This window comes from Benincasa hispida, chromosome 12 (genome assembly GCF_009727055.1).
Source record: "Benincasa hispida cultivar B227 chromosome 12, ASM972705v1, whole genome shotgun sequence".
NCBI classification, from domain to species: Eukaryota; Viridiplantae; Streptophyta; class Magnoliopsida; order Cucurbitales; family Cucurbitaceae; genus Benincasa; species Benincasa hispida.
The window spans coordinates 36,964,846-37,036,934 of NC_052360.1; the positions used below are offsets into that span (position 1 = coordinate 36,964,846).

The window sequence follows — 72,089 nt, forward strand, 5'->3', positions numbered from 1 at the left end:
AAAAGTCAAATAAAAGTTGTATAATGTTTTCATTAACCGAAAGAGCTTAAAACAAATAAAAATGATCTGGACTTCATTTCAATATGACAACACATATTGGTAATATGTCCAATGAGTATTGAGGAATGAATTTTGTGTGTAGAGTGGTGATAGTAATTGGTGGAATTTTATGGTTTGATCTTATTGGTTTTGAGTTTTCACATAAAAGGTAGGTAAGTGCTCCAATATCTCTCTATTTGTTTGTATTTTTTAGTTTAAAACATGAATGAGAGATTCTAATTTTTGACCTATAGATCAAAGATATATTTTTTACCTTCTTAAAAGAAAATATTAAATTAGTAAAGAATTTTTTTAAAAAAAAATGGCACTTACAACCTCATTGCATTTCTTTTTTCTTTTTTCTTTTTTCATAATGAGAGAAAAAGTGTTGACATTAAGTAGGTGATCAATAGGGTCACACATTTCATTGTAAAGATTGATTTAGAAATAATGGATAGCCTTAGGAAGAATTAGGTTTTAAGGATTATTAATATTAATGTTTTTGCCTCCATCTTAGATATGAAATAGTTACCAAACAGAACCATAAACTTAAGAAAATTATTTGTATTCGACTTTTTGTTACTTTTTTTTAATTTTCACATGAGTCTTTTCATGGTCAGGATGAGTCAATTGATTGATTATAATTTTAAAATGGTAGGAGTTAACTAAGATGTTTGATTGTGCATTACGGATTCGAATTTTGAAATATGAGATAAAAGGAAATAGAAATAAAGAAATTGATAACAAAAGTGGTAATAGACTATTCGATGGAATTTAAACCTCTATTTAGGATCGATTTTTGAGAACTCAATATGTACTATTCTCTTCTCTCCTTTTTGGAATTTTTCCAATTTAATTAAAACACCAAACTACCAAAGATCTCTAAGACTAAAGAAAGCACTAATCACTTACGTAGAGAATCACTAACTACTAATTGACTTTGTAGAAATACAAGGGATAAATATTTATTGATATTTAAAACTCTATAAAATTTGTGAACAATAAGAATAAAAATGAAATCTTTAGGATGATAACATTGTGATACCATTTAGGTATGATTTTGTTTTATTTCCTCTAAATCTTAATGGAAATTTGTTTTATGAGTATAGGATGAAAGTGAGGTGCAATTTTAGTAGGTAGGATGTTTTGGATTGTTTGTGTAAATGTTTAAAAACATTTATTTTTCAATATATGTAGGGATGAAGTGATAAAAATGAAATTAGTATTTCATGAGGAAATTACAATAATTTCTCTCCAGCCAAAATATAAAGTTAATGGAAACATTAATTGAAATTGCATAACAGCTAATATGAAATCATTTTCCCTTCTTTTTAGTTTGTGTCTTGTAAATGATGATGGCAACTTAGAAAGAAGAAAGCACCACTTAAAATGTCCTTTTTCCCATAGAGAAATTAAAATCACCCACCAAAACTTTTGCTTCATTTGGTATTTTATTTTTGATCTTTTAAAATTAAAATTAAGTATATAAACCTCTATTTCATCTCTAAATTTTTTTTTTCAATTCCTGTTTTATTTTTAATTTCTTTTTGTTACAATTATAGGAGATCTTAGTTATTCTTTTTAATATTTTCTGTTTGATTTGGTGATTCTTTTCTATGATTTAAAAGGTTTTGACAAATCATACTATTTTTTTTTTTCAAATTTTAGTGGCATATAAGATGCATATATGATATATCAAATTTAAATTTAAAATCAAGTTTTCATTGTATTGTTTACTTTAGAATTGATATATCAATAGTATATATAACAACAATCAACATTTTAAGTGTATCAACAATATATCTAACAATAATCAATATTCAATCAGTAACTTATTTTAAAGCAAATCATGCATGTTTCATTGTATAAGCATGATATTCCAAATATATTAATAGTATATGTATTAGATATAATACATAAGTATATTAGACATCAATGAGTAAATACTTGAAGTAAGATATAAGTATATCAATAGTATATCTAACATAAATCAACATTCCAAATGTATCTACAATATATCTAAAGACAACCAACATTCAATCATTAACTTATATTTTGAAGTAAAACATGTTTGTTTGTTTTTTTCATTTTATAAGCATGATATTTCAAGTGTATAATAGCAGTATATCAGATATAAAATCTAGTGTATCGGATATCAATTGGTAAATATTTAAAGCAAGATATGAGTGTATCGGCAGTATATCTGACATCAATCAACATTCCAAATGTATCAGTAATAATTCTAACAACAATCAATATTCAATTAGCAGTTACACATTTTAACCATGTGGCATTTTTGGATCTTCGATTATCTTTGTAGTTTTTATGAGTATTTCATAAGTATAACAACAATAATGAATAAACATTAATCATTTCAAGTATTATACTACTCAATTTTAATAACTCTCAAAAGAAATACACATTCAATTGATTTCTATCAAATGTATATCACTTAATAAACTGATTTACCCAAAATGAAGTATATCAATGGTATTTCATGTATATACTCAATATCAGATATATCACTTGACTGGTGTACTTAAGATTGAGTTTATCGTCGATACACTATTGTGTTGATATACTTCTTTTTAGGAATATCATTGATGTACTTAATTAATTGATATACTTGATATTTGTGTACCGTCAATACACCATTGTATTGATGAACTTCATGTTAATGATATATCTAAAATGAAATATATCAAAAGTATATTAGTTAAGAACTCAATTGCTAGTATTTGAAATACGTCAGTAAGCTATCAAAAATCAATCAACAAACCATATTAAAATTCCATGTACATCAACAAACTAGCTATTGGACATCAATCAACGAGCATGTTAAAATTTCAAGTACATCATTAAGCTTTCAAGTATCAATGATATAACTACTATAAATTAAATCAATAATGTACCAATATTGGGAAGTATCAATAATCTAACATATTCTTTCAAAATGTGAGTATAACATAACATATCAATACATGAATACTCTCGCTAAAAATATAATTTTAAGTATGTTATTCGTGTATTAGTATTATACTATTAAGATAATTATCTGACTAGTTAATAATGTGGTGTATTAATGATAAAGTATAGATATGGTTTATCAGTAAGCTAATATACTTGGTCTTTTATAAATGAAGTATATCAAATATATTTTGAAAACCTTACATTGACTCGAGGATATATAAGAACATTTTCGACTTTTATCAATTCTATTTGGGTTGGGATGAAGATGTTTTGTTATATTCGTAAAAGATAAAACCTATAGATACGCTTGTAATATTTTTTTTTTTTTTTTTTTTTTTTGTCAAATCTGCAAGTGTCCCAAATAGTTAACACTAATTGGGTTTATTTTATTATTTCAATCAAATCACACAATAATAGGACACAATATATAGTTTGAAAAAGTATATGGGTGCATGTGAGAGTTGAAAAACAAAATGTCCCCACCTTCCTCATAACGTTTTGTTTTCTTTTTACTTTTTCTTTCTATTCCTTTTTATTTCCTCGAGTGCAACCAAAATTTAAGATACGGATATCCATTTTCACCAAAAACTCGAAATTATCTCTAAAATGTTGATGTTGATGAATATTTCAATATATACATATATATATATATATTAACATCTTTATTTTTTATATTACGAACAGTTATAAATATAGACATTAGACCTAAAATATTAACAGATATAACATAATGTAAAAGAATTACAAATGTGATCAAATTTAAATAGTCTATCAGTGATAGACCATATCACTAATAAGAGTCTATCAACAATAGAAGTATAGACTTGGCTATATTTATAATATTTTTAAATGATGTATAAGCTTAGTTACTCTTCCTAAAAATGCTACCAATAGCAATTATCCTTTATATTATATTTATATTAGTAAAATAGGAATATTGGGATCTTTTAGGACAATTTTGATGTGAAATTTCTAAATTGCCCTTTTAGGTTTTTTTTTTTTTAAAAAAAAAATCCCTAAAACCCTAAAATGAATGAAAAGAGGCTAAGAGCAGCCCCACCCATTCGGTCAAATTCTTCGTTTTTATTGAGCTTCAAATAGTTGATTGGGCTTATTGAGTTTTCTGATTTGAATGGTTGGTTGAGTTTCTTTTGGTTTGCTTCTTGGGAAATTGTTGTCCGTTTGGGTTTGTGTTTGTGTTGTAAAAATATGTTTTGTGCTAATTTTTTTTATCTCGCAATCATTTCCAAACTCGAGACATTCAATTGGAACTTATACTTATAGGTGTTTTAAGGTGATTTAAGATGGATATGGATATTTTCTAGGTAGTTTATTGGCTAATATTTTTTTTATCTCGCAACATCCCACCAACAAATATCTATAACCATGGAAGAAGGAGAAAGCATTTTTTTTTTACTTTTTATTAATTTGAATTTGATTTGTTGGATTCTAACAAAAATCTAGAATTTAAATTCATTCCTTTAAAATCTAAAATTAAATTTAAAAAACAATATAACAATTTAAAACAAAATAGTATACACATTATTATGAAATTCTTCGATTAATATATACATAAATTTACAAGTCTTAATACATCAAGCTATTCATCATATTTTTCCTTCTCCCATACTATATCCACCATAACGAACAAATATCCGAACATGGGTCATCCTTAAATTATCAAAAAATCTTTAATTCCTACAAAAATGTCAATAATCTCCAAAAGATCTTGTAGCATATAAGAATGATTTGAAGTGGGGCATTTCAAGTCTAGAGATATTACGAGATGTTGCAAGATCAAAAACAGTTCCTAAAAAACTATCTAAAACATGTCTAATCTCACCCTAAATATCCTAAAATGCATATAGAAATAATTTCAAGTTGGGTGTTTCAAGTCTGAAAGTTGAAAAGTTGTTACGAGAAGTGATGAGATGTTGTGAAATGTTGCGAGAAGTTGCGAGATGTTGCAAGATGTTGCGAGATATTGTGAGATAAAAAAATAATACTTAAAAGACTATCTAAAACACGTGTAAAATTGTCCTAAATCACTTAAAATAAATATAAAATTGATTTGGGGATTAGGCATGTGAAGTTTAGGAGTTGGGAGATGTTGCGAGATGTTCCAAGATTAAAAAAAAAAACAATAGCTAAAAAAATTCATAAAACATATATATAACCACCCTAAATCACCTAAAGGCTAAAACAAGTATATAATTAATTTCAGATTAGGCATCTGAAGTTAGGGAGTTGCAAGATGTTTGCGAGATGTTGCAAGATAGAAAAAAAAAAAAAATAGCTAAAAAACCTTCATAAAACATGTGTAAAACCACCCTAAATCACCTAAAAATGTATATAATTAATTTGGGATTGGACATTTGAAATTCGAGAGATGTGAAATGTTTGTGAGATATTACAAGATAAAAAAACAATAGCTAAAAAGACTCCATAAAACATGTGTAAAACCACCCTAAATCACCTAAGACAAGTATATAATTGATTTAGGATGAGTTGCAAGATGTTTGCGAGATGCGAGAAGAAAAAAAAAAAAAAAAAAAAAAAAAAAAAAACTTCATAAACATGTGTAAAACCACCCTAAATCACCTAAAACAAGTATATAATTGATCTGGAATTGGGCATTTGAAGTTTGAGAGTTGTGAGATGCTTACGAGATGTTGCGAGATAAAAATAGTAGCTAAAGGAACTCCCTTAAACATGTGTAAAACCACCTAAAATCACCTAAAATATGTATATAATTGATTTGGGATTAGACATTTGAAGTTTGGAAAATACGAGATGTTTGTGAGATGTTACGAGATTAACAAAAAAAAGTAACTAAAGAACTTGCTAAAACATGTGTAAAACTACCCTAAATCACTTAAAACAAATATAAAATTAATCTAGGTTTATATATTTCAAGATTGGATGTTGCACCAAGAGGAGATATAATCTCAACTTAACTCAACCCAACATCAACATAAAAATAATAGTAGATAATCAAAAAAATCATAAAAAATTACCACAAATATATCGAAGGTGAGAGAATTTTCAAGGAGTGGCTAAAAATCCTAGGACATGGTAAGGGAGCAACTTGATTTGGAGGAACCGAGGATAAAACGAGTTTTTTTCATTCAAGGGTAATAGGATTAATTCACCCTAAAATTGTCCTAGAAGTCGTCTTTTTAAAAGTTGGTCCCAAAAGTCTATATTTCCTTAAAAAAGTCCTTATTTTTGACAATTTTCGAGTAATATTGTGGTTTCACTCTGGCTTTGTACGAACAAGCTGATTCTCTTCTCTACTCTCCTTATCTTGAGTGGTTTGTTTCTCTTTTGTGTCTTTTGATATAATTCTTTTGCCTAATGTTTTTGTTATTTGATTCCTAAAGAAAAGAAAAAATAATAATAATATTTTTTAAAAAAATAGAAAAATAAATATAATCTCATTTGTCACATTAATGTGTACAAGACAAGGCAGACAAACTTTTATAGAATATATCCATAATTTGGTTTTCCAACAACGTTTATCTTTCTATCGGGTAAACCTTTTAGGGTTGTAAAATAATTATGGAAAATTTGAGGAGTAAAAAGTTAAAATTTCTTATTTGCAATATAATAATAATATAATTAATTTGGATAAATCATAAAATATACATCTCTACTCTGTTTCAAAAAATATCCTTGAATTTTCAAAAATTTAAAAGTAAACATTCAAAATAATATAAAAGAAAATATTTATATCATTAGTTGCTAACGAAAACTAAAGTTGAAAAAATGTTAACATCAATACTCTTAATTTTTGAAAAAAGTTGAAAACATTCTTACCATTGGTATATATGAATGGAAATTGTTATCAATCCTCCAATCTATAGTCTAACATCTTCTTGTATTTTATATTTTTTTCTCTTCACTTCTTCAATACCCTCTTAATCTCCTTTATTTATACCTCAATTTAAAAAGTTTTGTTGCTAATCTTATCTTGATGGCCGACTCAATGACTAAAAAGAAAATGTCACAAAAGATAGTTGCAACAGTTTTTAAGTGTCATGAAATCTCAATTTTTTTATATTCAATTTTCTACAATATTTTGTATGTATTTCATTATTTTTTGGAATCGAAGATTCGACCTCTCATCCCTGTAACATATACACAGTAATTATTATAAGTAGGTTTTTTTTTTTTTTTATGATAGTGATTTATAAGGCTTCTCCCTTCCAAAATTCCAACAGTTGGAAGCATGTTAAAGAGTTGAAAGAAAAAGCATACGAAATCAAAAACACCAAACACGCCGCTTTCACCGCTATCACTTTTGAATCCAAAATTTGAAATGACTCCAAATTCATCGCCTTTAACGACGCTATGATAAAATCACATAATCAACAAATCCCTTTCTATAAATAATCACTCATAACACTCGAAATAGTTATTATGACACACAAAATGGCATCCTCTCGTCCTTACATTATCACCTCCTTCTTCATTCTCTTTTTTCTCACTAGCTCTCTCCATTTGGCTGAGGTATGTTCTTATATTTGCTATCACTTAATTCTTTTACTGCTGTTTGTTTTTTTGGAAATATAAATAATCAGAATCTTTGAATATTCGAAATTATAGATGTCTAAAATCGTAGATGTTTACTCTTCAATATCTTTAAACATTCGTATGTGTTTTGTAAGAATATCTTTTTTTCAAATAACTAAGAATATCTGGATAAATGTGTTTGTTTTGTAGTATTTCTACTCGAGAATTGTCTTCAATTTACAAAAGGGTTCAAGAATGTATTTATGACATTCATTCATTTGTAATTAATTTAATAAAATTTAAATTTTTATAACATATTTATTTTTATTAATTTGATTTTTTTTAAGTTAATATAATTTATTTTATTTTTAGAGTAATTGTTTTATATAACAAAACTGCTGGAAACATTTTTAAATATAGCAAAATGTTATTGTTTATCAATGCATGGTAGATATTGATACACACTGATATTGATAGACATTGATATTTTGTTATATTTATAAATTAGTTGGCTCATTTTTCTATATTTGAAAATAACCCTTATTTTTATATGTTATTTTTTTTAACAAAATAATATGTATTAATTTAAGATTTTTTATGAAATAAATATTGATTTGAATTTGAATATTTTTCTAAAAAATAAAACAACGACAAAATAACTAAGAAGAGTGATTGCTAAAAAAAAAAAAAAAACTAAGAAGAGTGATAGAAAATAAGGGTAAAAAGGTAAAAAGAGAATTCATCAACATAGAAATCTTGAAAACTCATGTTTTAGATGGCATTAAAAACTCTTTAAGGTCATCTCTAGTTGTGTGGATATCGTATAAACCATAAAATAAAGACAATAATTCAGATGTACATTTTCTATGTATTTTGGATTCCCAAGAAAGAATCAGCTTCTAGACCCTAAGTTTTATATTTCTCATCAATTATTTTTTTTCCCTTCATATAATGGGGTTTTTTCTCTCAACAGGCTGCTTCAAACTTACGTCCTTCAGGTATACTTATCATAATCATTTTTTTTTTCTTGCCTTTTTTGTTAAATGTTTCAAAGGCATATGTTAATCAAAAGGAATAACCTTGAATGTTCATATATGATATTACTGTTGAATTTGGGTTTTCTTTTTTAAATAAGAATGAGCAGTTGGGATGCCTTTTGAAAGTATTACTTTTAAGTGAATCATTCATTGTAATGAATATATTCATGGAAGAAATATAAGTTTGAAATGAGTTTTGAGATTAGTAGTCTTGATAAGTATTCAGATTTCTTTAGCCAAGCAATGTGAAAACGTTTGAAAGATGTTAGAAAATACATGTACCATTTTTAAACGTCGTGTCAAATTCACTCTAAGTAGTTGTGAATACAGATTGCAAACCGAAATGCAATTATCGATGCTCAGCGACGTCGCACAGGAAGCCATGCATGTTCTTCTGCCAAAAATGTTGTGCAAAATGCCTGTGTGTGCCTCCAGGGACCTATGGCAACAAGCAAGTTTGTCCTTGCTACAATAACTGGAAGACTCAGCAAGGAGGCCCCAAATGCCCTTGAGGAAAATAATAGAGCTTTTTCCTACCCTTCAGTCTTATTTTCTCTTAGGAAGATTTCATTAGATATATTTAGTTCCTGATTTTAGCTTCTCCTTTATTCTCTCTTTTTTAATTTTTTTGGCTTTTATTTTCTTCCTTTAGGAGAACAATGTTTGTAGTATCAAATTTGACCGTTATATATGTCAATTATATCAGTCACTAGTAATCTGGAAATATCTCGAAAAAGTAAATTGAGCAGTGGTGTCGAGAGTAATTGAAGTATTTGAAATGACCAACATAGCTATAGAATTTAAAACGAATAAATTCAGTAAGAAAAGTAGAAATGGAAATTCTCATTGATAAGAAATAGCCAAAATGGGCTATCTCAACTATTGCTCAGGCTTCAATGTCTTTTCTTAAACATCAATGCAATCTTCGACTCATAATTCACCATCATGAATAAAAGCATAGCCTAGAGTGCTTTAGAAAGTGTACAACCAAAACATAACAATATTCTGTCATTAAGAACTTGTAATCTAAGTAATATAATCAAAGCAGGTGTGCTAAAATGACATCCTTTTATACTAAAATTGTTTTAATAAACAATGCTAATATAGGTAGCAGATAATGTGACATATTTGAGAATGAAGTGATTCTACTACAATATATATATATATAATATATATATGCTAATTTGTTTTGATTTTCGGTTGTCATTCTGAGAAGATTACACTACAGAACTTTACAGACATCAACAATATTAACCTTACCAATGAGTAGATGGAAAAAGATCCAACTAAAACACTAACATTGCTATAATTCCTCGACTTGGACAGAAAAGCCACAATGGCAGCGTTTTGTCACTACCAAACTTTTCTCATCAAAAATCTGATCCTCTAACAAAAACACATGCTTGTGATCTTGATTGATAAAAGATGGAGCATCCATATTAGTGTTACTTACGTTATCCTGCTGGTGCTCGAAAGGTTCTGCATCATCTTGACAAGAAGGGATACGAATATCTGCATTTCCCTTGTCATGCGTGCTCCGAACATCACTCACCACTTGTGATGGATTCTCACTGTCCCCATAACGGCTGTTCAACCTTTGCCGAGTTATGATGGATGAAAGAAGCTGATACCATCTTGAAATAGCTTGTTTTTCTCTATGTCTTCTCTCTTCAGCCTCCATTCTCTCTGCTTCCTCAGTGTATGCCTGTATCACAAACAAACATGAGTTGAGTTGAGAAATATACAAGAAATCATCATAAAACTTGAGCTATAATAATGGGAGAACGGTCTTTATACCTAGATTTGATGGTTGAAAATTAGAACATGGAAGGAGTATATTTAGAAGTGCGCAAGAAAGAAAAATATAAGTTTCTCCAAAGAACAAGTCCCTAAAACAGTGAAAGTAAATGGAACCTTGAAAAAATAACAAATCGTTGCATATCATAAAAGATTTACCATTCTACTTATCTTGGGAACTACAACGGGAAATACCAACCTCTAATATTACATCTTTAAACTCAGAACAGACCACAATCCCATCATAAATAGGATATGATCGACCATTTCGAAATTCGAAGCCAACCATGGCAGGTGCATAATCAATTTCCAGCCTCTTGGCAACTCTGAACACCCTGGGCAACCTGATGTGCACAGTTCCTGGTGGAAGGCACTTCTCAGACCACACATCCACTTGACCACGCTCATTCTATAAGGTAGGATACAATAATTAGCTTCTGATAAAGAGTAACAACATAAGGAGTTAGGAACAAGCAAAAATGGGGAATTTTAGGTTCAATAATTGTCTTGAGGTTCTATACTTTACAGAGTCAAGCGCACCAATAGAACATAATCACAGAAACATAGCGAGGGTAAATGACTAAGAAATGTCCATATCTCAAATGATGGTTCCCTACCCCTCTAAAGCTATACAAGATGACCTAAGTAGCATAAAAAAGTACAAACCACAGGGATTGAGAGGAATATGTAATTCTTTAAGAAGCTAGAGTATTTCCTAGGCTCTACTCCAAGTTTACTTCTTATCAAAAAGAAAGAAACCTTGATACTACATTCATCATTGTTGAAGATTAGTTCTCATAAAACTCTCACGGGTGAATATCATTTTTTCTTTTTTCTTTTTTTTTCGTCTCAAGATTAATATCAACAATTTCTTATAGAAACAAAATGTTATGAAATATCTCAGAAGATAGATGGTTCACGTCCAATGTCTTGAGCACCACAAGCAAACAGTTTATCAAAAAGGCTTTAGAGCTAACAAGTCTTAAAAGTTTTAAAAATGCCAAGTTCATCGGGACGCCCTATCAAAATACCTGCATTCATTCCTATGAATCATAAATAATAAAAAATAAAAATAAAATAAAATATAAAAGAGCTCACTTTTGGTACAATCCCATTAATAGCACGAGGCAGTTGCAATGGTTCTAACTGCCACTTCCCATAGAGTGGAATGACTCCTTGAGAATCACCCTGATCAAAGTCATCAGCTTCAGATTCTAGTATTTTGATTTTCTTCATGGAACGTTTCAACTCCTAAAACCAAATAACCACAAAGTATGCAATTAAAATAGAAAGAGAAAAATAAGAAAATGACCATGTGATAATGAAGTGAAGACTAATCAAACCTTAACAGGTAGTTCATTAGATTTGACTTGCAGTCCCTCACGCAACCACTTTTGCTTTGTCTTAAGCATTTGGACACATGTTCTAGGGTAAACTGGATGTCCAGAACAAAAACCCAGAACAGGACCCTTTGGATGAAGCATCTGATACTTAGTTAGCCATTTTTCAAGGGCATATAAACGGTGGTTTTTGTAGGCCTGCAATTCAAACAGCATTTTCCAAATTAAAGCTTCATAATTTAGATACCAGTTATAAGTTTGAAATAAATCGTCCACCTGCTGATTAGTTGGAAGAGGTTCAGTAAGAGCCCGAGTTTCCAATTCTATATCCTCAAGATGGTCTCTGGTAGCAACAAATTGATTACCCAAAGAGTCTCGGTTAGTGTCGAGCTCTTCTGACACATTGTGATCCGACTTCCCTGGCTGGTTACCAGCATCTAGAAGATTTTTCTGCTTCAAGTTATCTGACAAATCTGACATGTTCAATTTATCTTGTTCCATCAAGCCATCAATGCAGCTCTTTTCCAAGTGACCAGTGCCCCCCACAGCTTGTCCTTCAAGTATCCTTAACGGTGCCAATACATTATCCCACCAAAGAGCATTAACTCGTTTTGTTTCTATCTTGTACCACTTCATACAATATCTGCACATAAAATGATCATAAAATCCTTAAGTCAAAATAATTAGCCCCAAAACCTAGAGTAACGTAAAAACCAAATTTTCATGTCATAACACTGGAAAAGTCCTCCCAACTCCTTCCCACAAGGGAAAGAAAAAAATGGGGTAACGTGAGATGTACCGAGAAGTAAATGCCGGAATAATAGTTAATGACACACCTATTTACCGCCAAAAAACAAATACAAAAAAGCAACCATGGAATTTCATGGACCTTTCATAGGAAACAATATGGACAATAGCAATCCCTAAAATATTAATTGCTTATTTTCCTGCCTTGGGAAATTTACTCTTTATAATGGTCATGGCCACTAAAAGTATATATCCACCTCTATGTAAATTACATATAAGTATAGAAGTTATCCGATCCGATAGAAAAGAAAAATGTTATTAGGAGGAAGATATATATAAGCATGTATTATAATATTTGGTTACTTAAAGTGTTTCCAAATGTGGCTCTCTTTTCCACTCTGTTCATACAATAACCAGTTACAAAAATTTGACATTGCATTACAAAATAAATGCAGTTGCCATCAGTATCTTATTTTAGCCATGAAGAAAGTAGCTGCAGCTTAAGTACATGTATTGCGAATAGAAGAGCTTACGTGCAAGTATTGTTGAAGTATCCAGATCTCTCACTAAAAAATACTTCCATTTTATCGATCCACCCCACATTCCAAACTTCTAAGGACAAAGCATAATCGCATCCTGACTACCAAGCATGATGACATCTTTGCAAAAAACTGCAGGTAATTCTAACTTTTAATCATCTCTCTTTCTGGCTTGATCCAGTTAATCATACAAATCGAAGAATGCAATGCAATGTTCCATAGTCTAGCATGCTAAACAAACAAACCCCATTCCTCTTTCCCCCTTCAATGAAAGCCTCACCCCTTGGTAGGTAAATTGATAGAAAACATGAATAAATTTCAAAAGATAATGGAGAATAAACAGAACAGTTGCCCAGTTCAATTATCATCTTGAAAAAAAAAAAGTAAGAAAAGAAGACCTGCGAGTCACATCTTTAGCACCAAGCCCAGAAAAAGCAACCACATAGCTCAAAGATGTTTTGCATGCAGCAGTTAAATCCTCCACTTTGTGCTCTCCATCAACAACCATATTTACAGCATCAATGTGTACCCACTTACCTGTCAAGTTCTCCGCATTGCAGTATACTTCTGCCCAATACAAGGGAGATCCCTCCTTACTTGAACCAACAGCAGTGGAGATTCCATGAGAAGAAGAGGCAGATTCTTCATTAACAGTTCTTTTCAGGTTTTTAGGTGAAGGAAAGTTCAAAGGAGGCCCATTTGAGTAATTTATGCTAGAATTTCTAGGCATAGTCTCAACTGCTGTAGCGGAGAGAGCCATTTGTAACTGCATTTCAAACTCAATATCCCCCTTCCTCTTCAGTACCTGAGAGTTATTAGGGGGGAAGGTTTCAGGGATATCAGGTTTTGTGTTGCAACTGGAACTTGTGGTGCAAGACAACTCATCAGGGACATGCGTTTTCTTGCCTGCTAAATGAACTGCATTGCTTTCACAATTATCACCAGAAGTACTTTTACGGAGATTATCCTTCTTGTCAAGACAACGTGGAGGAGAATCTTTATCAACTGGTTCTGCTTTATCTACCATCAAAGTTGAGTTCTTGAAAAGGTTCCTACTTGATCTGCTTGTCTCTTGGCTATATTTAGATCTTTCGGCCTCTGGTTTTATAGGAGCAACATCCAAAATGGATACGAACCTGGAAAGTGACAACATGGGATCTTATTGATTAATTAATTCTTTAAAATGCAGCATATCTTTTAAAAAAATAATAATAATAAATCAAACTAGCAGTTCATTTTTTTAAAAGTACATGGAATGGAATCTAAAAGTGAAACAAAAAAAAAAATCCTTGTTCTTTTTTTTCTTTTTCTTCTCTTTTTTTTCCCCTTGAGGAACCAAAACTTTACTCATGGAAAAAATGTAGAATGAAGGCAGAAATCAACAAATCATCATCCAACCTAAAATTAGATTGCTGAAAGATATCCAACTAGTAAACAGACAAGGAAAAGTTACTGGATTCTAAAGTCATGACGTTATTTAATCAGTAATAGAATGAAAAATATTTGCCCAAGCAAACTCAACATCATCAACTGATGACTATTTCATTAAGCAAGAAAAGCCTTTTATAACTCAATCAACCTGCACAACACTATATGCAACAATATCGTTAGCCTTCTCCCCATTTGCTAGGATGGAAACCCACTCAAAATTTGCAGTCAAGCTTCTGGTGAATTTCACTAAAGCTTTTTCTAAAACTTTTTTACTGGAATGATAAAATATAATACTTCGAGAGAAGAAAGTATGTTCTCGATTTTTTGTGAAAATATTGTATTTTTCAAGTCTTTGTCCTGGTGTAGGTTTTTCAGCTATGATTATTTTTGTCTTTGTGGTATTGGAAGACCTTTCTGTAACTTCTTTAGCACAAGTTGTTGCTTTCTGCCCACCTTTTTGCATAATTTTTTTCATTTAAATATTGTCTTATGCTAGATGATATATAATTAAATTTACCTTCCACTCACAAGTTTAAGCTTTTGGATTAATCGGTGATTTAATATAGTATCAAAACAAGTGAATACAGAAAGTCTTGTATTCAAGCCCCTGCAATATTGTTTCCTCCCCAATTAAAATTCATTTTCACTTGTTGGGTATTCTTCATATTCCAAGCCCACAAGTGAGGGGGAATGTTAGATGATATATTTTACCTTCATCCACTAGCTTAAGCTTTTGGGTCAATCGGTGATTTGACATCTTATTATAAATAAACAAAAAATTTAACATGCATGTGGATGAGCATATATAAGCTCAAACCTAGCAATAGCAAGAAATCCAAACAACTTGAACACATAAAAGAAATAACAGCCAGATTTCTAAGCAAATATGTAGGAACTAGCGTGTCATAAGATAGTGATATTTAAATACTTTCTGACTTGATAGGGACAAGAAATGAATAAATTAATTACTATAAGCAGGCCCATAGAATTTTTGGAGGTATAAGCCAAACAAAGCATTCATAAGACAAGGATAATTAGTAATAATGATATCAAAATTGAAAGCCTACCTGGTTGTTAGATCCAAAGCTCTAAAAAGCACCACGGTCAATGCAGCAATCTGAAGGGGGGAAAACACTTATTGAAATGCTTATCACAGTAATAGCATAGGTTATTATTAAAAAATGCACCAACAAGAAAAAGAGGTTGAAAGATGCATCAACATTAGGGTGAAAGAGAAGTTAATGCTTTGTTCCCAGAGTCTGGCATGGCTACCTCTGTAGTATTTGTCAATAGCTATAGAGAAAATTTTACAATCAAAGTAGATGAAGCACATGCGGGTAGTTCCACTCCATCACAGGAGATGGAGCAAGGTAGGGAAGAACAAGTGCGATAAAAGGTTAGCAGCCATCGGTGAGGAGGAAGGAAGAGGAGGCTTAGAACGAGAAAGAGAGCATGAGAAGAAAAATTTTGGGTCCCTTCTTCCTATTATCTTTTGGCTTTGTTTTAATGGTTTCTCATTTGGGATTTTATAGTTTTTTTTTTTAATTTCCGTAGGACCATTGCAATGACATCAAAAAATAAAAATCAAATTTCAAATTATCATTACAGACATAGATAGCTGAATCTACCTCCTCTGAAGTCCCTTCATGCGTTTCAAGAGCACGAGCTAGAGCTGAATCAATAGAACACTCCGACCTAGTTTGGTTTCGAACACGGAAATTGTTATGTAACTGCAATGTAAGTACAACCCAAAATACATTTAGAAGAATAAATAAATATATAAAAAAATACAAAAATAAAATATTCTTATTATGGTATCAGACAATCAGTACATTCAAGAGGTAATCAAGCTAGCTATACTTTTTCTTTTCCTTTCCCATTCTACTTATTTCTAATTCATAATTCTTATGAGGCATAAGTCATACGTGGAAAAAAAAAAAAAAAAAAAACTGAATTGACTTATTTTAATTTTTTTATGAGGTTTATTGTATATGAATAAAAACTACTAAATCATCCATCCATGGGAGTTCTCAAGATAAGCCAAGATAGGGAATGAATTTTATTTTTGTTGTTTTTTTGGAAACTTTTCATTTATGTAAGCCAAGACAGGACCTTTTCAGGAAAGAATTAATCTGGTTTTTTAATATTAGTCAAGACAGGAAGGGGATATTGAAATGAATCGCATAATAGAGGCATAAAAGCATACCCAAGTAACCAGGGGTTTCAGAGAGCTGGCTGTCAGTTGCTTGGCTGGTGAGATCTTCAGTAAATGTGCTGGAAGAAGAGAAAGCAAAGCAGACTGCAATAACAAACTAATTGTCCTCAGGACAAAAGAAATGATATGACCTTGTATTTCTTCCACCAGCAGAAACTACAATTTAGAAGAATAAGTTATGAATTCGTCTTTAAACTAAATTTTGCACCCCAAGAGAAGCTGGCTCTAATCAAATTGTTGCATTGTAATCATTGCCATCATTTGTAAGGATCATCATAAATTATGTACAGCATATAGTATAATATATCTGGCAGCTTCTTCATTGATGTCTATAGTGATGCATGTTGCTGAGTTAGATAATAATTGTTATTCTCTACAGCAAAAAACCTGAATAATAGGGTCATTGCAAGCTCGGTCAATTAATCTCCCCCGTCCAAGTAAACAAAGCAAATGAACTTTATGCACAAACTCTGCAATTTCCTGCCAAAGACGACATTCATCTAAAAATTTAAGCACATAAAAAACTTGCAGTAAGATGAGATCATGAGATACAACATCACTACTTCAAATTGAGAAATTCACCTTATCAGCAGCAGAAGCTCGACGAATAGGTTTCCTCCTGGTAGAGTCAGGGGTCTGCTGCATCTCACTGAATTCAATAGTCAATGGATGAGACTCTGTTCCATCCAAAGTGTGAACACAACCATCTTCCCAATCGGAATCATCCAAATCTTCTAAGACTTCCGATACAGGATTCTGCAAATTTACTTCACGAACATCATCGTCCATGGAACAGCTCACTATTACATTTTCAATGCACGTCTCAGCCTCTAATTTCACCTTCTTGTCCATAGCAGCATTTTCATCTTTTCCAACGGTAGATTTTGGCTATGAAATAAACCAAAGAAAATTTTTCAAAAAGATGTTTTAACCAACAGAACATGCATAGTCAGCAAAGATTCTACTATAATTTAAAGGAGATGTCACCACTTCAAAGCACAAACATTTTATAGGTCTAAATCAACTAGATAAACCATTCTGACCAAATCACATGGATGCAGAGCATGTTTCCTTTTTCCTGACAAACGACGTCCAGATGCACGACTTAGAAGCTTGCCCACAGCCATCCTTGAAACATTGGCTAAAGTTCCTAGAAACAAAAACATAAAATATGAGGTACATTCGGTAAGAATAATTTTTCAAAGAACAAAACAATAGGTAATTTATGGACCAAAAGACCTCTGTCAGTACTGGTCTGTGAACAGCTTCCTCCTGAATCTGGTATGGCATCACCAGCATCTTCTATACCTATCCAGAAAAGTTCCACAATGTTGTAAGAGCTCGACAGTAATAAACACTCAAAAAGATTTCCTAGATCACATTTCGCAATCTGTTGTAAGAGCTAGACAGCAATCAACAGCTTCCGCCTGAATCTGTTGTAAGAGCTAGACAGCAATAAATACTCAAGTGTATGCATATAGTTTCTTTGTTGTTTGATCCAAAATCAAAAATTCATGTAGAGAAGTTTCAATGCACACCATAATATTAATTGTTGCAAGTCATCAAATCATAAAATCTTGAAAACAACTTTGAAAATGAATAAATAAAGTCATTTTGAAAACAATGTCCAAAACGAGCCCCCGAGTTTTTTCTTTGTTAGAGGAAGATCTTGATTCTTGACTGATGACATCTCAAAAAGATCTCCCATATCACATTTCTTACAAGTATATGTTGTTTATATGGTCTGCAAGTGTTGATCATCTGGTGTTATATTATTCCTATAACTCAATATAATGGAAAAAGCCTTTCAAGATCGTTTTGGTGCATATGAAAGGAGAGGAATAATGAATTCTTCAGACAGAATTAAATATTTCAATCCAACAGGGTTGGAAGCCACTTTCTAATGTCACTTAAACCTAGAAATTTTGAATTATCCTTCTTTCATAGCCCATTGACTTCGTTTAAATAATCTACTTGTGTTATACATGTGTTATATTAACTTTTTTATGGGCGTTTAGTCCTACTACTTCATTGAGGAGGAGGATCTTGTATTCTACAACGTAGAATCACAACTAAAAAGTTCAAGAAAGTACTTGAAGTCTTTACATTTTAGGGACTAACTGAACACCACAATCAATGTTGATGAGCACAAATCGTAATTTATTCCAAATTCAAAACTTGAAAGTACAATTCTACTCCAAGAAGTCCAACTTATGTCAGGACAACTTATAGGGGAAGTCTCGAGTCCTATTGATTAATACCACCAATACTTTGAGTCTCGCAGTCACCACTTCCGAGATAACAATATGATAGAATATCTATAAACATTGTTGAGGAGAATGATCTTGTATTAGAGTAAGTCGTTACAATCTCCTCTGGCTTTTGTTGCTCGCGAATAATGACCTTATTACAGACAGTACCCCCTTCTCCCTGAATACTACTCTGTTTTCCTCTTAATCAAGAGGCAGAAGTCCTTAAAGGGGTCCCAAAACACAAACCAGAAAATACCCAGAGTAGGGTCATTTTCCTACTACAACTTCATAGGAAATGAAGGGGAAAAATCACAAGGGAAATTCCTGTACATTTGTGTATGTTCCTATCAGATAGAGCTATGAGTCACAGTATAAACAACAAGTGCAATTAGAAGAAGATTATCACTTTCTGTAATCCTAAACAGCAGAATGAAGAAAGGTCAAGTAATCAAAACCTACCTGAAGATTTTTTGGGTCGCTTTGACTGTTTTCGGCCTTGCATTTTCTCACGGTCTCTTCCAATTCGTCCACGCCGCTTGTACTCTCTCTGCGTTATAAATTTACGAGAAGTTCAGAACTATGAATGAAGAAATAATACCAAAAACTCTAGTCTCTTTGATACGAGGCGCGAAAATAACTTCTCAGATACGCTCGCAGTTTTTTTTTTTTTTTTTTCCTTGTGGGAGCTTGTTTAGTAATTTTATTCCCGAGTAGGGGTACCATTGAAATGCAGAAAATTTCGTGCGCTTTAGGTTTTTATTTGCTCTCTTATCCTCTATCTAGAACTTATGATTTTTGTGGATTTTTTTAGTACAACAATTGAGATGAGGGATCGAATGTTTGATTTCTAGAGATGAAGGTCGTATAAATTACCCTTGAGCTTTGCCCATTTGGATGATTTTTAAGGAATTTCACAATAAGACTTAAAGTTAAATTACTTATTGTTATAGGTAATTTTAGACCGATGGAAGGTCAAAGGTCAAGGTAGAACAAAGAGAGTTACCTAGTTCAGGAAACGGACCTGACACTGGCTAAAGAGCAAACCCAAGAGAGTTTCAATAAATAAAGGGATGATATGTTGAGCTCAAAAAAGCCCACTTGGCCCGCCTCGACCTTGGAGGCCAATGTGGGTTTTGAGAGCCCAAGGCCTACCTCAGCCTCGAAGGCCGAGGCCGAGGCCACAAAATCCCCAATAATGAGGTCAATTCAGATCGACCCTCTTCGTTGAAACATCTTCAGCGGCTCAATTGCCCCACGTGTCCGACTTCAAAGTAGGAAAAGGAAATAGATCTTCTCCAAATGGGGTAAGGAAGACCTCTAGGACTTAATTATAAATAGAGCATGGCAACCCCATGAAAGGTAGGCTCATCTCCTCCCTAAAAACTACTTGTCCTGAAATTTGTGCAAAATACTAACTAAGTATCGTAGTGTCTATGGCAAGCACTATACTAGTGTGTTACCCTTTTGATTGTTTTGCAGGTAATTTCCTCTCCTAAAATCAAAATTCACCATTGAAGACAGTGAAAGTCAGGTGAGTTCCTTTGGCCGGATTTTACTATCAACAGTTGTCGCCATCTATGGGGAAAGACGTGACACCTGCTAGAAGGTCTCAAGAACATGCCATTTAAGCAAAGAAAGAGATGAGAGAATAGAACCTTTTCTTCGGCCCATCTCGACCTCAATATCCCGAGAAAGAGGCACAGGCACAATTAAAAATTTTAGAAGCACGGGTGAAGGCTTTAGATCAAAACCTAGCTCAAATCAAGGGACTCTTAGAAGTGCAAAGAAACTTCATAGACACTACACGCTCGGGTCGGCCTCATTCTTCTAAGGAAGAGGTAGAGCAAAATCCAAGAAATTGCGAGAAGTAAGAAAAATGGACCAAGATTTAGCTCGGATTCCGAAAAATTCAATGAGACAAGACCTACTCGAGGAAGAACCAAGGGGTACAACCAAGGAAACCTGCACTTTTGATAAAGATGGTAGTTCTTAGGAAAAAAAAAATATGAGAAAATCTAACATCCAAAGCTAGAAACCACATAAAAGACAACTTTAAAACAAGAATCAATTGAGGCAACAGAAAAGGCCGAAAGAGACAACAAAGTCCACAAGGTTCACTTCTCCATTAGAAGTCGAGACCAAGGCAAGCTTAGGCTAGACCGTGGTCAAAGTGAGAAATCGAGGCCAGGGCAAGGCTGAGGTGAAAAACTTGGGCCAGGTCGAGGCCAAAGTGAAAATTCAGGCCAGGTCAAGGCTGAGGTGAAAAACTTGGGCCAGGTCGAGGCCAAAGTGAAAATTCAGGCCAGGTCAAGGCTAAGGTAAAAATTTTAGGCCAGGTCGAGGTCGAGGTGAAAAGCTTAAGCTAGGCTAAGGTTGAGGTGAAAAATCTAGGTGAGGCCAAGGCTGAAGTGAGAAATCCAGGAAAAGCCAAGTCCAAGGTGAAAAGCTTAGGCCAGGGCGAGGCCAAAGTGAAAAATTTAGACCAGGCTGATGCCAATAAGGAAAACTCAGGCCAAGTGGAGGCTGATGGAAGTTTAGGCGAAACCAAAACTGAAATGCACCCACGAGGATATGAGGTCAACCAAAGGGGATAACCCACAGAGGCCTTAAGATTCGTCCCTCTCATATCTAAAGAAAAAAAAAAAGCGAACATTGGTCTAAGCTGAGAATTAAGCAGAAGGCAAGGTTGCTTACCTTCATTAGAGAAAATGCATATGTGTTTTCTTGGTCACATGAGGACATGCCAAGAACAGATCCTAGTGTAATAGTATGCAGATTGAATGTTAATGGAGATTTTAAGCCCATAAGACAAATATGAAAAGTTTTTAATCAAGAATGGAATGAAATGATAGCTGACCAAGTTGAAAATGTTCTCAAGGCAGGTTTCATCAAAGAACTATCTAAAGTGGCTTTCTAATGTAGTGATAGTTAAGAAACCAAATGGAAAATGGCAAATGTATATTGATTTCACTTATCTAAACAAAGCTTGCCTCAAAGACAGTTTCCTCTTCCAATAATAGACCAGTTAGTGTATTCCACAACAGGTTACGAGATATTATGTTTTATGGACGTGTACTCAGGTTATAATCGAATCAAAATGCATGAAGAAGATCAAGAGAAAACTTCTTTCATCACTAATAAAGGTTTTTATTATTATAAAGTCATGTCATTTGGCCTTAAAAATGCAGGGTCCACGTATTAGAGAATGATAAACCACATATTTTCCCCTCTCATTAGGAAAAATATGGAAGTGTACGTGGACGATATGCTAATAAAAAGTACCAAGGCAAACCGGCATGAGGCCGACCTGAATAAAGCTTTTCAAGTACTCAGAAAATACAAATGAAGTTAAATCTAGAAAAATGTGCCTTCGGAGTAACGTCAAGAAAGTTTCTAGGTTTCATGGTTCACCAAAGAGGTATAGAGGCCAATCCGGACAAAATTTAGGCTATCATAGAAATTTCATCTTCAACGAACCTCAAGCAACTTCAGAGCCTCAATGGAAGAATAACATCACTTAATAGATTTGTAAGCAGAACCACGAATAGGTGTTTGCCTTTTTTTCAAAGTTCTAAGAAAGGAGACTCAATTTGAATGGACCGAGGAATGTGAGAAAACTTTTAACCACTTAAAAGCATACTTGAGATCAGCTCCCCTTTCTTACAAAAATCATTCCATGAGATGAGTTACTACTCTACCTAGCAGTCTCACAATGAAAGAAGAAAAAGGACTCAAGCGACCAATTTATTATACGAATAGAGCAATGGTGGGAGCTGAAACCAGATATCCTCAAGTAGAGAAACTCACCCTTGTATTGATCACTTCAGCAATAAGATTACACCTATACTTTCAGACGCATAAAATTACCATCTTGACTAATTTCCCTTTGAAGTAGATGCTACAAAGACCAGAGGCATCAGCATGACTTATGAAACAGGCAATAGAATCCAATGAGCATGATATCCACTACAAACCAAAAACATCAATGAAAGGTCAAGCCATGGTAGATTTTATAGCATAATTAACTATAAAGGATGTAGGACAGGATAAGGCCATCTCAGGATAAGTCAAAGCTGAAACCAAAGCTAAAGTGAACTCTCTCCAATCAGCTACTTCTAAGATCCCATGGATATTGTTCGTGGTTCAGCAAATGCAAAAGGATGTAGGATAGGATTGCTATTTGTATCCCCTTGAGAAGAACATCTAGAACACGCATTGAGATTCAGTTTTCGGGCTTCAAATAATAAAGCAAAATATGAAGCCCTCCTCACAAGATTAAGAGTTGTAAATGGGTTGGGCATTTTAAATTTTTTAATATTAAGTGATTCTCAGTTAATTGTAAAGTAAATAACAGTCGAATATTAGGCCAAGGATCAGAGAATGGCAGTATATCTATCTAAAATCAAAGAAATTTTAACCTCATACTCGAAGTAAGAAATAAGGTGGATCCTGAGATCACAAAATGCAAGTGTAGATTTCTTAGCCCAATTAGCAATAGCCTATGAAAAAGAATTGAATAAGACAACATCAATAGATGTTTTGCACCAACCAGGCATCGCAGAGGAAGAAACTTCAAAAGAAGAGAATTCTGATTATAAGGAAAGTTTGTAAAGGTATGTGATCAATGTCAACATTTTGCGTCGATTTCGAGACAGTCACCAAAACCATTGACTAAAATCACAAGTCCATGGCGATTTGCACAATCAAGAATAGATCTCATGGACCACTTTTCCAGGGCAAAGGGCAAGTGAAGTTTGCAATAGTAATAGTAGATTATTTTATAGAGTGGGCCGAGGCAAAGGCACTAGTAACCATAACCAAGAAGAAAATAAATAGCTTTATCTGGAAAGACATTATATGTCAATTTGGAATCCCAAATGAAATAGTAACTGATAATGGGAAGCAATTTGATAATGTCGCGTTCAAAAAATTATGTTCAGATCTAGGGATCAAACATCATTGTTCTCGCATATAATGTACAGATGATTTGTTTATTTAATAAAACTTTTAGCATTTTATTTGACAAAATTTGTAGCATTTTATTCGACATTTAGTAGCATTAACCCACAAAATCAATAAACTAACATATGAGGTTATCTTCTGTAGCTTAAACATGTATGTAGAGACATACAAGTGGATCATATTTAAGTTATAACCTAAATGGTCTGTAGTAGATGGATAAGGTTGGATACCTTATCCTGGTGACACCACGAATACGACCCGCTTTGTAGATGTTACAATTGTTGTAAAGTGCTACAAATGATATCATCCCTATCATTCATGTAGAGACATGTATGAAGGAACCGTGAAGTTCCATTGTGGAAGCAGAATCGTCCCAATTTTTAGATTTACATAGAAAAGAAATTTAACAAGACACAATTATGCAAATTACAGAAATTTTATAGCATGCAATAGAAGAGGGAAAAAATAGAATTAGCATATCAAGAAAACATACCCTTGAAGAACAATTTCTGCGTGTGGTTCCTCTTGTCCCAATTGGTCATGAACATGCTTGGAAACATGAACTCCAAAAATTGCAACAAACCAAAATGACTACTACCACAAGAGAGTCCTTTGTATTCTCAGTAAGAGATGAGAAATACAGGAGGTGTGAGCTCTGTATTTTTTATATGAGGAAAGATGGATTTTAGAGAGAGAATTTCTTTTTTTAAGGAGATATTTGAAAACAACCAAAGAGTGTGAATGTTTTTCACACAGTCTGTTAAAAATTATGTGAAGAAGATGATGGCCTCCATAAATTACAACCACCCTACTCATCACGTATTCCAAGAGAGAATTATGGGGAGGGAAATTATTTCCCTCCTTTTAATTTTGAAAATTATAATTAAAATCAAATTCATTTTAATTTTTATATATATATCGTTGGGGATGATGCCCTAAATTCTCGTGTCCTGTAGTTTGTAAACACATTTTGAACAAACGTTTGTGATGCATAATATATGATATTTTCTTCACTTATTGCCTATGAGCATTGAATGTTTTATCTGCTTTACCACAAACCAATAAATTAAGATCCCTAGTTGTCGTTTGTAACTTAAGCATGTATGTGAAGACATACAAGTGGATCATGTCTTAAGTGATAACCAAAATGGTCTATAGTATATGGATATAGGAGGAAAACCTTATCCTGGTAATGCTACGGATGCGGCCCGTTTTGTAGAATAGTTACAAGTGTTGTGACTTGCTACAGATGGTTTGATCCTGATCATTCATGTGGGGACATGCTAGCGAGGGCGTCCTATACAAAGAGTTTGTATAAGACCTGACCACAAAGTGTTATAGTCTTGTTATATAACGTCATTCATGACATAGACTTCACTTCACTAGGATGACCATAGGTAACATGACCTCAACCTTGAGTGAGTTGGGAACTTCTGTCTTTGAGGGCGGTTCTTTGATTTGCATGGGTGTGAATGGCCAGATCGCCGACTCAAACCTACCACTTTGGGGATTCTTCTGATTTAGGAGATGGGAACTCAGCTATACAAGATGGAATTCACTCCTTCCCCGAAGTAGGAATAAGTAGATAGATTGCTTCCTTAAAGACTGATTCCGGGGCTTAAACGATGTGGCGCCACACACCTTCTCATGGCTCAAAAGGTGTCCACACATAATAAGACTATGTTGTATTGTTCATTAGAGGGATCAGTGGTACTTAAGAAGTTAGATGTAATTATAGGGGCAAAACGGTAAATTGGCTCATCTGTACTTACGAGCATCTGTGAAGGGTTATCGTACTGTTGATTGGTTATATCCGATGGACATAGAAATATATCTATGGTGAGAATAGTTCAGTTGTCGATCTTTAGTGGGATGCCTGGTAGTTAACGAATGGTGGATCTCGTGGCTAAAGACTTTAGTCAGCTATTCACGTACCGTTGGAGCTTCAAGCCATAGGTCCATAAGGTCCCTTGGTAACTCAATGAATTCAAGTTGAGAATCAGTTTTTAGATCAATTTGAAGTGTTCAAATTGACAAGAGGGAGTTCGATTATATATGATATGATTGAACTGGTTAATTATATATGATATAATTGACATTATGTATGAGATACATTATTTGGAGGAAAATGGTATAAATATGATTTATATCTAGTAGAGGAGAAAAGACTAGGATTCATATGTTGTATTTGATGTGATATTAAACCATAGGTTAATGAATATAATATGATTATAATTATTATTTTTTTGGACAATTATGGGATAATTGTGCCACGTTTTCTTCGTAACATGTGATAGTGGGAGGTTTCATTCAGTTTTCGTAACCGAAGAATAAAATGAAAATTATTTTCATTTTGCAAAGAGATCGGTCATTCACTCACATTTAGTGTATACAGTCTATCACATAGCAAACCGAGAGACTACACGATAGCTCAACGTTTCTACACGATCGTATACACACGCGCTTATTTCTAAATGATCGCATAGGATTTGTTAAACGATTGTCTAGCTCTTTCATAAACAATCACCACCCGAGCGTTTACTAAACGATCATCTATACGATCGCAACCTATTTACTAAACGATCATGTACCGCTTCTTAAAAGATCAAGCATCGTTTATACGATAGACATCAGCCTTCTCCCACTTTCTTGGTCGTGATATACGATCACTTCTTCCTTCCCTCTGCAAAATCCAATAGAGCCCACACCTCTTGGATTCTCAAACCGAGAATACCTAGGGTTCTAAGTGGTGGTGTCATCCACAACAATTTAATGATTAAACAGTGCAAAAATGCACCCACCAAGAATGTAAATGTAATTTCGTTGCAACATATGAAATTGGAGAATCAGAACCTGGCTCTGATAATAATTGAAGGATCTCTTAACGAAAAGTTCCATGAGCACGTTCGGATCGCTCCAATTTCACCGTGACCGAAATACATCAAATACATTCAAACGCATAATTATGCAAACAAACAGTAATTAACAGTATGCTTTGAACAAGAAATAACAAGGGAGAGAGTTCTCATACCAGTTAAAGACGGTTTTCTAACTATGGAACTCAATACAGCGGAAGACCTCTACCCGATCAACCAACGCCCAGCAGATGCGTCGACTACAGCAACACGAACAATCGCAAACACACGAATGCAGTGGGGATGACACCACCAGAAAGGACTCCCAGGTATTCTTGAAGTGAGAACCCAAAGCGTGGTCTTCGGTGAGTTTGGTAGAGGTAGGAGGAAGAACTAATCGTGTAGGCGATAAGCAAGTGGGAGAGTATATGAAGTTATCGCATAGCAAAATGCTTATTGCTTAGAAGAAACTACACGATCGTGTAGATTTTACTGAATGATCATTTAGGAAAGCTAACCAATCATTTAGGACTTAGTGTGCAATCGTTTAGGCGCTAGGTAGGCGATCATTTAGGCACGATGTATGCGATCGTTTAGGCGTTGAACGACTATCGTATAGGCTCTCGACGTTAAGCGATCGATTACGTTTTCACACCAGCGTACCTTCTGATCTTTTTTGAACTTTGAACCCTTCAAAATGAACAAATTTCATTTTTTATTCATCGGTTACAATAACCGACATTGTTCCCCACTAAGCACGTCCCGAGAGGAGATTTTAAGTTAATTACATATAATTAACCAATTAAATTAATAATAAATATAATCATATTATAGTTTTACCCTATAGTTTGATATCACATATCTACTATAATAATTTCTCCTCTACTTGATATAAATCATATTTATATCTAATTTCCTCCAAAATAATGTATCTCATAATTTAGCCAATTATATCATATATAATTAACTAGTCCAATTATATCATATATAATTAACTAGTCCAATTATATCATATATAATCGAACTTCTCTTGTCAATTGAACATTTCAAATTAACCCAAACACTGATTTCTCGACTTTTATCCAAGTTACCCAGGGGACCTAATGGACTGTGGGTCGAAGCTTCAACGGTCCGTAAATAGCTGACTAAACTCTTTAGCCACGAGATCCACCATCCGTTAACTGTCAGGATTCCACTAAAGACCAACAACTGAACTCATCTTACCACAGATATATTTCTATATCCATTGCATATAACCAATCATGATACGATGACCCTTCACAGATGCTCGTAAGTACAGCTAGGCCAAATTATCATTTTACCCCTGTAGTTACATCTACTCCTTAAGTACCATCGATTCTCTAAGAACAATACAAACATAGTCCAACATTATGGTGAAACACCTCTCGGGCTAAGAGATGTGGTGTGGCGCACATCGTTCAAGCCCTGGAATCAACCCTTAAAGGAGCTATCTATCTACTTTCTACCTCGGGGAAGGAGTGAATTCCATCTTGGTAGTTGAGTTTCCAGCTCCCAAATCAGACGAATCCCCAAAATGGTAGGTTTGAATCAGCAACCTGGCCACTTACCCATAAAAATCAAAGAACCGCCCTCAATGGCAGGAGTTCCCAACTCATTCAAGATTGAGGTCATGTTACCTATGGTCATCCTAGTGAAGTGAAGTCTCTGTCATAAACGGTGTTATATATGAGACGTTAACACTTCGTGGTCAGGTCTTATACAAACTCTTTGTATAGGACGCCCGCACTCGCATGTCCCCAACACAAATGATCAGGATCAGACCATCTGTGACAAGTCACAACACTTGTGACCATTCCACAAAGTGAGCCGCATTCGTAGCGTTACTAGGATAAGGTTTCCCTCCTATATCCATATACTACAGACCATTTTGGTTATCACTCAAGACATGATGCACTTGTATGTCATCACATACATGCTTGAGTCACATACAGATAACCAGGGATTTTACGTTTATTGGTTTTTGGTAAAGTAAATAAAACATGAAGCTGAGCAAAATACAAGATGTGAAGTAAATATCATATATTATACAACACAAATGTTCGTACAAACTGTTTACAAACTACAGGACGAGACTTTAAGGCATCAACCCCAACAAGGGGACTTTATGAACCTATAAATTAAAGCTCCAGTCGTACTTGAATAATTAATTAAACTCCTTTAATTGAGTTTAATTAATTATTCAACATCCATTAACTGCCAGTCACTCCTCTAAAGACCGACAACTGCACTCTTCGTACTACAGATATATTTCTGTGTCCATTGGGTATAACCAGTCAACAGTGCGATAACCCTTCACAAATTGTTCGTAAGTACAATTGGACCAAAATTACTAGTTTGTCCCTATAGTTACATCTAACTTCTTAAGTACCATTGATCCCTCTAATGAACAATGTCTTAGTCCAACTATGACCCAACTCCTCTCAGGCTAAGAGAGGGTGTGGCACCACATTGTTCAAGCCCCAAAATCAATCCTTAAGGGAGCAATTTATCTACTTACCCCGACATTAGGGAAGGACTAAATTTTGTCTTATGTAGCTGTGTACCCAACTCCTCAATCAAAAGAATCCCCAAAATGGTAGGCTTATTGAGTCAGTGAACTGGCCATTCTTACCTATACAAACTAAAGGACCGCATTCATAGGCAGGAGTTCACAACTCACTCAGGATTCAAGTCATATCATTTATGGTCATCCTGATGAAAGCTAAGTCTTAATCAATGGTGTTATATAATGAGAATAATCATTTCGTGGTCCGGTCTTATATAAATCCTTTGTATAGAATACCTCTACTCACATGTCTCCACATGAATGATTAGGATCAGATTATTTGTATCACTTTACAACAATTGTAACATTTATAAAGCGAGTCGTATTCGTAATGTCATCAGGATATGGTACCCAACCTTATCCATCTACTACAGACCATATGTTATCTCTTAAACATGAATCCACTTGTATGTCTCTATATACATGTTTAAGATACAGAAGATAACGTTGGATGTTAGTTTATTGGTTTATGGGTTAATGCTACTAAATGTCAAATAAACATCTCATATTTTAATAAATAAATAAATTTTATTGTAAATTAATATTACAAACTATAGAACCCACGAGATTTAGGGCATCAACCCCAACAATCTGCCACTTGTACTAAAGCTAGTGGGGTGTACATCATAAAAGTCATCTAATATAAAAGTACACAAAACAGTAAACTAGGGCATAATATGCGTGCCTAGTACAAAATCTTCCACTTGCCCTAGACTAGTTGTGGCATGTCCTGTAGACCCATACTCTGCAGGTGACCCTCAAACACCTTAGCCGCGAGGGCCTTTGTAAATGGATTGGCAACATTGTGCTCCGATGCTATCTGCATGATAATCACGTCCCCTTGATACACAATCTCTCGGATGATATGATACTTCTGCTCTATGTGCTTCCCGTGCTTGTGACTCCTAAGCTCTCGAGAATTAGTCACAGCACCACTATTATCACAATAAAGAGTGATGGGCTTTGACATGTCTGAAACCACTTCTAGATCAGTCAAGAATTTTCTAAGCCACGCAAATTTCTTAGCAACTTCACAAGCCGCTACATACTCAGCCTCCATACTGGAGTCAGCAATTCACCCCTACTTGGTGCTTCTCCAGATTACTGCTCTTCCGTTAAGAGTGAATGTTGATTCTTATATGGATTTCCTAGAATCCTTATCAGTATGAAAATCAAAGTTTGTGTATCCTGTAAAGATCAGATCCTTAGAACCATACACAAGCATGTAGTCCCTCGTTCTCCATGGATATTTGAGGATATTCTTAACGGCGGTCCAATGATCAAATCCTAGATTAGACTGATATCTACTGTCTATCCCCACCACATATCAAATGTCAGGTCTAGTACATAACATTGCATACATCAGGCTACCAATAGCCGATGCATAGGGGATCCATCTCATTTCCTCAACTTCTTGAGCTGTCTTAGGACATTGTTCCTTAGACAATATAACTCCATTCCTAAAAGGGAGTAATTCTCTCTTGGAGTTCTGCATCGAAAACTTGAAAAGCATCTTGTAATTATACGATGCCTGAGACAGTGCTAACGTTTTTTTCTTTCGATCTCTAAAGATCTGAATACCCAGAACTAACTGCACCTCTCCCAGATCTTTCATTTGAAATTGGGTCGCTAGCCAATTCTTAATTTCAGTCAGTAGACTTACATCATTCTTAATTAGTAGGATATCATCTACATACAACACTAGAAAAACTACTAAATTATTTATGATTCTCTTGTATACACAAGATGTTAGGTTTTATGTCCTAAAACTCGTGGTTTGTAAACAATAAACTCATTATATAAATAAGGAAAGTTGTTATTGAAGTTTGGTTCAATAAAGTTGTATTTAATATATGAATTTATTATTTCATTTTAGAAATAAATCCAACAAACTAAAATATCCATGACTAATACATGAGTACTTGAACTTTATGTAGAGACATAAGAGTGGATCAGGTTCGAGTAAATAGTCTAAATGATCTATAATATATGAATAAGGTTAGATGCCTTATTCTGGTAACACTATCGGATGCCGCCCATTCTGTAGTTATTACAAGGAGTTGGAAAATGCACAAATGAAGTGATCCTGATTCGTACATATAGTGACATGAGGAGTGGGGGTGTCCTATGCAATGAGTTTACGCAAGATTGGACCAAGAAATAAGTCACTCTTACTTTATAATGTTATTTACTCTTTATGACTGACTATTTCAAACGATGACCTAGGTAACTTGACCTTAATCCTGAGCTAACTATGAACTCTTGTTTATTCGAGATTATTCTTAGAATTGCATTGGTGAGGGTTGGCTCAACAGTGTCAGCTCAATAAGCCTCCCATTTCAGGGGTAAGATTAGGTAGATAGTTGGGGACATAGGGTGCAAGATGGAATTCACTCCTACCCACTTTCATGGACAGTAAAGAGATTGTTCCCTTAAGTGTTGACTTTGGGTCGTGAAAAAAGTACCACACCCTCTCATTGATCCAAGAAGGACTCGGTTTGATGATCGGATCACAAATCAATTGTTTATTAGAGGATCAATAGGACTTAAGGAAGAAGAGGTAATTTTGGGAGTAAAACAGCCTTTTGACCCATCCGTTATTACGAACAACCTGTAAAGGGTTAACTTACTAATCATGGTTATATCGAGTAGACACAATATATCTACAGTGAGGGGAGTGTAACTACGGGCTTTAATGGAGTGATCCGGTAGTTAACGAATGAGGTTAATTCGGTGTAAAGAGTTTATCCAATTAATCTCGGATCATTGGAGTCCATGATCTATAGGTCCATTGGGTCCTCCTACTAGCTCACAAACGAATTAGCCTTAGAATAGCGTGATAATTGATTTGAAACGTTCAAATTAGAATTAAGGGAATTAGTAATTATATGTGATATAGATACACGTTTAATTTCGAAATTAAAGAAAATTGGAAAATCGATTAATATTTAAATATGATTTAAATATTAAATTCATGATAGTGAAATTGGTGATTAATTAATTTGATATTTGATATTAAATTAATTAGAATTAATTAAATTGTTTAATTAATTATTAATTATTAATTTTATTAAAAAATAATTATTGAATTAATTTTTGTAGAATTAATAAAAACTCAATTTTAATTAAAGAATTAAAATTGAAAAGTTAATTTTTAATTTTAATTTTGGAAAAGTTTCAAAATTGAAATAAAAAATTGGAAAATGAGAAAAGTTGGAAAAAAGGGAATTTCCCACTTCTTCATCTAGTAGGTTAATCACCAATCCATTACATTTCCAGCTCAAATTCTCAAGGTGGAGCTAGAATTCATGCAGGATGTTGATTTGCATGAAAGTAATGCAATATAACAATGAGATCTGAGTGAAAATCATGATGCAATCGGTTGCAATTTGCTGAGAAAAGTGGTTGAAGAAGGGTTCTTCACACTGCTGAAAAACCAGTTCTTCACCTCCAATTCCCCTAATCCAAGCTTGTATTGAGTCTCACAACTCAATCTAAGGCTCCAAGAGAATAGTAAGGAAGACCTTGTAATGGTTCACAATCAAAGGAAAAGGAGATTGCAGCTGAAGATCATGATTCAAGAGGTACTTCAAAGGTTAGTGTTCTATCTTTTTAGTTTATGAACATCTTGAATTTGAAGCCAAAATTAATGAATTAGAATGCTTAATGATCCTATTTTTCTTCCATTGCTTGTTTCTATATTCTAACACAAGGCTCATCAACATTCTGATCAAAGCCATAAGATGTAAGTGCAATATCAACCCTTATATTCTAAGATTGAGAAGCATGCTTCAATCCATAAATAGACCAATTAAGCTTGCAAACTTTTTGCTCTTAACCTTAGGTAATGAACCCCTCAGATTACTCCATATATATGATCTCCTAAAGATTTATATTCAGAAAAGTAGTCTTGACGTCCATCTGCCAAATCTCATAGTCATAATGTAAAGCAATGGACAGGAGTATCCGGATAGACTTCAACATGGAAACAGGTGAAAAAGTCTCCTTATAGCTGACTCCCTCAACTTGGGTATAACCCTTTGCCATAAGTCTAGCTTGAAGGTTTACACCTTCCCATCAGCACTCCGTTTTCTCTTATAGATCCACTTGCAACATATAAATTTAACCTCATCAAGTTGATCTACAAGATCCCAAACCGAATTGAAGTACATAGACTCCATTTCGAGATCAATAGTTTTGATCCACTCATCCTTTTCAATATCCTCCATTACCTTTTTGTAATATAGTAGATCCTCAACATCTCTGTCAACTACAATACCTAGGTTTTTGTTAAACTCATATAACGAACAGGAAGGTTCGAAAACCTCCCATTACATCGAGGTTCCCTCAACACTTGAGGTGAATTTGACCTACTAAATGATCCAACTTCAAAAACTCTTGTTGGGGTAGGTTCTTCAACAACTCTAGTTGAAGGTTCAATAGTTTCATTGGAAAGTTCATTCAACACAATCTTACTCGGGGTTGTTCCCTTATGTGGTCCTCTTCTAAAAAGGTAGTGTTTGTCAACACAAATACCTTATTATCCTTAGGATCGTAGAAGTAACCACTTCTCATTCTTTTAGGGTAACCTGCAAATAGGCACAATTTTAAATGAGGTTTCAATTTCTTAGGATTCTGAAATAGCATAAACTACCTTTATAACCATTTCATATCTTTAAAGGTGTTCCAGTAACACTTTTGGATCAAACACAAAATGTAAGTTTAGTATGTATTGCATAACCCCAAAATGAGTCTGGTATCAGCATAACTCATCATAGACTGAACCATGTCCTTGTTCAATTTCTCCTTTCTGATACTGCTAAGGTGTATCAGGTGCTGAGAGTTGGGATACAATTCCATATTCTATAAAATAGTCTTGGAATTTTAGATCCAAACACTCTCCATGCACCTCGATCGGATGGAAATGTTTTTTATGGAATATAAAAAACAACATGCACAGCGGAAGTAAGGATCAATAACGTTCTAATTACATAAAACTAAAAATAAGCATGCATAAAGGGTAAGAAAATACAACCTTTGTAGAATCCACCATAATATTCCTCTTCGTGCTCGATCGATACCACCAATGGTAAATCCTTGCTATTTTCCAGTTGAAGAACATGGTTGTGGGGTCGTTTTGTTAATGAACTAAATGGAATTTCACTCTAGTAAAGTGGAGAGTAAAGAGATTTTGGTGGAAAAGTAAAGTCAAAAGTCAAAAGTCAAAGAAGCATTAGTTCTTACATATTTCAAAAACCAAATTATTTAAAGACAAATTACATACAAAATCCTATCTCGCATGTCTCCACCTCAAACTCCACTAGTATGTAATCTTTAGGTGTCAAGTTTTGAAAGTGTCACTTGAAAGTCCACTTAGTTAGTGGGAAAATCCAACAATTGGATTTTTCCACTAACTAATTTAAAAAATAAATCAATCAATTTTTTTTATGAAAAAACATTTTCATAATTTAGAAAATAATTTTAAAACAAATTTAATATCACATATTAAATTGTTTTTGACACCTAACTTAGTTAATCACATTAATCAAGTTTAAAAAACACTTTCATACTAATGTTCAAGAATACTCTAAAAAAATAATTAATTAACGAATTAATTATTTAATTGTAAATTATATCTCATATAAAATAAAATTTTCTCTAAAGCCCGAATTTGAGCACTTCAAATTTTGTCCGTAATGAGCTAGCAAGGAGACCCGATGGACCTACAAATCATGGGCTCCAACGATCCGAGACTAACTGATCAAACTTTTTAACCTAGTTAATCAACATTCGTTAACTAATAGGATTGTTCACTATAGCCTGTAGTTGCACTCCCCTCATTGTAGATATATTATCTGTCCATTTGAAATAACCGTCATCGATAAGTTGATCTTTCATAGGTTGTTCGTAACCTCAACTAGGTCAAATACCGAAATACCCCTGAGTTACATCTTTTCTCCTTAAGTACCACTGTCCCTCTAATGAACAATTGATTTAGGATCATAATCACTAAATCCATTCCCTTTCAAGCTAACAAGAGGATGAGACCCCCTGTTCAAGACTCGAGATCAGCCTTTAAGGGAATAACCTTTCTACTATCCCCAAAATGGGTAGGAGTGAATTCCATCTTGCAAATTCTATGTCCCCATCCATCTACCCGGTCTTATCTCTGAAATGGGAGACATATTGAGCAGCGATGTTAAGGTTACCCTCACCTATGCAGATCAAGGGACAATCCCAAATAAAAGGAGTTAATAGACAGCTCAGGATTCAGATCAAGTTATCTAGGTCATCAAGAAGTGAAATTAATCAATGTTAACCGTAAACGATGTTAAGACGTAACAATGATTATTTCGTGGTCAGTCTTACACAATCTCATTGTGTAGAATACCCCCGCTCACATGTCTCTACATGAGTGAATTGATCACATTGTTTATGGCACTTTACAACATTTGTAACAATCATAAAGCGGGTTGTATTCCATAGTATCTACAGAAATAGGTACCCAACCTAATCCAAGTACTATAGACTGTTTAGGCTATTTTACTCGAAATTAATCTAGTTTATGTCTCCACATAAAGTCCAAGTATTCATGACAATAGCCAAGGGTTCGTAATTTATTGGATTTAGAGTTATAAAACAATCAACAACACTTATCTGAATAAACTTCATATATGTTTGTTGTTTACGAACTACGAGTTTTAGGACATACAACCTAACAGTTTTAATGGTTTTATTAAATGTGTTTTCAACTTCAGCCTTGTATTCCTTGAACTTGTCAAGGGCTTCAGACTTATATTGCATTAAATAAACATATCCATATCTAGAATAATCATCAGTAAAAATGATGAAATATTCAAACCCTCATCTTACCTTAACATTCATCAGACCACAGAGATCTATAAGTACAAGTTCTAAGGGTTCTTTCACCCTGTGACCTTTTTCAGTAAAAGATCTTTTAATCATTTTGCCTTTAAGGCATAACTCACACACAAGTAAAGAATTTTCTTTAAACTCACTTAGAAGTCCATTCTTGAATAATGCCTCAATCCTATTGAGATTTATGTGTTCTGATCTTATGTACTAAATCTGGTCATTTTCCTTAGGAGAAATTTTAAGTCTTTTATTCTGAGTTACTACAGTTTTAAACAATTCGATATTTATGAGGGCTTTAGTTGCTAACGGTCTTAGAACATAAACGAGATTTGCCAAACAAATATATACACCATTTTTGTAAACAAACACTTTATTTATATTAAATGAAACAAAATATTTTTGTTATAATAGGCACTTTACAGAAATAAGGTTCCTTTTCAAACTTGGAACCACATATACAATATCTAGTATAATATACGATTTCTGTAACTAATGTCGAAGTCTTCCCACTGTCGTAGCTGACACGACATGCCTAGTTCCAACATACATCATCATTTCCTTAGCCTTCAGTTACCGCCAGGAATTAATTTCCTAAAATGAAGAACAAACATGGTTAGTGGTGCCTGAATCTATTATCCAGACTGAACCATCATTCTCCACTAAACAAGTCTCCAGAATAAGTAAATCATATTTACCTTGTTTGACCTTCTTCTTTTCTGCCAAGTATTTGGATAATTCATCTTCCAGTGTCCCTCTTGATTGCAATGGAAACAAATTGCCTTTACAGCCTTGGCCTTCTTGCCCTTTTGGGCAGTAGCTGGTGGGTTAGCTTTCCTTTTTCCACCTTCTTCTTCTTCCACTTTTTTGTGTCGAAAGAAGAAAGCACAGACTTAGTTCTAGAACAATCCTCTGTAGAACTTCTTAGAGAACGAGGCAACATTTGTCTCACCCTTCTGTTCCTTGGATTTCATCACGGATTCGAAACTTTGTAGCTCGTTGAGCAAGGTGGTCAGGTTGTAGACAATCCTGTTCATAACAACATTGATACGAAACTGTAGGAAACTTTCAGGTAAAGATTCAAGGATGAAGCTAACCTAATTGGCCTCATCGATGACTGACCCATTCATCTCTGCCACGTTGAAGTGGACCATCATGTTGAGAACATATTCTCTAACAGATGCCCCAGTTGCATACGATACGATCATTGAAGATATTTTTCAGAGCGTCATGCCTGAGTTGTGCAGACAGTTATCCGAACATCCCCTGTAAGGACTCCATGATCTCACGGGCAGTGATCATGGGCTCATGCTTCTTGGCCAAGACTTCAAAAAGGCTTGCCAAAATATACGTTCAGGCCTTCTCATTTGCCCATATCCAATGCTCATATGCCTCCCGAACGTTTCGAGAAACATTTTGAGCTGGTACAAGAGGAAAATTCTCCACAAGGACAAATCTCATGTCATCAATGATTAAAATTGTGTTGGTTGTGTTTGTTCGTGTAGCGTAATTTTCATCGGTAAGTTTGTCGGCGGCGAGTAAATATGTTGCGTGATGACAGGAAATTGGAAGTCAATTTTACTCGACAACCAACTTCCCTTGGACGCGTTATGCGATGCATGTTCCTAAGATATGCATTGATAGTCATGCGTCGATGGTCATGCGTTGGAATGAAAAATGCGTTAATCGAATGTATGTGATGACCATGCGTCCTGCCACAAGTTTTCTTGCGTTAACACCAAATATAACATGAACACAAGCTTCTCGGGTAATCCGAGGTCGAACACAGGGACTTGTAACTATATGTTTGTGGTGATTGCGCATGCGGCGGTTGAATAAAAGAATGGAGGGGATGTTGCTATGTTAATGCTACTTCTACTCCTATCTATCAGACAACGCTATGAGAATATGCATGAAAGGTAGAGATGCAACAAACCTTGACATGAAATAAATGTATGGGAAAGTAGATAAAATGCGGAGATGTTTTCATTGCAAAACTTAAGAGTGATCGCAAGGGCAACCTTAATCAGCGTTAGACTATGCAATCATGTTACAACCATACACAGCAAGTCATTTTCTAATGGAAATTCGATGTCCTAATTCTAGGAGGCATGTGTTAAAAGCAAACTGTCTATAGAGCTTATTCCTAAGACTCTACTCTTATCCTATGCGATGATGAAAAATGCATGAAAGCAAGGTGACCGCATTCAATCGTATCCAGGATGCATGCGATGCGTTAATAACAAATAGTGCTCATTCCTAAGTGCCTATCTCTTGTATTATGTGTTCTAATCTGGCTCTCCCAAACCTAGATTCTGACCTAACCTTCCCAAGCCTAGATCTTGTCCTTAGACTACCCTCCCGAGTATCCCTAATGGAAGAATGAAGCATACATAATACAAGACAATCACATAAACTTTGCTGACCTAAGATTGTTACTATCCCTAGTGAACAATGTATACCTTGCTTAATACGTCCAAACACTTACCCTCTCGGGCAGTTGATTGTTGCTGACTTCACTCATAGACAAGTAATGTATTAGCCTATAGATAGGCGTTGCAGAAACTTCACACTAAGCAAATAAGATTACTCACATACTCGCACAACGCACACCTCTCGGTGGGTTGCTACATGCTTCATATTCCTAATCCACATGACTAAGTATGCAATACTCAAGCACTCCCATTAAGTGTTGCAATGAAAGTAAAGATGCTAAGCAAGAAGATGGAAATGAATTCGAAGGAATAGAGAAATGCATTGAAAACATATTATATTAATTTCTTGATTCCAAAATGTCATACAATACAATATAGAAAAAGAAAGGAAAAATAAATGACTGCTGGAAGCAAAACTTTGCTTCCAGCGGATGATGCGCATTAAGGCTGCTGGTGGTGCCATGGATGGGCAAAGAAGCTGACTCTCTCGAGATCTAGCTCCAGTCGAACGCTCCGACCGTCACTCGGAATGGATGAAGGAGGTGAAGAACTCTCAGCGTCTTCTCACGCAGTTTTTCTGGATTACAAAGATCCGCCCTAGGTGAACCTCAGGCAAAAACCTTGGATAAAATGAATCTCAGCTCATCGACTTCTATTTATGAAGCTTGGATCGCTGACAGCATTAATTGGACTGCTCTGAGTCTGATGTTCGGTGCGTTCGTCCTTTCTGAACCTCTGCCACTAACGGCGTGGTAGGTGAAATGTCAACATCATCTTTGGATTTTCTCGAGGTAGATGTGTTGATGCGTTCATTCCACCTACCTTGCGTTGATCCCATTAAATGTGTTGTCGCGTAGCCGTAATCATTCAATGGCTGCATTCGCTTAACACCGCAACTCTACATGATGACCGCAATCGCTTGACGAGCGTAACTCCCATGCGATGGACGCATACGGCTGATTACTGTAACATCCATGTGTTGATCGATGTGTTTGTCTTGCGATGGAGTGCTTCTCCGCATGCGGTCGTCTATGCGATGGTCTGGTTTCTGCGTTTACGTTCATCTCCCGCATTAGCTACAAAGATAGAATATTGAATGCATAATTAACGCAAAATAACGGGTTAGCTGAGTTTCTGATCGACGCAAGCTCATATTCTTGTGAATTCTTGTCATGATGGACGCATATTCTGCCTAACAACCATCATAATTCTAAGTAAAAGATCTAAGATGACATGCATGTCATCTTTGCGCAAGTCATTATGTAATTTTGCTAAAACATACAATTTATTTATATTGGTATTCAAGCATGACCCATTTGGAAAAACTAATCAAATTTAATAAAATAATTTAATGCACCATATGTGACATCTATTTTGTAATGATGTTTCAGTAAGCTAGGGTAAAAGCCATAGTAAGGTGATCAGGTACCTCTTCATTGAAATGAGACGATCTCAACCAATATACAGAACAACTTCTTGTTACTGTAAATATCATTCATCATTGTTCGATCTAGAAATTGTGAACTAGCTTAATGTTTTCTTGTAAGTGTAAACCCTCATTTTAGATTCTAGAATTCCACCCCAATGAGCCAACCATAGGGAAAAACCAATTGGGGGCAAAAACTACAACAATCCTTTCCATTTCTAGAGTTTAAGTAAAAAGTCATGCAAATGCCATCTGTAAGGGGACACAAGCAAAGGTGTCTTGAGGCCAAGCATGAAAATTTACTACAAACTAATGAGAGAGACCTTGGGATGTGTTGACACACGTTCTGCTCCCATTTACTATAAATACTCTCTCTATTCACCTTGGTATTGACCTATACAAACACCACCCGTAAAGGGACACAAGCAAAGATGTCTCAAGGCCAAGTATAGATCTCACGGTGTGAACTTTGAGGGAGAAACATGAAAAGGAAAAATGAAGTATCATATAGCTCATTTTCCTCCACTGAGTGTTTTACCTAGGGTTATTTAACTTAGAAAAATATGGCTATGTACTTTTACCAAGTGTTTGTTTAAATTTTCCCAAAAGTAACACTTACTTTGGATAGTTAAACAACTTTGATTAATGTTCATTAAATACTTTAATAAACTTTAATCAATAGTTGCATGCTTGTAGAAAATCTATCTAATTCACCTTTCTAGGTCAATTCCCAAATAGGGGGTGCTCCGTTTCCATCAACTTAAATACCCCAGCCTAGACAAAACTAGTCTTAGACAAAAAGGTCCCTTATAGATATGTTTGCTACAAATTTAATCTTTTAATTAAAATCAATTTAATCCTATTAAACTGATTAAAAGATTAAACTTATTTCTAATCTCATTAGAAATGTGATCTTAGGTCTATGTGAATCATGTTTTTAAATTATTTTAAAAAATGATTTTAACATGAGGTTTGCATGCAATTCTAAATTATTAATTATGATTTCTAATTTCATTTAATTATAACAATTATAAAATGAAATGGAATAAATTAAAACCAATCATTGCATGTGAAAGCATACTTTAGTAAATTATAACAATTATAAAATAACTTAAAGTAATTTCATGTTTCATGCAATCCCATTTCATTACTAAACATACATAACACTTATATACTAAAGTAATAAAGTAATTAATAACATACATTCATCCATACATTAAAACTATATATTATAATGCTTACAATATAAATGATGCATGACTATGTTACTAATACATGCAAACATATTTTATAACACTTATATTATATGATGCATGAGCATGCTATAAAATTAAATCATGCAACTATATATTATAATATTTATAATATAAATTATGCATGAATAATGCATAACCTATGGTAGGAATTTTACTATATGGCATACATTATACATATATAAATAAAGTTAAACATACATCAAATGCATAATTTAAACCACAATTATTGGACCGGGATTTGACTCCTAAATAATTAATTAGATTAATATAACACGTATATTAATTTGATTAATTGAAAGCAACTAACTATAACATAATTAATAGCCAAACTGGTTCAAAACAGGTGAACCGAATCTTGAACCGCACGAACCAGATCACCCAGCACCCGAATCACCCTCGAACCGCTTGAACCAAGCAAACTGGATGCAACATTGTGACCTAGCGTTGTAACGCTATGGAAAAATTTTCCACTCGCCATTCGCAGCGTTGAAACGTTACTGTACAATAACCACTCTACAGTTGCGAATTCCATTGATCCTTCTCCAATTTGGGCCTCATTTTCTCTAGAAAAATACCGAAATGATCACGAACGACTCAAAACTTTCAAAATACAGATTCTATCGCAATTTATGTCAAAAAAATCAAAGAGCCTTTACAAACCAAATTGTAAAATAAAGCGATAAATCTAAAAAAATCCAATCCCGCAGACATCCAAAAATTGCAAACATTCACAAATCCATTCATCATTGAAGGAACGGTGAAGTTCCATTGCGAAAGCGGGATTATTCCAATATTTAGATTTACACAGAAAAGAAATTATACAAAACACAATTATGCAAATTGTAAAAGTTTTACAGCATGCAATAGAAGAAGAACAAATATAATTAGGGTTTCAAGAAAACTTACCCTTGAAGAATAATTTTTTCGTGTGGTTCCTCTCCTCCAAATTGGTCACGAACATGCTTGGAAACATGAACTCCAAAAATTGCAACAAACCAAAATGGTCACCACCACAAGAGTGTCTTTTGTATTCTCTATAGGGGATGAGAAATATAGGAGATGTAGGCTTTGTATTTTTTAAATGAGGGAAGATGCATTTTATAGAGAGAGATTTCTTTTTGTAGGGAGATATTTGAAAAAACCAGATAGCATGAATGTTTTTCACGCATTTGGTTAAATATTCTATGAAGAAGAAGATGGTCTCCACAAATTGCAACCACCCCACTCATCATGTATTCCCATAGAGGATTAAGGGGAGGGAAGTTATTTTCCTTCCTTTAATTTTGAAAATTAAAATTAATTTTAATTAAATAAATATTTTTTATATATATATACAGGACCTAGTTTTATATTATATTAAATAAATATAACTTATAATTTGTTTCTCTGTCAATAATACATGACATTTAATATAAATCACATTTATACTAAATTTAATTACATGAATCTCATCCATATAATTAATATTTGAATCATATTCAAATATATAATTCCTCTCAAATAAAATTTATATTATAATGTATCAAATACATTATATATGATTAAGTTAAATTAATTTGAACAATTCAAATTAATCAAAAAATGATAGTGAGATTTTTTTGGAGTTGCCTACAACCAGATTATAGAGGGTAGTTATTTATCACTTCAAGTGAGATCTTTCTAATTTATCATTCTTTATTATCATTGTTTGTTGTCGAAATTATTAATATTGAGATATCTATTGTATATGTCCTACTTGTGACTATGGAGAACTCATTGTAGTTTTTTACTCAATTTTTTCACATTAAAATTAATTGTGTCCTTGTTCGATTATTATTATTGTTTTTAGTTGTTTAATTTCCTATTAAGTTCACACGAGAGGAGAGGAGATAATTATCCCAACACTTAAGACATTTAAGATGACTTAAATTTAAAGACTTTTTGATGATGAGAAGTACCCATTGTGCCCCTCTTTAAAAATACCTCTCATTCATCTTTTTCTCGACCACATAAAATTCTCATTTTCTTCATTCCTCCTTCAACTTCTATCTTCTTTCTCTCTAGCTCCTCTCTTCATCATCCTAAATTTCAAGTTTCTCTCAGCCTCATTCTCTTGTGTGATTACCGTTTTGTTTTTATTATTATCATAAATTGTTTAGTCTCTTACTCTCATTCATAGTGTAGAGATAGGTCAGATTCTCTTTCATTTTTGTCATGTTTTGGACTATTATCTCATCTTTGTTAGGTTTTATTTTATTTTGCAATATTATTAAAAAAAATTATGCAATGTGTTAATTGATTTTCCCCCTGAAATATTTATCAGGGGTTCTTTTTCGTTGCAAACAAGAAAAAGTGTTTACAGTACATACAGTACATGACTTTTGAAAGTGTTGAACTGTTTCTCAAGATAATTGCTAGATAAATTACAGCATCTTAATATATAAGTGGTTGTGGCTGGAACATTACAGATTGTATGATTGTTTAAGAATGACCCGTGTTTGATTTTAGTTTGGTATTGTGGAGTATGAGATGACGAGTGAGAATACCATCAATTGGTGAAACTCTCACATTGCATAAATGAGACAATGTCACCAAAAAGACCATAATAGATTAATATGTCACAATCCTATTGCACGCACAAGAACCCACTTATACAAGATTTAATGGATACAATAACATTATAACCGCTTGGATCTTGAACTCTCTTTCGAAGGAAAACTCTGCTAATGTCAATTGCATTGATTCGGCTAGAGAAATTTGGCTTAATCTAGGAAGAATTGATCTTGTATTTTTCAACTTCGTCGTAAGTTCTCGATTTTGGTTCAAGATCAGAACTCTATTACGACATATTTTGCGAAGTTGAAGACTCTAGTCTCTGGAATGAACTCACTTCTAATCGTCCGGTATGTTCGTGAAGATGTTATTCTCATGACAGTGTGAAAGATCTGATTGAATATTTTCAAAACAAAGCACACCATAGCCTTTTTTATGGTTTGAATGATTTCTTTGCTCATTTGCACTCAATTACTCTTTATCGAGCTTGAGCTCACTATTTAGAGGGCTTTCTCTTTAGTTGTTCAATATGTGGAACAGCGACCAGCGATCTCTACTTCTACTCCTACAATAACTAATGTTGCTACTCTTTTGGTGAAGTCCTTGACAGATTTCTCTCGACCTTAGTCATAAACCAACAAGAAGGAGAAAAGCGTCTTCTCTATACTTCTTGCAATATCCTCCATCACATAAGAGATTGCTACTACAAAGTCCATGGTTATCCATTTGGCTATTTCTCTTTGAAGAGTTCTTTTGCTAAATTTGAAGGTTTTGCAACATTCATTACTAAACCTGAAGAAACTCTGACTTCCTTAAGTTATGAACAATGTCAAGGCATATTGGCTTGTTGCAGTCTCATCTTGTGAAGTCAAAGTTGTTTATCAATGATTATGCTACTAGAATTCATGTATGGTAGGTACTTGTTGTCTTCTTTCTACACCTTCTTCACATGTTTGGATATCATACTCAGGGACCTCTGCACATATATGTTGTTTTCAAGAGTTCTTTACCTCTTTATCCTCTATTTCTATTGTGCCTGTCTCGTTACCTAAAACTCGTTGAGTTAGTATGGAATTTGTATGTACTGTTCACATTAATCATGAACTGCTACTTCATAATGTACTCTTCGTTCCGACTTTACGATTCAACATTATCTCAATCAGTGCCCTTACACCCACTTTGCCATTATGAATCAATTTGTTAATAACTTTTGTGTTCTTCAGGACAAGTTTTCTTTGAAGATGACTAGCAAGGTTGATCTTTGGCAAGGTTTGTATCTGATTGAAGCTGATTTTCTCAAGTATCCGAAGTCAATAAAGGGAGCTTCTTATTCATCTCTTGTTAGCGTTATTATTTTTCTTGTAATTTCTCACATATTTGGCATACTAGATTTGATCATTCGTCTATAAAACACTTGAATGCTTGATGTTTTGTCTAATTTTTTTTAAAGATGATCATTCTCAACCATGTTTGATCTCTACTCTTGCCCCAAACAATGTAGATTATCTTTTCAATCTCATAATCATCTGGCTGTCAATACATTTGAATTGTTGCACTATGATGTTTGGTATCCTAATCAGTCTTGCACACATGCTGGCTATCGATATTTTCTCACTTTAGTTTATGATCTTTCCAACTATACATGGAATTTTCTAATGGAAAACAAATCTGATACAACAAGAATATTTCCTCAGCTTTTCCAATTTGTTGAAACTTAGTTTGGTGCATTAATCAAGCAGTTTAGGTCAAATAACGCTTCAAAACTAGATTATACATTTCTTTCTTACCAAAGGAGATTTTGCATCAGTATTCTTGTGTCCAACGACCTAAAGAGAACTCGTTGAAAGGAAGCACCAGCATCTTCTGAATGGAGCCAGGTCTTGCTTTTTCAGTCATGGTTGCCTAACTTTTTGGGGGAGAATGTGTTCTGACAGCATGTTTTTTAATCAACTATTACTTGTTAAGAGGAAAATGTAAACTATTTTGATATGCGTTGATTTCTATTTGTTAATGGTCATGCATTGAACTGAAGAATATGTATTAATCATGTATGCGATGACCAAGTGTTCTTGTCACAAGTTTTCCTGCTCTCTCGTCAAATATAACGAGAATGCAAGTTCCTCGAGATGATCCGAGATCGAACACGGGGACTTGTAGCTAAATGATGTTTGCGAAATAATGCATTTGAGACAATGAATAAAAATAAAAAGAAAGAAGCTAATTACTATGCGCTACTCCTACTCCTAGTTAAACGGATTAAGCAATGGAATATGATAATTGGTAGAGATGCGGCAACTGTTAACGCGTAATATGATGCATGAAGAAATAGAATTGTGTAGTGAATAAATTAACCATGTCATTGGCTTGGTCGCAAAAGTAATTCCAGCTCGCCACACTAACGCATCGCAGACCTCTCGGTGGTTAGCCACATACTTCTCTATAACGCATGGTTATGTTGAGCATAAGATCATTCCTATCTCTTGGAACACTACTTACCTTGCTTAGTGTGTTCCACTACTTACCCTCTCGAGCAGCACTCAACAAGCATTGTGGTAATCTTACACCAAGCAAAAAGGATTAACTCACTATACTCGTGCAACGCACACCTCTCAATGGTTTTCTATATGCATCATATCTCTAGGCTGCATGATTGAGTATGTGATAACTCTTGCAATCAACACTTAACTAAACGATAAACATAAACAATGATAAAGAAGAAGAAGATGAAGATGGTGCTGAAGGAACTAAATAGATGCATACACAATTTCACATGAGTACAGCACCCCCAGACCGAGGTGGTTAACCGGTGCTTAGAGAACTACCTGGGATGCTTTACAAGCGATAGACCAGGGGAATGGGTACGCGTTGGTTACCATGGGCAGAATAGTGGTACAATACCACAACTCATTCGGCAACCAAACAAAGACCGTTTGAAGTGGTATATTGGCGCTCACGACCTCACATTACGTCCTCGCCCTATACTCATGAGTCCGTCCAACAAAGTGCATCAAGTTGATTGCGACTTACTAGGGATTGTGTTTTGCAACTTTGAAAGAATAATTTGTTAAGCCAAAATGTAATACAATACAAAGATAAGAAGAGAGCTAGGGGGCTTCCATCAAATGTACGTCAAGGCTGTCAAAGGTGCCATGGATGGGTGGTAGAGAAGTCTCTCTCGAGCTTTATCTTCGATGAAGTTATGATCATCACTTGGAAAAGGTTGTGAAAGTGAAAATCTCTTAAGGACTATCTTGCCCATGCTCTCATCTATGTTCACAAGAATTTGCCTAAGGCAGAGACTCGGATGGCTTGAAGTTGGACTGCAAGGCTCTATTTATAGAGCTCAAACGCCTATAACATTAGTTAGTCCCGCTCTGAATACGCGATAGGTGAATACGATCTGGGATCAACGCATACGATCGATCCCTACAATAGCTACAAAACAGACATTTTGACGCAGAATAACGCATGATATAGGGTTAGCAAGAATTTTCAGTACTAATCGACGCAAGCTCATTTTTCCTAAGACTGTATCATTTTTCCCAAGCTTGCTAATCGACGCAAGCTATATCAATACTCATCAGCCCTCATAATTCTAAGTAAAATGCTACAATAGCTTGTATTTTTACAAGCTATCAATACTCATCAATATCAAATTGGCAAACAATTTTATTTTTGTATTTGTGGGAAGAATGCCAACTATAGTTCTGTTAAAGCTTTTGGGTGCTTGTGTTTTGCTTTTTCCCCTTCTCATCTGTAGTTGAAGTTTGATCCTAAAGCTATTCCTTCCGTCTTTGTTGGTTATCCTCCAGGGATGAAGGGGTACGTTTGTTTAACATCAGGATAACAAATTTTGTGTGTCTAGAGAGACATCTTTCTTGAAAGAATATTCCTTTCCATCAAGTCACTACCACATGATCCTTTTCCCAACCTTGTTTTTCAATTTGGCAGTTCTAAGGTCTCTGATACAAACCTTCAAATGCGTTGGTTGGGGCTAATCTTATTGATGCTACTGATGATATAGCCCCTGATATTGTCCAACAGCCTGGTATTATTAAACAAGGTGCTATTGTTGAACAACCTAATATAACCCTTGATATTGTTACACAGCCTACTGTTGTTCATAACTCAGTTCCCAGTGGTGCTATAGTGCTCCTGATCAATCTCTTGTTGACATTATCCATGTGATTCGAAGATCTAGGCCATCCAACAAGTCTTCCTACGTACAAGATTACCACTGTGGGTTGCTCCAACAACAGTCAATACTCTTCAACCACAAAGTTCTCTCCAAAAATATTTGTCCTATGATAAATTCTTGACTTTTGTGCTCAATGTTTCCGCAACGCAAGAACCTCAAATCTATCTTTAAGCTATGGAGGATAATCATATTTGGTCTATTGTTTTGTTGCCTTATGATCTTCACTCCATAGGATGCAAGGGAGTGTACACGATCAAACAAAAGGCTGATGGCAATGGCAATTTAGAACATTATAAGGCCCAATTGGTAGTAAAAGAGTACACTCAACAAGAGAGTCGACTATATTGAAACCTTCTCTCCAATTGCAAAGATGGTAATTGTTAAGATTTTGCTTAACCTTGCTGTCTGCAAAATATGGACTTTATTTAGTTAATGTTAACAATATTTTTCTAAATGGAGATATTGGTTGAAGAGATTTATTACATGAAGTTTTGGAACTTTCATCCTTTACTAACATTGACAAGAGCTTCTTAATGATGGTTTTAGACTAATAGATCTGAAGTTCTTGCATTATTTTCTTTCTTGGCTTAGGAATTAGCAAGGTCTTGTTTACCTGCTACCTTGCCCATCGATCACAATATCAGGCTTTATTTTGTATTTCTATGGGAAAGTCCATTGTTCCAAGAAGTCAGGATGAATACCATGCCCTTACCTAGACTTTCAATACTCACCCCTTCTTTCTTCCTTGACTTAAAAAATATTTTTTTCAGAACTAAGTTTTTTTAAACATTTTTAATCAAAATGATTTAAAATACTTATTTTTTAAACCAACTTATTTTTTAAATCATATAATATTTTATCGTCTTTTGTGAGTTGGGTGAATTAAATAAAGAACACATTTGGATATTTGTACAAGAAAAAATATATTTTTTTTCAAAAAAAAAAACTCATTTTGATTTGAACATTTTTGACCAAAATTATTTAAAATACTCTTCAAAAACCACTATATTGAGTTATTAACAAACACTACAATTTTTTTTCTAAAATGGTTTATTTTTTGAATTAAACACTTTAAAATACATTCCAAACACACCCAAATCAACCAACCAAAACAGAAAAAAGAAATCAAAAAACCAAAAGTTCAAAAAGGCAAACCTAAACTAATTCAAAACTACTTAACATCGTACTAGAAAAAAATAGATAAAATGAATAAAATGCTATGTTATATCTTATTCTCGTAAAATCAATTTGATTCAAATTCCAATCAAAATTAGAATATAGAAAGTTCTGAAAAAACCAGATGTTAATGGAAAGTTTGATTTTACACTTTTAATCAAAATTGGTTTCGAATATTAAAAATGATCTTGAATATTTTGAAAATAACTAAGTAATTTTAACTATTTGAAAATTAGTCCCAATTAAATTCCTTAAGATCCGATCGATTAAACACTTTCAAATGTATGGGTAACAAAAGTCACTTTCGAAAGATAAATACATTGTGTTTTGCAGGCAGTTTACCAGACAAAAAATTCTTGATCGAGAGAAAAAAATGAAAATTTCATGAAAAATACAAAGCAATTTGGATGATCGATTCCCAAAAGCAAAAGCATCAGTTCAATTCATCGGCAAAAAAAAAAAAAGATCAATAACAGACTGACAATCGCTTTTAATGACGAACAATTGCTCTCAGAAAAAGGCCAAAGTTTTCCACATGCGAAAACTCGAAGCTGGCGGATCCTAAAACGTTTAGGCCCAGAAAGAAATCACTTCAAGCGATTGAAATTCCCTTCATCCTCCCCCTAAAAGAAGAGGAAATTGAAACAAATTCCTCTAATCATAGGAGGAAGAGTCGTCAGGCGAAAACCAATAACAAGAATGAAATCTACTCAAAAGTTTAAATGAATGAGGATCAAGACACAGCCACAGTTCGCTTCGGTGTGGTTAAAGCAAAAAACAATCATCATCGAGCAGATCAATTTCATAAAACAACACTTAAAAGAGTCAGAAACAAGAAATCAGTACCGGATTTGTAAATCAATCCATTCAGTTAGGGTTAGAGAAGTAAGAGATATGTGGAACAAACGAGAAATGGCAGAACCCGTAGATAGGTCGGCAATGCCGGTCCATGTAGTACCGATTTGAAATCGATTTTGCATCTTTTCGTACTCCCGATGCCATTGATAAACAAGCAGCGAGAGTCATAGTCGATGCTTTGAGAAGATTCCAACGAAGATCGAAGAAAGAAATTGAAAAAAGAAAATGAAAACAGAAATCGAAGAAAGAACAGAGAGATCGGTAGAGATATGAAGGATTGATTTGCAAGGCGGCGAAGATGAGGTATTTATAGCGGGATGAAGTTAGGGTTTCTCTAGCGATCTAAACTAACGGGGTCAACATATTAAAATTTTGGAAAATCTTTTTAAGTCCCAAAAATTAGACCAAAAAAAATTGTAAAACGACCCGATTCTTTAAAAAAATGACAAATGCAAATTAAATCCTAAACTTTTATAGTTGTATTAATTTAAACCACAAATATATAATTATATGAATTATTATAAGTATATTAATTTAAACCCTAAACTTTCATAATTGTATAACTTAAATTCTCCATTATGTTTTATTAGGATACAATTATAAAAGTCCATAATTTAAATTGATATATTTATGAAAGTTCATGGTTCAAATTGATACTCTTATAAAAGTTCATAATTTAAATCGATACACTTATGAAAATCCAAAATTTAAATTGATAGAATTATTAGGTTGGGATTTAAATTGATGCAACTTCAAAAGTTCAAGATTTAAATTGATACAATTATAAAGTTTAGGGTTTAAATTGATATAATTCTTAGTTTAAGGTTTAAATTGATACAACTCCTAAAATTTAGGGTATAAATTGATATTTTTCCTTGAAAAAAATGTCAAATGACTCTTTGATGATGTCAAATTCGGGTGAAATTATCAAAATATATTCACATGCACGCAGAAAAGCAGTCTCGCTCTCGCTCATCTCGCTTTTTCTTCTTTTTTCAATCACAAATCACTATGTCTCTCACTCTTACTCATCTCGCTCTCTCTTCTTTTTTTCACTTATAAATCACTATGTCTCTCGCTCGTCTCACTCTCTTCATTTCCTCACTCACAAAATCATTAATCTCTCTCAACTCATCGGAGTTAGTCACATCGGAGCTGCTCACGTCGTGCCAGAGAAGAAGAAAAAGATGTGCAAAGGAGAAGAAGCCAGAGAAGAGGAAGACGACGTGCAGAGGAAGATTCTCGTACTGGGGAAGAAGAGAAAAAAGAAAAAAAAAAAAAAAAAAAAAAAAGGGCAATGTCGTAACTTCACGTGGTATGACATTAGCAAAAGGGAATTTGACATTTAAAAAAAATGATCATTTGCCATTTTAGACCTTTAAGAAGGGTATTTTGGGCAATTATCTCAATCTTTTTATATAGATCTTTTTTCAATATTAATCAATAATTATTCATGGATTAAAAATGATAAAATTTTAAAAATTCATGGATTTGAGACACAAAATTAGAAATTTGACATTCTTTTTTAAAGTTAGATAATTGCAATGGGTAACATTTTTAGGAATAATAACAAGTGCATAACAGTATTTTAAAAAATTATAAATATAGTTTGTCTGCGAAATGACATGTCACTAATAGACTATCTATAATTTGTTATATTATGTTATATTTGTTCATATTTTGGGTTTGATTGTTATATTTGCAACTATCCATTTAGAGTTCAATGACCTATAAAACATAAAATTGAAGAGTAAAGGCTTATTAGACATTTTTTTAGTCTAAGCTACGTAGATACAAAGTTGAAACTTGAAAGCCCATAAACTAAACTTGCAACATAACCTATATTTTATTTTTCATTGTTAGGTGAAATTTTAATCTTTTTTAGAAAAAAAAAACAAAAACAAAAACAAAAGGAAATCAACCTTGGTTGAGAATTTCACATTGATAAATTTTGAAAGGGAGTCTTCTTTTGTACTCCAACCTTGGGATATGGGTTTGGGACCCAAAGGGTACCCATGTCTTGGAGGGAGTGAAGAGATATGTCAATGTGAATGTAAGGCAAGGAATCCAGTCTAAAAGGTTGTGTTTGGGCTGATTTATTCTGGGGACAATGTGACAGTATGTACCAGTCCGAGTCAATCCGTAGAGCGGTAAATGGAGGGTTTCCATGTGCGTGAAATTAAAAATAAAAAGGTAAATATAATCTAAAATAGGAGTCTATCTAATTTCTAGAGTAAGAGAGAGTTTCCTATGCAAATTTTACAAGTTAAAATTGAATTGTATTACGAAAGGCTTCAATTATTGAGACATACTATAAGCCGAAAAAGTCATATCTTACAGCATGATTTATTTGGAAAATATTATATTAGGGCATACATGCATTTGGTCAGAAAAAGTCTAGACTTTACACATGCGATCCTAATATATGCAACTAAATCAATCAATATATATGCACATGCTATGACGATTTTGCAAACAATAATTTCAATAAACTAATTTGTCAGATCAATTTATAAAAATTCCATTAAAATTCAATCAAATCATCCCAAAGAGTTTACAATAATTCAGTTAAATTAATTAGAAAACCTTCATAAAAAAAAACATATGGCTCTTGCTCAAAGAAATTAGATAGGAGTTACCTCTTAATTCATAGACAAATCTGGGATACTTATACAATCCATCGATTACTATCCAAAATAAATAAATAAATAAAATTAACCTAAAGATACTAAAATCTGAAGGGAAAGGAAGAAGAATGAAGGTTAACTTCGGCCTCCATCAGTTCAACCCCCAAAATTCAGCATAATTTGGCCTAAAGATGAAGGGAGGTATTTATAGAAATCTTGTAGCATTGCAACGCTCGATAGAAAATGCCACAAACATCAGGGAAAACATTGCAATGTTGAGCAGTTTATCAAAAACTCGATACTCGATGCACGATGATCCTTTACTCGATACTCGATGCTCGATTACTCGATTACTCGATGGCCTTTTTGGTAATTACTCGATGCTTGATAGCATTACTTGATGGTACCCGATTATACTCGATGGCAATTTACTCGATTACTCGATGGTTGATTATACTCGATGCCACTAATAAAAATATTGAATACTCGATAGTACTCAATGACATTCTAGTAATTTCAACTCCTTTGAAGCCTAAATCAACTCCAAATTGCTTCAAATTAACCTCATTCTTCACCAAATGATTAATTCTACCTCTTGATTGCTCGGTACTTACAAAATAGGAAAATACACATGTAAAATCCGATAGCGAGCTCGAATTAAGCTAGGAATAATAGCTCTTTTTGAAATCTATCAAATAGCCCCAACTTAATTCTTACTCGTCCCGAGCAAGGTAGAAACAAATAAACAAAAAGAATATAAAATAATTAAAGATATGCTAGCTTAATTCGCAGTGTTGTTACTCTAGTCTCAACAATCAAACCGAATGAAATTTGAAATCAAAAACGAAATTCAATTATGATCAATGAATGAAGCACAAGTTTAAGAATGGTTCTTAATTTATTCATGCATGAGTAAGCCTAGAGTTTTTCTAGTTAAGCTTGTACAAACCGGAAAAGTTTTAAAAGTCTTTATCCCGTTTTTTTCCTACTCTGGTTTGGTTATCTACCTCAGACATACCACACTTGCAAAAAAAAAAAAAAAAAAGGGCAACACTAAGACAAAGGTGTCTCACTCACACAAAACATAAAGGACATTTATTTTACATAGAGGGCTAGCTTTCACACCCAATTGTCAGGAACCCACCACTCTTTCTCGCGGGCCCTAACTAGACACGACGGAGATAGCTCTTTTCATCTCTATCCATACACACACATACTTTTTTTTTATTTTTTGCAGGCACGTCGACTAATGCCTCTCTTTTTTTTATATGCATTTTTTTTTTCTTTTTTTTTCTCTCTCTCTCTTTTTTCTTTCTCTTTTTTTTTTTCACAGTAGGCCCTATTTTATCCACTTTGTCTAGTTTTGCTCTAAAACAAGTATAGTTACTCCTAAGTCAAAGGTGGACCTTTCGGGATGACAATAGAAATATAAACTAGATAACCCAATTTTAAGCATGCAAGGGTTTATTTTCACAAAACAATGACTTAAAGATGCATGAGAGATAAGAAAAATTTTAAAATTTGGACTAAAATTATGATCATGCTTTCCTAACGTTCTTTCATGCGAAATTCATCACAGGAAGAGTGCGTCGTAAACTATTATGATAATAGCAGTGCAAATAAGCTGGCAAAGCAATTAAAGTACACAGCATAGTCCGAGCACAGTGCTCAAGGACCCCAAGCTAGTAAAAACTACCCTGAAGGAAATCGACACTCGAGATTTCCATGAGCAGCGGAACAAGACTATTCCAAATTACAATCATGAATCAACAAATCATTTATAGTCGACTTTAATACAAGGAGTTATACAATTTTACATAGAAATTACAGTATGAAACAACAAATATACAGAGGGAAAAACTGTACTAACAACGGCAGAAGCGTCTCTATGCTTCGATGCGCACTCTGATCGAACAACAGCAACCATGAGCGCCGATCTACACGACTGCAACACCGCACGAACACTTCGCGCTCATCCTCAATGATCTCCTCGGTCACGAACTCCTCCGCAGCAGCGAACGGCCTCCACAGTACCACGAATGGCCTCCAGAAAACCTCGACGGTGTCGAGTTAAGTCTGACACCATTAACAAGGCGACCTTGGTATTCTCGATGTGAGAATCTAGAGGGTGGGTTCTATTCAAACTTGGTGTGAGGCAAACGAAGGAGGAAACAACGATCGAGTACACGACTGGGAAAGTGGGAGAAATCGAAGACCTATCGCATAGGTCGATTCCAATTGTTTAGATAAAGTTATTCGATCATCTAGCAAAAGCTATGCGATCGTTTAGCTCAGTCTGTCGCGTACAGACTCTACATGATCGTGTACCTTGGGCTAGCGATCGTCTAGCAAAGCTATGCGATTGTTTAGTAAACATTGTACGGTCGTTTAGCACATGCACAATCGTTTAGCTTGCCTAGCCGTCGTTTAGTAAATCTGTATTTACTTGATGACTTCCGTGAGTTTCTTTTCGCTGGAGAGAAAACTCAAATTCTTTTCAAACTTTTGTAAAACCTTTTTTTTTTCAAAATAGGAAACTGATTTTCTTTTAAACTCACGGTTACCATGATCAATAACCACCCACTACATTTGGTTATTTAAAAGAAAATGTATTAATTATCTAATAATTCATATTATTATAAATATAAATGATAACCAACTTATCATACTATATTTATAACCTATAGTTTAATATTTCATCTCATGAAACATATAAACCATAGTTCTTTTTCTATTCCATGGTACTTAATGTAAATCTCATTTACATCAATCCTCCACTAGATGTATCTTATACATCATACCGATTATATCATATATAATCAAAATACCTCTTGTCAATTTGAACATTTCAAATCAACACCAAGAACTTGATCCTTCAACATGAATCCAAGCTACCAAGGGGACCTCATGGACCTGTAGATCCGAAGCTCAAACTGTACGTGAATAACTTACTAAACTCTTTAGTCACGGGATACACCATCCGTTAATTATCAGGCACTCCACTAAAGACAGACAACTGAACTCTCCTCACTATAGATATATTATGTGTCCATCTTAACCAATCAGCAGTGCGACAATCCTTCACAGATCGCTCGTAAGTACAGCTGGGCCAATAACCGTTATGCCCCTGTAATTACATTTGTTTCCTTAAGTACCACCGATCCCTCTAATGAACATAAGTCATAGTCCCACTATGACTGAGTCTTCTCTTCCAAAGAGAAGATGTGGCCACTATGTTCAAGTCCCGGAATAAGCCCTTAAGGGAGCAATCTCTCTACTTATCCCTACTTTGGGAAAGAAGTGAATTTCATATTGTGGATTGAGTTCCCAACACTCAGATTAGACAAGTCCCCAAAAAGGTAGGCATGTTGAGTTTGCAATCTGGCCACTCTCACCCATACTAAGCAAAGGACCGTCCTCAAAGGCAGGAGTTCACAAAACACTCAGGATTGAGGTCGTGTCACTTATGGTCGTTTAGGTGAGATGCAAGTCTCTAGTATCGACGGCGTTATATACATAATCTAGTATCTCATGGTCCAGGTCTAAACATGTCGACATAAATTACCTCATCGTTGCACGCCTCGGTGATATCATAAGATGTGTGTAGCAGGGATTCACATCCTCTCTCAACTGAATCAAAAGATTGAATGACTAAGTCTCTCAAACTCTGAAAATCAGTTCCAACCTCAGTTTGGAAACTAAAGCTCTCCTGAAGGTCGCGGATCTCCTACTCAAAAACAATATTGTTAATAGAAAGTTAATCACATCTTCTAATGACATACATGAGTCAACGGGTTGAGCATGCATCGTCATGTCAGATGTGGCAGGGTGTGAATCATAGTGGAACTAGTCCCATCCTAGGTTTCCATAGCCATAAGACTCCTCCCATCTAGGCCGATGAAAATTTTCATCCATATAACTAGGATACCCTCCCATGGAGTAGTCTCGTGGTATAGGGCTCCACTGTAGACTTGGGCATGTTTGCTCAGGGTGGTCAATCCTACATGTGCACCTATTGCGGGTTACCTACAACCAACTGACTAACCAAAGAAGTTAACTCAGCAAGTTGGCCTCGAAGGTTACGAACCTCATCACTAAGCTGAGATGCTCTACTCGATTTTCCTCATCCTGGTTGATGATATTTGTCCATGTTTAGAATACTGACACAAAAAAAGAAAACAAATCAAAAGCAAAAAAATACTCTAACTAGAAATTTAACTAACGGAACGACACTGGCTTCCCCAACAACGGCGCCAGTTTTGACAGAGCCCAAAAAATACATCATTAATAAGCTTCAAACTTGATCAAAAGAAAATTTTCATATACCGAACTACTTCTATCACTACAAAGACGTAACAACAGTGGTAAGTCCGAATCAATCCACCGGGAAGCGCAATTTGTTTCGTTCAGTTAATTTTCTAACTAAAGCGGTAAATGAGGGGTTTTGTGTGGAAGAGATATATGCGTGAAATTAAAAATAAAAAGGTAAATGTAATCTAGAATAGGAGTCTATCTAATTTCTAGAGCAAAAGGGAGTTTTCTATGCAGTTTCTTTCATTAGACATCAATTAATTACACTGAATCTGTCAACCCCTCGACCTATTAGAAAATCTAATAGCCCAATTAGCCAAATTTGATATTAAACCAAATTAGCCCTAATTCAATCTACAACTCTTCCTTCATAGCGACGTACAAGTTAAAATTGAATTGCATTACGAAAGGGTTCAATTGTTGAGACATACTACAAGCCGAAAAAGCCATATCTTATAGCATGATTTATTTGGAAAAGATTATATTAGGGCATACATGCATTTGGTCAGAAAAAGTCTAGACTTTACACATGCGACAATATGTGCAACTAAATCAATCAATATATGCATAGGCTATGATGATTTTGTAAACAAGAATTTCAATAAACTAATTTGTCAGATCAATTTATAAAAATTCCATTAAGATTCAATCAAATCATCCTAGAGAGTTCACAACAATTCAATCAAATTAATTAAAAAACCTTTAAGAAAATAAACATAGGGTTCTTGCTCAAAGAAATTAGATAGAAGTTGTCTCTTAATTCATAGAAAAATCTGAGATACACATCCAATCCATCGATTACAACCCAAAATAAAAAGAAAAACTAACCTAAAGATACTAAAATCTGAAGGGAAAGGAAGAAGAATGAAGGTTCACTTCGGCCTTTATCAGTTCAGCCCCCAAAATTCAGCATAATTTAACTTAAAGACAAAGGGAGCTATTTATAGAAATCTTCACAACATTGTAACACTCGAAAAAAAAGGCCACGAGCGTCAGGAAAAACATTGCAATGCTGAGTAGTCTTTTAAAAACTCGATACTCGATACACGATGATCCTTTACTCGATATTACTCGATGGCCTTTTTGGTAATTACTCGATGCTTGATAGCATTACTTGATGGTACTCGATTATACTCGATGGAAATTTACTCGATCACTCGATGGTTGATTATACTCGATGCCACTAATAAAAATATAGAATACTCGATGGTACTTAATGGCATTTTGGTAATTTCAACTCCTTTGAAGGCCGAATGCTCAAATCAACTCCAAATTGCTTCAAATTAACCTTGTTCTTCACCAAATGATTAATTCTATCTCTTGATTGCTCGGTACCTATAAAATAGAAAAATAAACACGTTAAATTTGATAACGAGCCCAAATTAAGCTAGGAATAATACCTCTTGTATAGAGCTATCAAGTGTTCACACCATGGTCTTGGTTTTCGTTGCCGATTCTAAATTCCTGTGTAGTTTTGATTTCTATTTTAACCGTTATCATAAGTATTTATACGTACCTCATTACTAAGGTGTTGAGCAATTAAAGTCGATCCTTCAGATTTAGAGCTTGCAGTCACTCCTAATGTTAGTTTCTTCCTACTTTCTTCTCTTCTTACTTCTGCAGAAACATCTGTGATGTTAGATAATGGTTTAATGGATAAGATTCTACCACGTACCTCATCTAGTTCTTTATTAAGCCAAGGAGAAATTTGAACACTCATTTCTTCTCAACTATCTTTTTGAATGTGGCTCCATCTGTAGTGCATTCCCATTTATGGCTTTCAAATACATAAAGTTGTTGCCAAAGACGAGACAGCTGAGTGAAATAGTGAATGACTTGCATATACTCTTGTCGTAGCTCGTGAATTTTGCCTTCAATTTCAAATGACTCCATTGTATTTTCTTGGTCAGAATAAGTTTCACGAGCTGCTTTCCAGATTTTTCTTGCAATTGAAAAGAGTAGAAATCCTTCACTAATCTCTATCGTCATGGAGTTGATTAGCCATGACATAACCATATTATTTTTCCCTTTCTATGTCTTGTATTTTTTATCAGCTAGGTCTGAGATAGGAGTTTTGCTTGATAGATAATCTTCCTTTCCTTTTCCACATATAAACATCATAATAGATTGTGACCATGGAGATAATTCCTTCCATTTAATTTGTGATTAGTAATTGGTAGTATGGTCCCTAAAGTATTTATGGAATTTGTTGATGCCATAAAAATTGATAATTTGCAAGACAAAAATTAAGAAAGAAATAGGGAAAAAGGAGAAAACACACTCCCATACCCAAATTCTTAATAAAAAAATAAAAAAATAAAAAAAAAAACCTTCTCAGACCCGATTGAATTTCGACTTGACCTAGTTGATAAAATACTCCCACAATTAAATCACAAACCCACGAAGAATGGCGACCTACACACAGTAACCTATGGCTTCAAACTCGATACTTGATACTCGATAACAAGATACTCGATAACACGATACACGATAACAAAACCAAAACCCTTTAATGATACTCGATACTCAACAACACACACGGATTAGATCGAACAAACCCACGACAACACGATACTCGTTCGAAGAACGCATTTCGACCAGGGCTGCTTCGGACTAGATCGATACTTGAAGAACGAAATTCGACCATCGTAAACGATGGAGCACGGATTCGCTTTAGACATGAAACTCCAAGTTGTGGATGGTGGTTTTTCTAACACACAGCTTCAAACAAATTGGTAGGTTTTAATTTTCAATGTTTTATTTATTTATTTTTTTTTTCTAGGGTTTTGGACGTGAAACCTATGAAGATGATTTAGAGAGATGGCTCTAATACTATGTTGAAATTCTGAATTTTCTCAATGTTTTTCTACATACGTTTTACACGGAGAAGTCTCCCATATATATACAACAATGTTTGCCAAATATGGAAAAGACACATAACAATAAAAATGGACATAAGGAAAGAATAATACTAAAAAGGATAAATACAAATTGCAAAGAAGAACATTCCAAATGGGTAAGGGGAAGGAGGAGACTTTTCATATTCAACATGAAGGTATGCCTTTAGATGAACAATTCCAAGTTGCTATTATTATTGATAAACTGCCCCTTTGTGGAAGGATTTTAAGAACATATTAAGGCATAAGACCAAGGAGTTTTCCTTGAAGAGTCTCATCACCCGGCTAAGGATTGAAAAGGAAGCCCGAAAGTAGGACCAGAGGGAGGAGGTAAACACCGTACCTGGGAGATCTGTCTCTGCCAGGGTAAAACCTAACCAAAAATCAAAAGGGACAAAGAGGAAAGGTCAAAATCGTGGTTCTAGCAACCAGAACCAACAGAAAAAACATAAATCCCCTTCAGGAGAAACAATACAGTTCCTTTGCTTTAATTGTAATAAATCTGGACACATGGCTAGGAGCTGCAGGAATAGGCGTCGTCCTGCTGGTTAGGCGAACCTAACAGAAGAACTGTTAGTTGCCATGATCATAGAAGTAAATGTGATCGGTGGTTCTAAGGGGTGGTAGATAAACACTAGAGCTACGCGCCATGTCTGTCACATCTTTAGTCTCTTTAAAACTTATACTGAAACTAAGGATAAAAATATTCTGTTATGGGATCACGACTCTACAAAAGTTGCTGGAACCGGCAAGGTGGAACTAAAGTTTACCTCTGAGAAAACTCTCACATTGAAGGACGTCCTGCAACTCCAGAGATTACAAAGAACTTGGTCTCGGGTTATCTCCTCAACAAGGCCAGATTTACTCAAATCATAGGGGGGAAATTTATATACCCTTACCAAAAATAATATATTTGTATGGAGAGGGTATGATATTGAGGGAATGTTCAGATTAAATTTAGACCTTAATAAAATGAAATCTTCTTTGTATATGTTGTGTTCTATGAATGTTTGGCATGCTAGATTGTGTCATGTTAATAAGAAATTAATTAGTAACATGATTAGGCTAGAAATGATACCTAAGTTATCCATGAATGAATTTGATAAATGCTAAAATTACTAAAACTCCGCATAAATCTGTATTTAGGATTTATGAGCCTCTAGATTTAATTCATTCTGATTTATGTGAATTTGATGGCATCTTGACTAGAAATAGTAAAAGATATTTTACTACTTTTATTGATGTCTGCTTTGATTTTACTTTTGTATATTTGCTTTAAAAAAAAAGTGATGCATTTGGTACCTTCAAATTGTATGTATCTGTACTATAGAATTAGTTTAATAGAAAGGTTAAAAGACTTCGTAGTGATAGGGGAACTAAGTACGACTCAGTTAGCTTTTAATGAGTTCTTTAACTCACATGGAATAATACATGAAAAGATTGCACCTTACTCTCCTGAAATGAACGAAAAAACCGAAAGGAAAAATAGAACTTTAGTTGAGTTAGTAGTTGCTATTTTACTTGGTTCAGAAGTCGCGTCTTATTGGTGAGGTGAGATCATCTTTACTGTGTGTTATATTCTAAATAGAATCCCAAAGTCTAAAAATACCTCTTCACCCTACGAAATCCTCAGAATAAAAAATCAAACCTGTCATATTTTAGAACATGAGGTTGTCTAGCCTATATAAGGATTCCATACCCGAAAAGAAGAAAGTTAACTAGTAGAGTCTATGAGTGTGTTTTTATAGGCTATGTCATAAATAGTAAAGCCTATAGGTTCTATGATCTAGTAAACCAAGTGATCATTGAGTTAAATGATGCCGACTTCATTGAGGATAGATTTTCTTTTAAATCGAGAATAAGTGGGGGCTCGGGATCCAGTAGTCTAACCCTAGTAGTGTCAGTTCCCAAGTTAAACTCCAGGAAGAGTTTAGAAAACCTGTCATATTTTAGAACATGGGGTTGTCTAGCCTATGTAATGATTTTCTTTTTTGAGCAGAAATGGATGGATGACAAAACCAGTAGTGTCAGTTTCCAAGTTAAATTCTAGGAAGAGAAAGAAAGGAAGAGAAGTGTTCTCTGAAATGGAACTTAGAGCTAATTTAGGTTCTGATACTGATCTCACTACTCTCCAAATGAGGAGGATTTCCAAAGACAGTAAAGATGATTTATTGGTCTTGGAGACGTGTTTGGTGAATGATGATTTTGTCTAGATCCTTGATTCGGGTGCTACTAATCACATCAGTTCCTCTTACCAAGGATTCAATTCCTAGCAAACGTTGCCACAGGGGGAGATGACTCTTCGAGTCGGTACTAGTTTGGTTGTTTCAACTGTTGTTGTAGGCAGGTTGAGGTTATTTTTGGACAAGAAACGTTATCTGTTACTAGATAATATTTTTGTAGTTCCTCATATCAAGAAGAACTTAATCTCGATTTCTTGTCTCATTAAACAAGGTTATACCGTCTCCTTTTCTAAGATTAAAGTGTTTGTTTTCAAGAATGGGATGGAGATTGGTTTTGGTTCAATGGAGAATAGTTTGTATGTACTAAGGCCGATAGTCATAAAAGCCTTGTTCAGTACAACGATAACAACTAAAAAGACCAAAGGTTTCTCCTAACTAAATAGATGATTATTCAAGGTACGGGTATCTATACTTAATGCAACGTAAGTATGAAGCCCTTGACAAGTTCAAGGAGTATAAGCCTAAAGTTGAAAACTTGTTGGGTAAGAAGATAAAAAACACTACGATATGATCGTGGTATAGAGTATATGGATCTCAAATTCCAGAACTACATGAGAGAACATGGAATTACATCCAAACTCTCGACCCTAGGTACACCTAGGTAGAATGGTGTATCAGAAAGGAGAAACAGAACCTTGTTAGACATGGTTCGGTTTATGATGAGTTATGCTCATCTTCCATAATCGTTTTGGGGTTTTGCAGTGGAGACTGCATGTTATATTCTGAACAACGTTTCCTCGAAAAGTATTTCTGAAACACCTTTTGAGTTGTGGAGAGGCTATAAAAGTAGTTTACGCCACTTCAGAATTTAGGGATGTCCAACCCACATGCTTGTGACTAACCCAAAGAAGTTGGAACCGCGTTTAAAAGCTTGCCTCTTTGTAGGCTACCCCAGGAAAACGAGGGGTGGATACTTCTATGATCCGAGTGAGAACAAAGTGTTTGTTTCTACAAATACTATCTTCTTGGAAGAAAACCACATCCGAGATCATAAACCATAAAGTAAGCTTGTTTTACGTGAGATTTCTAGTGAGACTGAGACTACTGAGGGTCCAACAACAGTTGTTGAATAGGCTGACAGATTAACAAAAGTTGTTGAGGTTGGTATATCTAGTCAACTAGCTTAAGAGTTGAGACTGTCTCGATGTAGTGGGAGGATTATGAACCCACCAGAATGATACATGGGTTTGACTGAAGCCCAGAATGTCATTTCTAATGATGGGGTCGAGGATCCATTGTCTTTAAGCAAACAATGGAAAATGTTGACAAGAATGAGTGGATTAAGGCCATGAACAAGGAAATGGAGTCTATATACTTCAATCACGTCTGGGAGCTTGTGGATCAGCCTAATGGGGTAAAACCTATAGGATGTAAGTGGATCTACAAGCAAAAATAAGGTGTAGATGGAAAGGTGCAAACCTTTAAGGCTAGACTCATTGCAAAGGGTTATACCTAAGTCGAAGGAGTGGACTATGAGGAAACTTTCTTACTTGTTGTCATGCTAAAGTCTATCAGGATACTCTTGTCCATAGCCACATTTTATGATTATGAGATATAGTAAATGGACATCAAGACTGCCTTTCTTAATTGTAATCTTGAGAAGACCATCTACATGGCTCAACCAGAAGGGTTCATTGTTCCAGATTAAGAGCAAAGAGTTTGCAATCTTAATAGGTCAATTTATGGGCTGAAACAAGTGTCTAGATCATTGAACATTAGATTTGACAGTGCAGTCAAATCGTTTGGCTTTGATCAAAACATTGATGAGCCTTGTGTCTACAAGAAGATCATCAACAGCTCAGTAACTTTCCTAGTACTGTATGTGGATGATATCCTACTCATTGGGAATGATGTAGGGTTTCTGACTGACATTAAGAAGTGGCTAACCGTTGATGCGTTATTTTATTGAAGTGGAAATATGGATGATATGCGTTGATGGAATTGCGTTGTGCACTCAAGTTTCCCCAGTGGAATTCAAGTGTAAATTCCTCTGAGTTTCCTGGTAAGTCCAGGGTCGAACACAGGGACTTATGAAAATAGATTGCGTTGGTAATTTTGATGAAAACTGTGCGGTAACCAGGAAAATAAATAAAGTGTTTGGTTTGTTGATTGCGTTAATTAAAAATAAATAAAAAATGTGGCAGAGTTTGAAAAGAGTTGGTAAACAGAAAATGCGATGAATATGCGGTGAACGGGTTGAGAAAGATTTCGACTAACACTCCCTAGAATTCGTTCATGTTTGCGATCATGCAACATGCATACAACAGTAAACCACCTCTCGGTGCAAATACCACGGCTTCTAAGGCTAGAACGCATGCAATAAATATGTGATAAGTCTACAGGGTTTACACATAAACCTCTATCTCTATTTATGCGATGACAACATGAAATTCACACAAATATGCGACCACATAATATCATTCACATTCCTAGGATGCATGCGATGCAAGTTGACAAATAGAGTTTATCTCTAAGTCCCTATCTCTTGTTTATGCAAGCATAATCTTGCTCTTTTGAGTCCAGATTCTAACCTAGCTCTCTCGAGACATTAGGTTCTTTCTTTAGACTCTCTCTCGAGTAACTCTAAAGGGTATTTTGCACAGCATAAAACAAGACAATCGCAAGCAATGAACTTCCTAGGTCATGTTAGCTTAGTTCTTCTCAACCCATTCAACTAATTTAGCTACTCATGAGTATTAAGAGAGTGAGCAGATGTAGAAATAGAATTTCCATTGAATAAGTATGAAGATGAAGTACAAATAACAATGCAAGTATAATAAAGAGCCTGGTAGCAATTTTTTGTTGCCAGGCATTTACACTATTTCTACTCGTGCTCTAAAGATATTCTTGCTCTCGCGAGAGTCGGCCCGCTCTCTGCTCTTTTTCTCTCTAGTTGCCCTGGGCGATCTCCAGCACCACCACTCTTCTCTTGCTCCACCTTAAAATGGAAGAAAACTATGAACAGAAGCAACTGGTTGTAAAGACGGTGAACCCCTTTTCTGTGCACTTGGTATTTATAGAGCATCCATGGTGAAAGATGGCTTCTCTCTCCCGGTTGTACAGATGGGACAACTTTAATTCCTAATTGAAGCGTCGAATGATTATTATCGATAAAGCTGAATGTACTTTGTGACCGTTATCGGCTGTCAACTTAATTTGGATTCGACCGTCATCAGCTTTCTGTCCCATCGCTCTTAATTGGCCTTTCACCCAGATGCGCCTACCATGTTGCGCTGACCAAGTTGCGGTGATCCTTCTCGGGCGAATGTTTGTGAGCACGATCAACGTAAAGCCTTGTGGTGAAGTTGCGCTCGACCACTGAATTCCTATGATCGCAATCTTTGTATTACGTTAACGCATATTCTGCTCAAAAATACAAAAATCAATAGTTCTAATGTGCTGAACGCATGCGACCGTAATATTATATAATTTATGCTTAATGGACGCAATTTAACATATTTCATCAACGCAATCCAACATTGTTTAAGAACTTAGCACTATGATAACGTGCATTTCTACCCGTTATTAGCCGCCCAATTCCAAATGAAAGATTTGGGTGAGGTGCAGTATGTTCTAGGGATCCAAATCATTTGAGATTGTAAGAATAAGAGGTTAGACTTGTCTCAGGCATCGTACATCAATCAAATGTTGATCAGGTATAGGATGCAAGATTCCAAGAGGGGTTTGTTACCCTTCAGGCATTGAATCGTTTTTTCTAAGGATTAATGTCCTAAAACACCTTGAGAGTTGAGGAGATGAGACAGATTCCCTATGCTTCAGCTGTTGGAAGCTTAATGTATGCAATGTTGTGTACCAAACTTGACATTTGCTATGCAGTAGGGATTGTCAGTCGTTATTAGTCTAATCCAAGATTAGATCACTGGACGGCAGTCAAAACGATCCTCAAGTATCTTTGGAGAATGAGGGACTACATGTTCGTGTATGGAGATAAGGATTTGATCCTTACCAGATACACAAACTCTGACTTTCAGAATAATAAGGATTCTCATAAATCAACATCAGGGTCAGTGTTCACTCTGAATGGAGAGGTTGTATTGTGGCGAAGCATCAAGCAAGGATGCATCGCGGACTCCACTATGGAAGCCGAATAGGTAGCCACTTGTGAAGCAGCTAAGGAGGCTATTTGGCTGAGGAAATTCCTTACAGATTTAGAAGTTGCTCCAAATATGGATTTTCCAATCACTCTTTATTGTGATAACAGCGGAACTATGACAAATTCCAAGGAACCTCGGAGTCATCATAGAGGCAACCATATTGAACGGAAATATCATTTAATCAGGGGGATTGTACATTATGGTGATGTGATAGTCACGAAGATCACATCGGAGCACAGACACGGAGATCGCATCGGAGCACAGCGTTGCTGATCCATTTACAAAGGCTCTCACGACTAAAGTGTTTGAGGGTCATCTGGAGAGTCTGGGTCTACAAGATATGTGGCATCTTGTCCAGGGCAAGTGGAAGATGATACTGGGATATAGAGTATGTCCTAGTTTATTATATATTGTACTTGTTTTTATCATGTATTATACATTAGTCTCCTGAGGCATTAGGAAAAGTGGGAGATTGTTGGGATTAGTGTCCTAATTCTTCTAGAGTCTCGTAGTTTGTAAACTGTACACATTATTATGAATAAAATAAAAGTTATTTTATTTTTTATTTACTCATATCCAATAAACAAAGCTTCATGGTTATTGTATATAAACTTAAGCATGTATATGCCTTAAGTGGTAACCTAAAAAGGTCTATAGTATAAGAATTAAGGAGGGATACCTAATCCTAGTGACACTGCGTATACGACCCGCTTTGTAGAGGTTTACAAGTGTTATGAACGACTACAAATGGTTGATCCTGAGCATTCATGTGGAGACATGACCTTAATCCTGAGTGTTTGTATAAGACCGAACCATAAGATGATTCGTCTCTTTATATAACGCCGTTAATACTTGATACTTACATCTCATCTAAACAACCATAGATGACATGACCTTAATCCTGAGTGTTTTGGGAACTCCTAACTTTGAGGGCGATCCTTTGATTAGTGAGAGTAGTCAGATTGCTAACTCAACGTGCCTACCTTTTTAGGGATTTGTCTGATTTGAGAGATGGGAACTCAGTTACACAAGAAGGAATTCATTCCTTCCCCGAAGCAGGGGTAAGTAGATAGATTACTCCCTTAAGGGCTGGTTCCGGGTCTTGAACATAGTGGCCACAGCTTCTCTTTAGAAGAGAGGACTCAGTCATAGTAGGACTATGACTTATGTTCATTAGAGGGATCAGTGGTACTTAAGAAGTTAGATGTAACTACAGGGGCAAAACGGTTAATTGGCACAGCTGTACTTACGAGCAATCTATGAAAGGTTATCGCACAGTTGATTGGTTGATATAGACACAAAATATATCTGTAGTAAGGAGAGTGTAGTTGTCGGTCTTTAGTGGAATGTCTGGCAGTTAACGGATGGTAGATCCTGTGGCTGAGAGTTTAGTCAGCTATGTTGGGATTGGTGTCCTAATTCTCCTGGAATCTCGTTGTTTGTAATTATACACATTGTTTTATGAATAAAATAACTGTTATTTCATTCTGGCATTTACTCGTATCTAATAAACAAAGCTTCATGATTATCTTATGTAAACTTAAGCATGTATATGTGATATACAAGTGGACCAATCCTTAAACGATAACCTAAATAGGTCTTCTGTAGTATAAGGATTAAGGTGGGATACTTGATCCTGGTGACACTACGGATATGGCCTGCTTTGTTGAGGTTTGCAAGTGTTGTAAACTACTACAAATGGTAGATCTTGACCATTCATGTGGAAACATGTAAGCGAGGGTGTCCTATACAAAGAGTTTGTATAAAACCAGAACACGAGATGACTAGACTCTGTATATAACGTCATTGATATTAGAGACTTACATCTCACCTAAACGACCATACACGACCTTAATCCTGATTGTTTTGGAAACTTCTGTCTTTGAGGGTGATCCTTTGATTAGTATGGGTGAGAGTGTCCAGATTGCCAACTCAACATGCCTACCTTTTTGGGGACTTGTCTGATTTGGGATTTGGGAACTCAATACACAAGATGGAATTCACTCCTTCCCTAAAGCAGGGGTAATTAGAGAAATTGCTTCCTTAAGGGCTGATTCCGGGGCTTGAACATAGTGGCCACAACTTCTCTTTGGAAAAGAGGACTCAGTCATAGTAGGACTAAGTGGTACTTAAGGAGTTAGATGTAACTACATGGGTATAACGGTTATTGGCCGAGCTATACTTACGAGCGATCTATGAAGGGTTGTCATACTGTTGATTGGTTAAAATGGACACATAATATATCTGTGGTAAGGAGAGTTTAGTTGTCGGTCTTTAGTGGAGTGCCTGGCAGTTAACAGATGGTGGATCATGTGACTAAAGAGTTTAGTCAGTTACTCACGTACCGTTGTAGCTTCGAGCTACAGGTCCATAAGGTCCCCTTGGTAGCTCGATGGATTCAAGTTGAGGATCAGTTCTTGATGTTGATTTGAAATGTTCAAATTGCAAGAGGTAATTCAATTATATATGATATGATCAGTACGGTGTATGAGATACATCAAGTGGAGGATTAATGTAAATGAGAATTATATTAAGTACCATGGAATAGAAAAAGAACTATAGTTTGTATGTTTCATGAGATGAAATATTAAAATTATAGGTTATAAATATATTATGGTAAGTTGGTTATCATTTATATTTATAATAATATTAATTATTGGATAATTATCTCTTTTTCTCTAATAACCAAGTGAGTGGGAGGTTATTGGTAGTTTCATGGTAACCGTGAGATAAAAAGGAAAAATGTTTCCTAATTTAAGAAAGGTTTATTAATGTGATTTTGAGATTTCCAATCTCGGAAAATTCTCACGGGAAGTTGTCAAGTAAATTAGATTTACTAAGTGACAGCTTGGAGTTATCTAAACGATCATGAAGTGTTCTTAGGCAATAGATATTCAGCTAAGCGATGAGCTAAACGATCACATAGCTTGTGCTAGACGATCGTCTAGTTTTTCCTAAACGATTGGGCATCGACCTATACAATAGGTTCGTCCTCTCCCACTTGCTCAATCGTTTACACGATTGTGATTCCTCCATTTTTCTGCCTCAAACCAAGTCCACAGAGAACCCACCCTCTGGATTCTCACACCGAGAATACTAAGGTAACCTTCTTGGTGGTATCATACTTAACTCAACACTGTCGAGGTTCTATGGAGGCTATTCATTGTGTTCGGGTTGCTTGTGACCTTGGCGATCGATTAGTTCGAGTGCGCAGTGTTCGTGCAGTGTAGCGATCGTGTTGGGTGAACGTTCATGTGTTGCTATGTTGTTGTGATCGAGCATTCGTGATCAAGGAGCTTGAAGACGAGTCTACAAAAGTATGTTGCTCTTGTCCTTGATCTGTTGTATAACATGCTGTAATTTCTGTATTCCACATAACCGTATGTTTCTGTTTGTGATTGTAATTGTAAAGTTCATATACGATTGTAATTTGGAATGATCCTTTCGCTGCTCATGGAAATCCTCGTATTCGATTTCCTTCACAACTATTCATGTACCGTTAGAGCTTCAAGCTATAGGTCCATAAGGTCCCCTTGGTAGCTCAATGGATTTAAGTTGAGAATCAGTTATTGGAGTTGATATGAAATGTTCAAATTGATAAGAGAAACTTCGAGTATATATAATATAATCAGTGTAATATATGAGATACATCAAGTAAAGGATTAATATAAATATGATTTACATTAAGTACCATGAAATAGAAAAAGAGTTGTGGTTTATATGTTTCATGAGATGAAATATTAAAACTATAGGTTATAAATATAATATGGTAAGTTGGTTATCATATATATTTATAATAATATTAATTATTGGATAATAGTCTCTTTTTCTCTAATAACCAATTGAGTGGGAGGTTATTGGTGGTTTTATAGTAACCGTGAGATAAAAGGAAAAATGTTTTCCTAAATTTAGAAGATTTGCTTAATTCGGAAAGAAACTCACGGATTACTATCAAATAGAATCGTTTTACTAAACGATAGCTGATAGAGAAACTAAACGATCATGGAGTGTTACTATACGATAGTTCACATAGTTGGTCGTAGCTAAACGATCATAGGGCAATATCTATACAATAAGTTGCCTTCTTCTATACGATTGAGCATTCGTCTATATGATAGACTCTTCTCATCTCCCACTTGCTCAATCATCTACACGATTGTTGTTCCTCCAATCTCTTCCTCTAACAAGTCCATACACAGCCCACACTTCTGGATTCTCACATCGAGAATACCAAGGTAACCATTGTGGTGGTGTCCTCACTCAACTTAACTAAGTTCGAGGTTTTGGAAGTTGTTCGTTGTGTGTTCACGTTGCTCGTGTGGTGTTCGATGTTGATCGTGTTGTGTTGCGGTCGTTGTGTTCGAGCATTCGTGTATTGTTGTCGTGGACGCTTGGAGTTCTTGATCGAGGGAATTTGAAGAATGAGCCTTCAAAGGTATGTATACTTTATCTCTTGATCTCATTGTAAAGCATGCTGTAATTTCGTATTGTGCATGACCTGTTAGTTTCCATTTTGTAACTGTAATTATTTATGTTCAATTTTGAATGGAATTTGAAACGATCATTTTGGTGCTCATGGAAATCCTCATATCTTATTTCCTTCACATAGACAGTCTTAGATATGCTGCTGACTGCACTAGGCCTGACATAGTTTATGTTATAGGATTACTTTGTAGATTTACAAGAAGACCTAGTAAAGAGCATTGAAATGCTATAGAAAGGGCTATGAGGTACTTAAAGAAAACCCAAAACCTAGGATTACATTATCAGAAGTATCCCGCTGTCCTAGAAGGGTTCAGCGATGCTAATTAGAACTTCCTCTCGGATGATTCAAAGGCTACAAGTGGCTATCTTTAATATAGCAGGCGAAGTTGTCTTTTGGAAGTCCAAGAAACAGACTATTTTAGCCCAATCTACGATAGAGTCAGAAATGATAGAACTAGCGATAGCTAGTGAAGAAGCAGGTTGGCTTAGAAGTCTGCTATCAAAGATTCCCTTATGGAAAAAGTTGGTACCAGTCATATTGATCAATTGCGATAGTACTCCAGCAATCGCAAAAGTTCAGAACCGTTATTACAACAAAAATAGGTGACAAATACGTCATAAGCACAGTATCATTAGAGAGTTTCTCACTACTGGTGCAATCAGAGTGGATCATATACGAGCTGATGAAATTTTGGTAGATCCTTTGACGAACGGACTGGTCAGAGAGAAGGTTTTCATAACCTTAAAAAGGATGAGACTCATGCCTATAAAAAGATGAATCACTGTAAGGAAAACCCAACCTGTAAAGTGGAGATCCCAAGAAATAGGTTCAATGGGTAATAACTTATCACAAGTGATAAATAGTGAATCATGCTAAAACAAACACAAAGTTCCATTCCTATGACTTAGAGTCTGAGCATGATATCCTGAAGCGTAAGAGAGGTTAAACTCAGTTCTTATTGAGATCTATACTTGATGACAAGTGTGGTACCTAACTACAGGAATACTCTTGATAGAATCACCTATGTGAATGTGGAAGTAGGGGCCGCTTCCTATAGAGTTTTTTAGGAAAACTCTCTAAAGCGTTCACTAAACCGGGATACACGTGCTAGGCCTTAAAGCATGAACTTTTGAACTACACCATAATAACACTGTGTGTAAGATGTTGTTAGAGATAGAGTTCAAACCAAGGGTTATTCTAGTATATTTTGAATCATCTATACTACGTAAAGGTTCAAGTCGTAAGTGAGGATGACAAAATTTCCCGCAGGGTCGGGTCCCTGACCTGATCGAGGCGGAGAATCCCCGATTTGATCGGGGACAGGGGTCAAACCAGGGATTTAAATTGGGTCCCCGATCGCGATCCGGGAC

The 72,089-nt window shown here is 34.8% G+C and overlaps 2 protein-coding genes and 2 long non-coding RNA genes across 5 annotated transcripts; 2 read left to right on the top strand and 2 right to left on the bottom strand.

The window, feature by feature from the left end:
• Window positions 1-7,390: 7,390 nt before the first annotated feature.
• Window positions 7,391-9,259, top strand: LOC120068374 (protein RSI-1-like). The gene is made up of 3 exons (XM_039020120.1): window positions 7,391-7,521; window positions 8,498-8,522; window positions 8,892-9,259. The coding sequence occupies exons 1-3, from the start codon at window positions 7,432-7,434 to the stop codon at window positions 9,071-9,073; spliced, it is 297 nt and encodes a 98-aa protein (XP_038876048.1). The 5' UTR covers window positions 7,391-7,431; the 3' UTR covers window positions 9,074-9,259.
• A 433-nt stretch (window positions 9,260-9,692) lies between these two features.
• LOC120067351 (DNA repair protein RAD4) lies at window positions 9,693-19,597 on the bottom strand. Of its 2 annotated transcripts, none has more exons than XM_039018923.1 (14): window positions 19,342-19,597; window positions 17,870-17,938; window positions 17,674-17,780; window positions 17,213-17,518; window positions 17,018-17,110; window positions 16,622-16,786; window positions 16,044-16,145; window positions 15,483-15,532; window positions 13,383-14,120; window positions 11,975-12,341; window positions 11,702-11,896; window positions 11,457-11,609; window positions 10,558-10,767; window positions 9,693-10,266 (listed from the first exon to the last, which is right to left on the bottom strand). In XM_039018923.1, the coding sequence occupies exons 1-14, from the start codon at window positions 19,382-19,384 to the stop codon at window positions 9,865-9,867; spliced, it is 3,000 nt and encodes a 999-aa protein (XP_038874851.1). In that variant the 5' UTR covers window positions 19,385-19,597; the 3' UTR covers window positions 9,693-9,864. The 2 variants fall into 2 exon arrangements, with proteins under 2 accessions (XP_038874851.1, XP_038874852.1); XM_039018924.1 differs by having other exon boundaries at window positions 16,622-16,714; window positions 19,342-19,596.
• A 23,285-nt stretch (window positions 19,598-42,882) lies between these two features.
• Window positions 42,883-45,275, top strand: LOC120068283. The gene is made up of 2 exons (XR_005479144.1): window positions 42,883-44,720; window positions 45,032-45,275. It is a non-coding gene; the product is annotated as an uncharacterized LOC120068283 (long non-coding RNA).
• A 2,564-nt stretch (window positions 45,276-47,839) lies between these two features.
• Window positions 47,840-50,353, bottom strand: LOC120068284. The gene is made up of 2 exons (XR_005479145.1): window positions 48,490-50,353; window positions 47,840-48,411 (listed from the first exon to the last, which is right to left on the bottom strand). It is a non-coding gene; the product is annotated as an uncharacterized LOC120068284 (long non-coding RNA).
• Window positions 50,354-72,089: the final 21,736 nt, after the last annotated feature.

Coding starts and splice junctions, on each gene's coding strand:
- LOC120068374 (XM_039020120.1), top strand. CDS start 7,432: ATGACACACAAAATGGCATCCTCTCGTCCTTACATTATCACCTCCTTC. Junction 7,522..8,497: donor GCTCTCTCCATTTGGCTGAG/GTATGTTCTTAT, acceptor TTCTCTCAACAG/GCTGCTTCAAACTTACGTCC. Junction 8,523..8,891: donor TTCAAACTTACGTCCTTCAG/GTATACTTATCA, acceptor TTGTGAATACAG/ATTGCAAACCGAAATGCAAT.
- LOC120067351 (XM_039018923.1), bottom strand. CDS start 19,384: ATGCAAGGCCGAAAACAGTCAAAGCGACCCAAAAAATCTTCAG. Junction 17,519..17,673: donor CTCTGCATCCATGTGATTTG/GTCAGAATGGTT, acceptor TTTATTTCATAG/CCAAAATCTACCGTTGGAAA. Junction 16,146..16,621: donor TGAAACCCCTGGTTACTTGG/GTATGCTTTTAT, acceptor CTTACATTGCAG/TTACATAACAATTTCCGTGT.